The sequence below is a fragment of the Salvelinus alpinus genome, chromosome 37, assembly GCF_045679555.1.
Source record: "Salvelinus alpinus chromosome 37, SLU_Salpinus.1, whole genome shotgun sequence".
NCBI lineage: Eukaryota > Metazoa > Chordata > Actinopteri > Salmoniformes > Salmonidae > Salvelinus > Salvelinus alpinus.
This window is the reverse complement of record NC_092122.1, coordinates 13,089,173-13,153,810: the sequence shown is the minus strand read 5'-3', so window position 1 is coordinate 13,153,810 and position 64,638 is coordinate 13,089,173. Positions and strand designations below refer to the sequence as shown.

Sequence of the window (64,638 nt, the reverse complement as noted above, 5' to 3'; positions counted from 1 at the left end):
CTTGAAGCATGTCGGAACCGCAGACTGGGATAAGGATTGATTGAATATGTCCGTAAACACACCAGCCAGCTGGTCTGCGCATGCTCTGAGGACGCGGCTGGGAATGCCGTCTGGTCCTGCAGCCTTGCGAGGGTTAACACGTTTAAATGTTTTACTCACCTCGGCTGCAGTGAAGGAGAGCCCGCAGGTTTTGGTAGGGGGCCGTGTCAGTGGCACTGTATTGTCCTCAAAGCGGGCAAAAAAGTTGTTTAGCCTGTCTGGGAGCAAGACATCCTGGTCCGCGACGGGGCTGGTTTTCTTTTTGTAATCCGTGATTGACTGTAGACCCTGCCACATACCTCTTGTGTCTGAGCTGTTGAATTGCGACTCGATTTTGTCTCTGTACTGGGACTTAGCCTGTTTGATTGCCTTGCGGAGAGAATAGCTACACTGTTTGTATTCGGTCATGCTTCCGGTCACCTTGCCCTGGTTAAAAGCAGTGGTTCGCGCTTTCAGTTTCACGCGAATGCTGCCGTCAATCCACGGTTTCTGGTTTGGGAATGTTTTAATCGTTGCTGTGGGTACGACATCGTCAATGCACTTCCTAATGAACTCGCTCACCGAATCAGCATATTCGTCAATATTGTTGTTGGACGCAATGCGGAACATATTCCAATCCGCGTGATCGAAGCAGTCTTGAAGCGTGGATTCAGATTGGTCGGACCAGCGTTGAACAGACCTGAGCGCGAGATATGTCCGTCTGTAATTTAATTCGGTATAGGTGTTAGAAACATCATAACGAAGTTATTTGAAACCGATTTATATCAGTTTATGCGAGTATATTGCTATTTTCGGAATTTTCGTAGTATTGCGTTTGAGGATTTGGACATGTGTGTGCCACGTAGCTACTGTTAGCTGCTAGTTCCGAAGTTGAAGTGGACGTTTTACAACAAAGCAACGATTCTTTTGGACAAAAGGACACCTTGCCCAAGATTCTGATGGAAGCTCGTCCAAAAGTAAGAGCTATTTATGATTTTATTCCGTATTTATGTGGAAAAATGTAAACCCATTTTTCGGCCATTATTGCGGCACTAGTCTGGGTGTAACGCACACTGTATGTCTAGTAACGTTAATTTTAAAAATCTAAATCAGCGGTTGCATTAATAACCAATGCATCTTTCATTAGCTGTCCAACCTGTATTTTTTTAGTCAATCTAATCGATAAATAATCGTAAACTTAGGTGCCCTTCCAAGATGGCGCCGGCCAGAATGCATGCCATGTTTTGACTGATTACATAGCATAACCACGATTTGTGATGCTAAATATGCACATTTTCGAACAAACTCTATATGCATTGTGTAATATGATGTTACAGGACTGTCATCTGAAGAATTCTGAGAAGGTTAGTGAAAAAATTAATATATTTTGGTGGTGATAACGTTATCGCGCTTTTTGCCTTGAATCAATGCTGGGGTGATGTTAGCTCATGTGGTATGCTAATATAACGATATATTGTGTTTTCGCTGTAAAACACTTAGAAAATCTGAAATATTGTCTGGATTCACAAGATGTTGGGCTTTCATTTGCTGTACGCTGTGTATTTTTCAGAAATGTTTTAAGATGAGTAATTAGGTAATACACGTTGCTCTCTGTAGTTATTCTAGTCGCTTTGGGTCAGTTTTGTGATAGTGGCTGCAATGGTAAACTGTGATTTATACCTGAAAAATGCAAATGTTTCAAAAAAAACATATGCTATACCATAAATATGTTATCAGACTGTCATCTTATGAAGTTGTTTCTTGGTTAGTGGCTATATATATCTTTATTTAGTCGAATTAGTGATAGCTACTGATGGAGTAAAAAACTGGTGGAGTAAAAAAAGTGGTGTCCTTTGCTAACGTGGTTAGCTAATAGATTTACATATTGTGTCTTCCCTGTAAAACATTTAAAAAATCAGAAATGATGGCTGGATTCACAAGATGTTGGGCTTTCATTTGCTGTATGCTGTGTATTTTTCAGAAATGTTTTAGGATGAGTATTTTGGTAATTGACGTCGGTCTCTGTAATTATTCCGGCTGCTTCCAACGCTATTTCAGATTGCAGCTGCAATGTAGAACTGTGATTTATACCTGAAATATGCACATTTTTCTAAAAAAACATATGCTATACCATAAATATGTTATCAGACTGTCATCTTATGAAGTTGTTTCTTGGTTAGTGGCTATATACATCTTTATTTAGTCGAAATTGTGATAGCTGCCCATGCAGGAAAAAAATGGTGGAGAAAAAAAAGTTGTGTCTTTTGCTATCGTGGTTAGCTAATAGATTTACATATTGTGTCTTCCCTGTAAAACATTAAAAAAATCGGAAATGATGGCTGGATTCACAAGATCTGTATCTTTCATTTGGTGTCTTGGACTTGTGATTTCATGAACATTTGATTATATGATATCCCTGTGGCTTTAGGCTAGGCTATGCTAGTCAGCTTTTTTGATGGGGGGATCCCGGATCCGGGGTTGTGACTCGTTAGAGGTTAATGAGAGAGAACAAACCCTGGTCGTGGACAAAGGAGTGTGACACTACTTTCAAGAAAGCAAAGGCAGTGTTGATTGATAAGGTGTTGATTCACTTCAACCCATCCTTGCCAATTCAACTGGCCTGTGACAATTCCCCATATGAAGTTGGGGCCGTCGTGTCACTCCACACCTGCAGGAGAAGATAAGCCCAGAAATACCTGCAGATTGAGAAAGAAGCATTGGGTATTATCTTCAGGATCAAAAAGTTCCACACCTTCCTGTTCGGGTGGAGGTTCACCTTGCTGACAGAACACCATCCCCTGACCTCTTTTTTTCCGCACTCTGGTATAACAACTCTGGCAGCAAGGCTTCCCCTCCAGGACAAGTCTCTGAATGTCTGAGTGGCCCAGCCAGAGCCAGGACTTTTTAGAATAAGGCTGTAACTTAACAATGTGGGAAAACTAAAGCGGTCTGAATATTTTCCGAATGCGCTGTATAACTCCCTGCCACCTGCCACCGAAGCTGTAAGAGAGAGAGAACTCATAGAGAAATCCCTGAGCAGTCGAGGACGGGTCTTCTTCAAAACTACACTGATGTCAACTCAGCTCTATATGATGTCAATGCAGAAAAATATTCTATGACCCTCTATGGTGAAAATCTACAGTGAATCAATAACAACCACAAATGAGCGTAAATACAGGAATCATATTTATTATTTCTTTGCAATTACATTCAGGACCAAGGACAACACAGCTCAATAGCATTCCACATTATGTGAAGAAACTGTACATCTGTCCCCATGAAGCTATGTCCAACCAACAGCTCACTAAGATCACAGTCATCTCACTGCTGACCACTGATGGGCTTTTCAAAGCGTAATGATAATGCTGTGTTCATAAAGAAGTGGGAAGGTGGTAATTACCAGTTGTGAAGTCGTAAATATCAGTTGAATGCATTCACGTGCTTTCAACTCGTTGAGAAACTCAGGTTGGCTAATGGCCAACAAGCTGCGTCAACCATAAACTGTAAGTACAGCTATCATGTTTGTACAAAAATTATAGTGTTCAAAAACTTTGTGTAAATAATGTTTTGTTGTTGCATTTATCTGCTGATAACGCCGTTAAAAAGGTAATTTCCTTAGTAGGTGACGTCAGAGGTCAGCATCTGGGAGATGATAGACGAGTTTCCCACGGGTAATTACCAGTTGGAGGGGTGTTCAAGTGGACTTTACGAATTGTATGTGGTAAATACCACTTTCCCACTTGCTTATGATCACAGCATAACTCCTATAGTCCTGCTGTATTGTCTCTGGTACAGTAGGCCTAACTATCTCAGTGTATCAGAAGTCTTTTATCACGTTCCGTATTTTCCAGTGCTGCCCACTGCACTCCTGAATGATGAGCTGGTAGTAAGTGTCCTCCCCTGGGTCAATCTCCAGACATCTCTTTGTCTGTCTGTTCTGGATGGCTTTTCCCTGTAAAACACAGCAAACATTCCACTGTACAACATCACACTAAAGTCAAAGACATCTCCCATGTTTCCAACAGTTTATAGGCATCAATTTCCCTATTTCATGTTGGAGTGCTTACCTGTTGAAATTCCCAGAGCATGTGGAATCCCTTCTGCTTGGCCTCCTTGCATTCATACAGTCCTGGGGTTCGAGTGCCAATGTCCATCAGACAGCGATTACTGTTGTACTTGTGAGACTTGATGCCTCCAATGAAGATCTCCCCGCTGGCTCGATAATAACAGTTCTGGACAGAGAGGATAGATATTTTGACTTTTCTGTATCTGTGGTATTGACAGTACTTTGCATTGTGGTATGGGTTGAATCCCGGCTCTGCTATGGGATGGACCATATTATACAATTGGCTACATTCTAAAATACTAAGCAATAATTCTACAAACCTGTGGACCAAAATAATGGCATTCATATAAAATAGGTGTGTTCCCCGGAACTGGGCCTTGATCTATACAGAGATCCATCTTCAGGTCATTGATCAGCTGTTGATTTTATGGACCAAGATTAAACAGTTATAAAAGTGCAAATTCCTATCCTGATAATGAGTTGGATGTATGACCCTGCATCCTATTGAAGAAATAATTCTATGCACCAACCAAACATAGTTGGTGAGGAAATCATTCCAAATCAACAGTAACATTTTAGCATCACTCACAGCTCCATAACCAAGCAAGTCACCCAGGGGGTCTAACATTGGATACACATTGTCCAGATACCACTGGAAGGGTTTGCAGTTCAGACTCTTTCTCAACTTCTTCCTCTCTGAAACATCCCCAATGTCTATGCCATGATCCTGTGGTGAGAAAGAGGAAGGTTTCTAAATCAGAAACACAGGCTATATGAGCAATCCACCTATTATCCACTTGATGATGGCTTACCGCCATCATTTTACATAGATCCTATGATCTTTATTATGGCATTGAGTAATAGACCATTTTATAATATTGACTGTCTAGTCTACTTATTTTCAAACACAAAGCATGCATAACAGCGATGATTGTTATTCCATAGGAGCAGCTGAACAAAACCTACTTTTTGAATGGTTTGTTGTGTACAGTACCTTCAGTGGGAGGTTCCAGGCGATGTTGACATTATGTTTGTATTCATCCATCCAGACCTCAGCCACTCTCAGAGCATTCCTCTTCATTGTAATGCTCAGATCTGGGAGATAGGGTTTATGGGCCCTCTCGATGTGGGCTATTTTAGAACAAGGTATGACCTCGACACTTCCACCACACAGCCACACCTAGACACACCAAACACCAAGAGACAAGTACGAGTTTATAGATATGGACTGAAGTGTCTGGATGTTGGACGTAGATTGGTTTGTTCAGACTGAACGACTCAAGAACAGAAAGAAATTCTGCAAACACAAGTCTGCTTTGATTTCTAACATTCATTCATAAACTAGCAGAGGTGCTTACCCGGATGCCCAGTTCAACATTTTCACCTCCATAGATCTTCATACCACCATCCAGAGCACCAATTTCCCCAAAGAACAGGCGATCAACCACTAGTATGCCCATAACGGAGGGGCTCCTGACAAACATACACAACACATAATGGTCATTTCTAAAATGGGAGACGTGACATTCATTTTAATGAATAGATAACGCAAAATAACAATACAGGTGTAAATATTAGGTAAGATTTTCCTCCCAAAGCTGTGCTTTCCTTTTTGCCTATTCAAACAGACTAGTGAAACAGGACTATCCTCCGATGATGAAATCACAAACAACTCACTTTCCTGGCTGTGTCTCGTTTTTTAAGGCATACCACTCAGGTCTGAAGGACTCGTACATACACCACAGGGCCCAGTCAAAGGCGTGTGCACTCGGCCAATAACGTGTGACTGTCAAGTCATCGAAATGGACTTTGTCAAACACCGGTGACAACACCAACGTGCGGTCCTCCTTTATCCGAGCTAACAGAGGCTCCGCCCTGTTCACAGAAACACAGAGTGAAAACATTGTGTTAAAGGAGACTCAAAAAAATATCACTGAGTGTCTTTATAATATAAACCATTCAGACTACCATTCCACGTGGACTTCTATGTGGGCATCCAAGATGGCCACCACGTCTCCTTCAGCTTCCCTCCACCCTGAGAGGCGGGCCTGTGTGAGACCGAGCTGCTCCAGGTGTCTCACTCTCTTCAACAGGCCCGGACGCTCTTCATCGATGAAGCTGATGTAGGCATCCAACTTCTCCTTTAGGTCCTCTGGGAAAGCAGACACTTGCAAAGCATTGGTACACAACAAAAGTTGAATGCCACACTTGAGTTCAAATATACTTTCAAATGTTTCTAAGCGGAGAGCATAGACAAATTAGGCGAACCATTGGAGCTGTGGTCATCCACCAGTATGATGTCTTTGAGCAGGCGTTGGGGGGTCTTGTCTATGATGCTGCGGACAGCTCTCTTGATGATTGACAGGGCCTCGTCCAAGTAGATCAACACCACGCTGATGGTGGGCAGGTCATGGGGGTACTGGTGATTAGCACACCTGACAGACACAACAAAAACATTTGGTCTACCTCATATCATTCAGTCACTTCACCAAAGCTGCTGTTTCACTCTTAAAGTTCGGCCATTTCAATGTAATTTGTCAAATTGCATTAATAGTGCTGGAGATAGATTTGACCTCGGATGAGCACAATGGAACAGACTGGTTAGAATTCAGAAGTCTTGAGTTATCCATCATTTTTTGTGTAGAGGTGGCAGAGAGATGAGGAAAAATATTTACTTAGGATCGCGAGTATCAGGGAGTTCCCTGTTCAGGGGTAGTCTGTCACTCAGGAAGGCGTTGTATCCATACATCTGAAACAGCTCCTCTGCCTCTTTCTGCTCCTCCTCTGACAGCTCATCACCCCAGCTTGTAAACAGAGCTGAGTTGGGGTACAACTTCTTCACCACCTTCCTCTCCTTCTTGACCTCGGTAGCCTTCACAGCCTGCCCCTCTTTCAGACTGATCCCGTTGTTGACTGACTTCACTGTGGACACGACAGCAGCTCATCAAACTGTCATTAATTGGTTGTTTCTGTGTATTTCGGATCGTTTAAGGCTGCCAGAATCACACAGATTATGACCTCATTTACAAAACTACTGTTTGCATTTGATTTTTAAAAAGTTGATTAATAAGGTTTGTTCTGCCTTGGAGGATTACCTTTAAGTAACTGTCGTAAATTTGTAAAAGTAAACAATGTGGCAAATTTTGGCACACAGAAGTTGGTAGATCAAACAACAGTATGCAGGATTAAGCCTTAGCCGCACCCGTCTCTTTAAGGATTCTAATGTGAAGACATGCTAAACGGAGTAAGTAGTTTAGTCAACAACCAAAGATTTCAATACTAAAAGTAGTAGCCTACAATAATGAAAAACTCAGTAAAAATACACTTCATCTAGTCCTTGGCCTATATCCTGATCTAACTTTGGTGCAGGTCATGTTGTTCTTCACATTACCGTCTCTGGTAAACACAAAAAAAAGTGTCCAGATAAAAATATGTTATACATTTTGGTAATTTTTAGATTACGCTTACACCCTAAATTGATGGGTCATGTGAAGGAAATGCTATAGCCACTCCCCAGCAACATCTAGCTAAGTGGATGGGTCACTATTGTCTAGACATGTACAGTACACATGTTCATGAAATACAATAGATGGCCGTAATCACCTGGATATCTTGATGGGTCATGCAATCATATGGCGAAGTGGACCATTACACTGGATCATCGCAGCTAGCTAGCTGCAACCGAGTGGCTATTGCTGGCTAACGCCTCTGTCCTGAAGCAAGAACCAGATAGCCTTGAGCTAGCCTCGAGCTAGGCCCATCTCCCGGCTAGCCGACGAATGTATACCAGCTAACTCTTGGGCTACAATACCTCTTTTGCCAATTGGCCTGGACCCTTTATTGTCGACACCGAGCCCTGCCGATCCATCACGATTGGTCTGCCGACGTAATCGTCCGATGTGGCTTCAACAGGATTTTCCGTTGTGATGTCGCCGAAGACCCATCTGCTAGCCCCGGCCCGTTAGCTTTCTGAACGCTGTGTCTCCCGCTCGCCTAGCGTAGTAGCGACTACCGAACGGCTCCCTGACTTACCTATTGCTGCTCAATGGACCCTATGATCACTTCGCTACACAGCTGATGCCTGCTAGACTGTTCACTAACATGGTACCTCATGTTGTTAATCTGTCGACCCCAGCCTCAAACTCAGGTCCTGTGTGTACCTAACTGACCCTCTCTGCCCATTCATCACCATTTACCCGTTGTTGTCTTAGCTCTCCCGATCAACACCTGTGATTGCTTTATGCCTCTCTCTAATGTCAATATGCCTTGTCTACTGCTTTTTCGGTTAGTTCTTGTTGTTTTATTTCACTGTAGAGCCCCCAGTCCCACTCAACATGCCTTAGATAGCTCTTTTGTCCCACCCACCACACATGCGGAGACCTCACCGGTCTTAACTGGTGCCTCCAGAGATGCAACCTCTCTAATTGTCACTCAATGCCTAGGTTTCCTCCACTGTTCTCACACCCTACCATACCCTTGTCTGTACATTATGCCCTGAATCTATTCTACCACGCCCAGAAATCTGCTCCTTTTTTTCTCTGTTCCCAACACACTAGATGACCAGTTCTTATAGCATTTAGCCGTACCCTTATCCTACTCCTCCTCTGTTCCTCTGGTGGTGTAGAGGTTAACCCAAGCTCTGTAGCCCCCAGTACTACACCTATTCCCCAGGCACTCTCATTTGTTGACTTCTGTAACCGTAAAATCCTTGGTTTCATGCATGTTATCATCAGAAGCCTCCTCCCTAAGTTTGTTTTATTCACTGCTTTAACACACTCAGCCAACCCTGATGTCCTAGCCATGTCTGAATCTTGGCTTAGGAAGGCCACCAAAAATTCTGACATTTTCATCCCCAACTACAACATTTTCCATCAAGATAGAACTGCCAAAGGGGCGGAGTTGCAATCTACTGCAGAGATCTGTCATACTATCCAGGTCTGTGCCCAAACAGTTCGAGCTTCTACTTTTAAAAATCCACCTTTCCAGAAATAAGTCTCTCACTGTTGCCGCTTGTTATAGACCCTCCTCAGCCCCCAGCTGTGCCCTGGACACCATATGTGAATTTATTGCCCCGCCATCTATCTTCAGAGATCGTACTTTTTGGATGACCTAAATTGGGATATGCTTAACACCCCGGCCATCCTACAATCTAAGCTAGATGCCCTCAATCTCACACAGATTTCAAGGAACCTACAAGGTACAACCCTAAATCCGTAAACATGGGCACCCTCATAGATATCATCCTGACCAACTTGCCCTCTAAATACACCTCTGCTGTCTTCAACCAGGATCTCAGCGATCACTGCGTCATTGCCTGCGTCCTTTATGGGTCCCCGGTCAAACGACCACCCCTCATCACTGTCAAACGCTCCCTAAAACACTTCAGCTAGCAGGCCATTCTAATCGACCTGGCCCGGGTATCCTGGAAGGATATTGACCTCATCCCGTCAGTAGAGGACACCTGGTTGTTCTTTAAAAACCTCTCTGGGATATGTGGGACCTCGCCAACAGCCAGTGAAAGTGCAGGGCGCCAAAATCAAAACAACAGAAATCTCATAATTAAAATTCCTAAAGCATACAAGTATTTTACACCATTTTAAAGATAAAATTCTCGTTAATCCAGCCACAGTGTCTGATTTCAAAAATGCTTTACAGCGAAAGCACCACAAACGATTATGTTAGGTTAGCACCAACTCACAGAAAAACACAACCATTTTTCCAGCCAAAGAGAGGAGTCAAAAAAATCACAAATAGAGATAAAATTAACCTAACCTTTGATGGTCTTCATCAGATGACACTCATAGGACTTCATGTTACACAATACATGTATGTTTTGTTCGATAAAATGCATATTTGGATCAAAAAATCTCATTTTACGTTCAGTAGTTCTAAAACATGCAATGATTGTGCAGAGAGCCACATCTATTTACAGAAATACTCATTATAAATGTTGATGAAAATACAAGTGTTATATATGGAATTAGAGATATACTTCTCCTTAATGCAACCGCTGTGTCAGGTTTCAAAAAAACTTTACGGAAAAAGCAAACCATGCAATAATCTGAGTACAGCGTTCAGACAACAAAGCAGCCAAAAAGATATCCGCCATATTGGGTAGTCAACATTAGTCAGAAATAGCATTATAAATATTCACTTACCTTTGATGATCTTCATCAGAATGCACTCCCAGGAATCGCAGTTTCACAATAAATGTTTGTTTGGTTCGATAATGTCCATCATTTATGTCCAAATAGCTTCTTTTGTTAGGGCGTTTGGTAAACAAATCCAAAAGCGCATTCTGGTCCAGCCGAACGTCGGACGAAAAGTTCAAAAAGTTCCGTTACAGCCCGTAGAAACGTGTCAAACTAAGTATAGAATCAATCTTTAGGATGTTTTTATCATAAATCTTCAATAATGTTCCAACCGGAGAATTCCTATGTCTGTAGAAAAGCAATGGAACGAGAGCTAACTCTCTCGTGACCGCGCCTCAGAGCCTGTGGCACTGTGCCAGACACCTGGCTCATTCCTCTCTCATTCGGTCCCACTTCACAGTAGAAGCCTCAAACAAAGTTCTAAAGACTGTTGACATCTAGTGGAAGCCTTAGGAAGTGCAACATAACCAATATCCCACTGTATCTACAATAGGGGCTGAGTTAAAAAACTACAAGCCTCAGATTTCCCAAGCATGCCCCATTCAAAAAATGTAGAACTAAGAGCAGACATAGCCCTTGGTTCACTCCAGACTTTACTGCCCTTGACCAGCATAAAAAACATCCTGTGGTGTACTGCATTAGCATCGAATAACCCCCGCAATATGCAGCTTTTCAGGGAAGTCAGGAACCAATATACAGTCAGTTAGGAAAGCAAAGGTTAGCTTTTTCAAACAGAAATTTGCATCCTGTAACACTAATTCCAAAAAGGTTTGGGACACTGTAAAGTCCATGGAGAATAAGAGCACCTCCTCCCAGCTGCCCACTGCACTGAGGCTAGGAAACACTGTCACCACCGATAAATCTACAATAATCGAGAATTTCAATAAGCATTTTTCTACGGCTGGCCATGCTTTCCACCTGGCTACCCCTGCCCCAGCCAACAGCTCTGCACCCCCCGCAGCAACTTGCCCAAGCCCCCCCCCCCCCCCCTGTGTCTCCTTCACCCTAATCCAGATAGCTCATGTTCTGAAAGAGCTGCAAAATCTGGACCCTCTTTTTCAAAAATTATCCGCCGAAATTGTTGCAACCCCTATTACTAGTCTGTTCAACCTCTCTTTCTTATCGTCTGAGATTCCTAAAGATTGTAAAGCTGCCGCCGTCATCCCCCTCTTCAAAGGGGGAGACACTCTAGAACCAAACTGTTACACACCTATATCCATCCTGCCCTGCCTTTCTAAAGTCTTCGAAAGCCAAGTTAACAAACAGATTACCGACCATTTCGAATCCCACCGTACCTTCTCCACTATGCAATCTGGTTTCCGAGCTGGTCATGGGTGCACCTCAGCCACGCTCAAGGTTCTAAACGATATCATAACCACCATCGATAAAAGACAGAACTGTGCAGCCGTCTTCATCGACCTGGCCAAGGCTTTCGATTCTGTCAATCACCGCATTCTAATCGGCTGACTCAATAGCCTGGGTTTCTCAAATGACTGCCTCGCCTGGTTCACCAACTACTTCTCAGATAGAGTTCTGTGTGTCAAATTGGAGGGCCTGTTGTCTGGACCTCTGGCAGTCTCAATGGGGGTGCCACAGGGTTCAATTCTCGGGCCGACTCTTTTCTCTGTATACAGTGGGGCAAAAAAGTATTTAGTCAGCCACCAATTGTGCAAGTTCTCCCACTTAAAAAGATGAGAGAGGCCTGTAATTTTCATCATAGGTACACTTCAACTATGACAGACAAAATGAGAAGAAAAAAAATCCAGAAAATCACATTGTAGGATTTTTAATTAATTTATTTGCAAATTATGGTGGAAAATAAGTATTTGGTCAATAACAAAAGTTTCTCAATACTTTGTTATATACCCTTTGTTGGCAATGACAGAGGTCAAACGTTTTCTGTAAGTCTTTACAAGGTTTTCACACACTGTTGCTGGTATTTTGGCCCATTCCTCCATGCAGATCTCCTCTAGAGCAGTGATGTTTTGGGGCTGTTGCTGGGCAACACGGACTTTCAACTCCCTCCAAAGATTTTCTATGGGGTTGAGATCTGGAGACTGGCTAGGCCACTCCAGGACCTTGAAATGCTTCTTACGAAGCCACTCCTTCGTTGCCCGAGCGGTGTATTTGGGATCATTGTCATGCTGAAAGACCCAGCCACGTTTCATCTTCAATGCCCTTGCTGATGGAAGGAGGTTTTCACTCAAAATCTCACGATACATGGCCCCATTCATTCTTTCCTTTACACGGATCAGTCGTCCTGGTCCCTTTGCAAAAAAACAGCCCCAAAGCATGATGTTTCCACCCCCATGCTTCACAGTAGGTTATGGTGTTCTTTGGATGCAACTCAGCATTCTTTGTCCTCCAAACACGACAAGTTGAGTTTTTACCAAAAAGTTCTATTTTGGTTTCATCTGACCATATGACATTCTCCCAATCTTCTTCTGGATCATCCAAATGCTCTCTGGCAAACTTCAGACGGGCCTGGACGTGTACTGGCTTAAGCAGGGGGACACGTCTGGCACTGCAGGATTTGAGTCCCTGGCGGCGTAGTGTGTTACTGATGGTAGGCTTTGTTACTTTGGTCCCAGCTCTCTGCAGGTCATTCACTAGGTCCCCCCGTGTGGTTCTGGGATTTTTGCTCACCGTTCTTGTGATCATTTTGACCCCACGGGGTGAAATCTTGCGTGGAGCCCCAGATCGAGGGAGATTATCAGTGGTCTTGTATGTCTTCCATTTCCTAATAATTGCTCCCACAGTTGATTTCTTCAAACCAAGCTGCTTACCTATTGCAGATTCAGTCTTCCCAGCCTGGTGCAGGTCTACAATTTTGTTTCTGGTGTCCTTTGACAGCTCTTTGGTCTTGGCCATAGTGGAGTTTGGAGTGTGACTGTTTGAGGTTGTGGACAGGTGTCTTTTATACTGATAACAAGTTCAAACAGGTGCCATTAATACAGGTAACGAGTGGAGGACAGAGGAGCCTCTTAAAGAAGAAGTTACAGGTCTGTGAGAGCCAGAAATCTTGCTTGTTTGTAGGTGACCAAATACTTATTTTCCACCATAATTTGCAAATAAATTCATAAAAAATCCTACAATGTGATTTTCTGGATTTTTTTTTCTCATTTTGTCTGTCATAGTTGAAGTGTACCTATGATGAAAATTACAGGCCTCTCCCATCTTTTTAAGTGGGAGAACTTGCACAATTGGTGGCTGACTAAATACTTTTTTGCCCCACTGTATATCAATGATGTCGCTCTTGCTGCTGGTGATTCTCTGATCCACCTCTACGCAGACGACACCATTCTGTATACAGTTGAAGTCGGAAGTTTACATACACCTTAGCCAAATACATTTAAACTTAGTTTTTCACAATTCCTGACATTTAATCCTAGTAAAAATTCCATGTCTTATGTCAGTTAGGATCACCACTTTATTTTAAGAATGTGAAATGTCAGAATAATAGTAGAGAGAATGATTTTTTTCAGCTTTTATTTCTTTCATCACATTCCCAGTGGGTCAGAACTTTACATACACTCAATTAGTATTTGGTAGCATTGCCTTTAAATTGTTTAACTTGGGTCAAATGTTTCGGGTAGCCTTCCACAAGCTTCCCCCAATAAGTTGGTTGCATTTTGGCCCATTCGTCGTCCTGACAGAGCTGGTGTAACTGAGTCAGGTTTGTAGGCCTCCTTGCTCGCACACGCTTTTTCAGTTCTGCCCACAAATGTTCTATGGGATTGAGGTCAGGGCTTTGGAATGGCCACTCCAATACCTTGACTTTGTTGTCCTGCAGCCATTTTTCCACAACTTTGGAAGTATGCTTGGGGTCATTGTCCATTTGGAAGACCCATTTGCGACCAAGCTTTAACTTCCTGACTGATGTCTTGAGATGATGCTTCATTATATCCACATAATATTCCTCCCCATGATGCCATCTATTTTGTGAAGTACACCAGTCCCTCCTGCAGCAAAGCACCCCCACAACATGATACTGCCACCCCCATGCCTCACGGTTGAGATGGTGTAATTCGGCTTGCAAGCCTCCCCCTTTTTCCTCCAAACATAACAATGGTCCTTATGGCCAAACAGTTCTATTTTTGTTTCATCAGACCAGAGGACATTTCTCCAAAAAGTACGGTCTTTGTCCCCATGTGTGGTTGCAATCCGTAGTCTGGCTTTTTTATGGCGGATTTGGAGCAGTGGCTTCTTCCTTGCTTAGCGGCCTTTGAGGTTATGTCAATATTGGACTCGTTTTACTGTGGATATAGATACCTTTGTACCTGTTTCATCCAGCATCTTCACAAGGTCCTATGCTGTTGTTCTGGGATTGATTTGCACTTTTCGCACCAAAGTACATTCATCTTTAGGAGATAGAACGCGTTTCCTTCCTGAGCGGTATTATGGCTGCGTGGTCCCATGGTGTTTATACTTGCATACTATTGTTTGTAGAGATGAACGTGGTACCTTCAGGCGTTTGGATTTTGCTTCCAAGGATGAACCAGACTTGTAGAGGTCTACAAAAAAAAAAATTAAGGTCTTGGCTGATTTCGTTTGATTGTCCCATGATGTCAAGCAAAGTTTTAAGGTAGGCCTTGAAATACAGCCATAGGTACACCTCCAATTGACTCAAATGATGTCAATTAGCCTATCAGAAGCTTCTAAAGCCGTGACATCATTTTCTGGAATTTTCCAAGCTGTTAAAAGGCACAGTCCACTTAATGTATGTAAACTTCTGACCCACTGGAATTGTGAATTATAAGTGAAATAATCTCTCTGTAAACAATTGTTGGAAAAATGACTTTTGTCATGCACAAAGTAGATGTGTTAACCGACTTGCCAAACTATAGTTTGTTAACAAGAAATTTGTGGAGTGGTTGAAAAATGAGTTTTAATGACTCCAACCTAAGTGTATGTAAACTTCCGACTTTAAAACTAGTTTTTCAACCACTCCTTGTAACGGCGGTCCTCCTCCTCTTCTACCGAAAAGGAGGAGTATTGATCGAACCAAGGCGCAGTGGAGTTTGAACACATATTTATTAAACGAAAACACGAACTTGAGTAAACTAACAAAAATAACAAACGGTGTAGACAAACCTATACGACGAACTCACATAAAACAAGAAGAACGCACGAATAGGACATAAGACTACACAAACCGAACAAACCGTACACAGTCCCGTATGGTGCAAACAATTACACAGACACGGAAGACAACCACCCACAAACAAACACTGTGAACAGCCTACCTAAATATGACTCTCAATTAGAGGAACGCCAAACACCTGCCTCCAATTGAGAGCCATACCAGGCAACCCTAAACCAACATAGAAACAGATAACATAGAATGCCCACCCAAACTCACGTCCTGACCAACTAACACACAAAACTAAACAGAAAACAGGTCAGGAACGTGACATAACCCCCCCCTCAAGATGCGTACTCCGAACGCATCACCAAAAAGTCCAGGGGAGGGTCTGGGTGGGCATCTGACCACGGTGGTGGCTTAGGCTCCGGGCGTGGTTCCCACCCCACCATATTCAATCCCCGCTTCCGTAGCCTCCCCACAATGACCACCCTCCAAATAACCCCACCTAAATTTAGGGGCAACACCAGAATCAAGGACAGCTCTGGGACAAGGTAGCTCAGGACATAGGGATAGCTCAGGACAGAGGGATAGCTTAGGAGAGAGAGGTAGCTCAGGATAAAGAGGTAGCTCAGGATAGAGGGGCAACTCCGGACTGAAGGGCAGCTCCGGACAGAGAGACAGCTCTGGACTGAGGGGCAGTTCTGAATTACTAGCCGCTTCTGGCTGAGGGACAGCTCATGGCTGACTGACGGCTCTGGGCGCTCATGGCAGGCTGACGGCTCTGGACGCTCATGGCAGGCTGACGGCTCTGGACGCTCATGGCAGCTTGACGGCTCTGGACGCTCATGGCAGGCTGACGGCTCTGGACGCTCATGGCTGGCTGACGGCTCTGGACGCTCATGGCTGGCTGACGGCTCTGGACGCTCATGGCTCTCTGATGGCTCTGGCTGCTCATGGCTCTCTGATGGCTCTGGCTGCTCATGGCTCTCTGACGGCTCTGGCTGCTCATGGCTCTCTGACGGCTCTGGCTGCTCATGGCTCGCTGACGGCTCTGGCTGCTCATGGCTCGCTGACGGCTCTGGCAGATCCTGTCTGGCTGACGGCTCTGGCAGATCCTGTCTGGCTGGCGGCTCTGGCAGATCCTGTCTGGCTGGCGGCTCTGGCAGATCCTGTCTGGTTGGCGGCTCTGGCAGATCCTGTCTGGTTGGCGGCTCTGGCAGACCCTGTCTGACGGACGGCTCTAGCGGCTCCTGTCTGGCGGGCGGCTCTAGCGGCTCCTGTCTGGCGGACGGCTCTGTAGGCTCATGGCAGACGGGCGGCTTTGCAGGCTCATGGCAGACGGGCGGCTTTGCAGGCTCATGGCAGACGGGCGGCTCAGACGGCGCTGGGGAGACGGATGGCTCAGATGGCGCTGGGGAGACGGATGGCTCAGATGGCGCTGGGGAGACGGATGGCTCAGATGGCGCTGGGGAGACGGATGGCTCAGATAGCGGCTGGGGAGACGGATGGCTCTGGCCGGATAAGGCGCACTGTAGACCTGGTGCGTGGTGCCGGAACTGGAGGCACGGGGCTAAGGACACGCACCTTCATACTAGTGCGGGGAGCAGGGACAGGGCACACTGAACTCTCAAAGCGTACTCTATACCTGGTGCGTGGTACCGGCACTGGTGGCACCGGGCTGAGGGCACGCACCTCAGGACTAGTACGGGGAGAAGTGACAGTGTGTACAGGACTTAGGAGACGCACAGGTGGCTTAGTGCGTGGGGCCGGAACTGGAGGCACCGAACTGGATACACGCACTATAGGGAAAGTGCGTGGAGGAGGAACAGGGCTCTGGAAATGCACTGGTAGCCTAGTGCGTAGTGTAGGCACTGTAGGTACTAGGCTGGGGCGGGGAGGTGGCGCCGGAAATACCGGACCGTGCAGGCGTACTGGCTCTCTTGAGCATTGAGCCTGCCCAACCTTACCTGGTTGAATGCTCCCGGTCGCCCGCCCAGTGCGGGGAGGTGGAATAACCCGCACCGGGCTGTGTAGGCGAACCGGGGAAACCATATGCGTAAGGCAGGTGCCATGTATGCCGGCCCGAGGAGACGCACTGGAGACCAGACGCGTTGAGCCGGCCTCATGACACCTGGCTCAATGCCCAATCTAGCCCTACCAGTGCGGGGAGGTGGAATAACCCGCACCGGGCTATGCACACGTACAGGAGACACCGTGCGCTCTACTGCGTAACACGGTGTCTGCCCGTACTCCCGCTCTCCACGGTTAGCCTGGGAAGTGGGCGCAGGTCTCCTACCTGCCCTTGGCCCACAACCCCTTAGCCCCCCCCCCAAGAAATTTTTGGGAGTTACTCACGGGCTTTTCGGGCTTCCGTGCAAGACGCGTCCCCTCATAACGCCGGTTCCCTTCTCCGGTTGCCTCTGTTCTCCTCAGTGCCTCCACCTGTTCCCATGGGAGGCGATCCCTTCCAGCCAGGATCTCCTCCCATGTGTAGCAACCTTTACCGTCCAATACATCGTCCCAAGTCCATTCCTCCTTCTTTCGCTGTCCCTTACTCCGTTTACACCGCTGCTTGGCTCTGGATTGGTGGGTAGTTCTGTAACGGCGGTCCTCCTCCTCTTCTACCGAAAAGGAGGAGTATTGATCGAACCAAGGCGCAGTGGAGTTTGAACACATATTTATTAAACGAAAACACGAACTTGAGTAAACTAACAAAAATAACAAACGGTGTAGACAAACCTATACGACGAACTCACATAAAACAAGAAGAACGCACGAATAGGACATAAGACTACACAAACCGAACAAACCGTACACAGTCCCGTATGGTGCAAACAATTACACAGACACGGAAGACAACCACCCACAAACAAACACTGTGAACAGCCTACCTAAATATGACTCTCAATTAGAGGAACGCCAAACACCTGCCTCCAATTGAGAGCCATACCAGGCAACCCTAAACCAACATAGAAACAGATAACATAGAATGCCCACCCAAACTCACGTCCTGACCAACTAACACACAAAACTAAACAGAAAACAGGTCAGGAACGTGACATAACCCCCCCCTCATGACCACCCTAAAACTAACATCCCCTAAATGAACGGCCTACCTAAATATGACTCTCAATTAGAGGAACGCCAAACACCTGCCTCCAATTGAGAGCCATACCAGGCAACCCTAAACCAACATAGAAACAGATAACATAGAATGCCCACCCAAACTCACGTCCTGACCAACTAACACACAAAACTAAACAGAAAACAGGTCAGGAACGTGACACTCCTCAACATTCTTGTTAAGCATCAGCTGTCAGAGCAGCTTACCAATCACTGCACCTGTACACAGCCCATCTGTAAATAGCCCACACAACTTCTTCATCCCCATATTGTTATTTATTTTTCTTGCTCTTTTGCACCCCAGTATCTCTACTTGCACATCATCATCTGCACATCTATCACTCCAGTGTTAATGCTAAATTGTAATTATTTCACCACTATGGCCTATTTATTGCCTTACCTCCCTAATCTTACTACATTTGCACACACTGTACATAGATTTTTCTATTGTGTAATTGACTGTACGTTTGTTTATCCCATGTGTAACTCTGTAGTTTTTTTTTTTGTCGCACTGCTTTGCTTTATCTTGGCCAGGACGCAGTTGTAAATGAGATCTTGTTCTCAACTGGCCTACCTGGTTAAATAAAGGTACATTTTTTTTTTTTTTAAATTTGAAAAAAATGTAGCTAACTAGCTAACTAGCTAAATCATGAACCGGATAATCCCAACTCATGTTACTACCAATACAAATATTGTCGTACCTGTAGTATGAACCTGCAGGTAGCTAAAGCTAACAACTAGGTTCAATGTTAGCTAGCTAACATTAGGCTATAACTAGCAATGCAAATGGATTTCTGATTTGAATAATATTTCAACACAGATCACACACGTAACGTTAGCTAGCGATCCAGCAAGCTAACGTTCGCTAGCTAGCTAACTGTATGCTTTAACTTGCAATGAAAACAACTTTGACAAAATTAGAAACTTAGAATATCTGAAAATGTAGCATGACTTTTACTCGTATACATGGATGAACGCTTCACGGCAGACTGGAACCATTTAATTCCATTTTGATTGTAGCTACATTTATTTGGCCAGCTTTGTGTCAAGTCATTTTGTTTCGTATTGACTGTGGCGTGTGCAGAAAGTAGCCCATCACTTTTTCCAACTGATCTGTCGATAGCGCCTGCTAAATTCAGGGCATCAGTGTTGTTGAGAAAAGCAGCAAAACTTTTGTAGTTCTCTATGGCTAACGTTGCATCTTTCAAAAACAGAGCGGTAGAAAGGACTATCAACACATACTGAGCAGTTTATGTTATAGACAGAAGCATGCTACATGGCAGACCAATCCAAATTCACCTCCCGGAATGTCATTATCTCAGCCAATAATGGTTAGCAGGAAAGTTTCTGTCTTTTTCCGTGGTTAAACCAACTAGTCTCATAATTTAAATGTCTTACGGATGGAATACAAGTCTGTTATTAACGCACATGAAAGTTCATGTTCCAGAAGGCATTTCTGCCAAAAAACAATTTTTTATAAAAAATTAATCTTTACTTTCAAATGCCTCTCCTATGAACTAGTGACATGTGACATACGCCTAGTTTCCTGAACAAGTCACAAATTCCCTTTCACAATCATCCCTGTGAAGTGTGAAATAACTTTTGGGGGGATCAACTCTAGATGTAGGCTCATGCTAGACTCAAATTGGTTCTCAATTAAATAAAGTGTTTAACAGTGGCAGCCTGTAGTATGTGTGTTGAGAAGCTTGGTGTCATTGTTGGATAGAGACTAAGAGTGAAGAGTAATAGTTGAGCATTTTATTTATGTTATTCAATTCAAATTTGTTTTTTCAAATTACAGGAGATGGAAGAGCTATATTATAAATTGATTTCTTGGTTTTAGAACTTTAAGTTACTTAACTTAATTAAAACAAGTGTCAGTTTTTTGTATTATGTGTAAACTCAGGTTCCCTTTATCTAATATTAGGTTTTGGTTGAAGATCTGATCATATTCAGTATCAAAAATATGCAAAATAGAGAATATCTGAAAGGGGGCCAATACTTTTTCACAGCACTTTTAGATTTAGGAGATTGATACCCACCCAGCTTCTCGATGTGATCCTCCATCTTCTCCAGCCTCTTGAGCATGTCCTGGCCCCTGACCGAGTCATCCTGATGGGCCCTCTGCAGTCTTTCCCCATGAGAATGAACCTCCCGCTTAATGGATGTGATGTAGAGTATTCCAGCGGCCATGGCCAGCAAAGAAGCCAGCCCTCGAACCCAGCCTAGCCTCATCGTCCCTCTGCGTGTGAGTGCTCAGCCTGGGGATACAGACAGGATTTCCTTCCTCTCTCACTGAGATCCAGGCTCACCTGAAAGGAGGGAGGGGCGATGTAATAGAAGGTTTCAAGTGAAGAAAAGAGAAGAGCAGTCGCAGATAGTCAATTAAAAATCTATTTGTTTTACTAAACAGAGAGAGACCTCCAGCACAGAAGCAGAGAACATGTCTAACTGGCCTTCTCTGGAAACACCCTTGTATCCTAATCATGATACAACATCTGTAAATACCAGCCCAAGAGGCTTGTAGGAAGTCAAAAGGCAGTGACTTTGTCAGCTGCTACAGAATCACAGTGTTTCACACAATACAATAATAATCAGTGTATCCTCTGTCTTTGTACCTCCAGTCTGCTGTCAACCATATCAGCAGTTATGAGTTTAATCCATAACATACAGCCTCTAGTCTAGTGACCATCAACCCAAGTGTTACAAACAGAACACTGGAAATCACGTGTATTACACAAACTCTAAATTAAATATGTGACCGACCGGTTCAATTCGGTCTTATGTAGCAAAATGTGAAATTGTGTTTCTTACATTGGATAAAAGTAGACTTAGAGCTAGAAAATGGTATATCATACACACCAGTTGAGAATCAATGGAAAAGTAATTCTGCTTTGAAAGTTGATAAACTTGTAGCCCCAGTTTTGAGAAAATGGTTGTGGAATGTTTTTTTACACCTACTGGCGAGCTCTTCTGTCTACACCCATTCAACGTCTTATGGCTGCAGGGGCAGTATTGAGTAGCTTGGATGAAAGGTGCACAGAGGTGCCCAGAGTAAACGGCCTGATAATATATGCATATTATTATTAGTATTTGATAGAAAACACTCTGAAGTTTCTAAAACGGTTTGAATTATGTCTGTGAGTATAACAGAACTCATATGGCAGGCAAAAACCTGAGAAAAAATCCAAACAGGAAGTGGAAATTCTGAGGATGGTCGATTTTCAACCAAGATCCTATTGAAATCACAGTGAGATATGGATGAGTTTGCACTTCCTACGGCTTCCACTAGATGTCAACAGTCTTTAGAACCTTGTCTGATGCCTCTACTGTGAAGGGGGGCCGAATGAGAGGGTAATTAGTCAGGTCTGCCATGACCTGACCATTCTTTCACATGAGAGGGAGCTCTGTTCCATCGCTCATCTGAAGTCAATGTAATTCTCCAGTTGGAACGTTATTCAAGAGTTATGTTAAAAACATTCTAAAGATTGATTCAATACATCGTTTGACATGTTTCTACTGACTGTTAGGGAACTTTTGGAAATTTCGTCAGCTTTTAGTGAACGCGCTTCCTGATGTTGGATTTGTTTACCAAACACGCTACAAAAATAGCTATTTGGACATAAATGATGGACATTACCGAACAAAACGAACATTTCTTTTGGAAATGGGAGTCCTGGGAGTGCATTCTGACGAAGATCAGCAAAGGTAAATTAAGATTTATAATGCTTTTTATGAGTTTTCTTGACTGCACAATTTGGCAGGTAACTGTATGGCTTGCTTTTGTGGCTGAATGCTGTTTTCGGATTATTGAATATTGTGTTTTGCCGTAAAGCTTTTTGAAATCTGACACAGCGGTTGCATTAAGAACAAGTGTATCTTTAATTCTATGTAAAACATTTATCTTTTATCAAAGTTTATGATGAGTATTTCTGTTATTTGACGTGGCTCTCTGCAATTTCTCCGGATATTTTGGAGGCATTTCTGAACATGGCGCCAATGTAAACTGAGGTTTTTGGATATAAATATGAACTTAATCGAACAAGACATATATGTATTGTGTAACATGAAGTCCTATGAGTGTCATCTGATGAAGATCATCAAAGGTTAGGGATTAATTTTATCTATATTTGTGCTTTTTATGACTCCTCTCTTTGGCTGGAAAAATGGCAGATTTTTTCTGTGAGTTGGTGGTGACCTAACATAATCGTTTGTGGTGCTTTCGCTGAAAAGCCTATTTGAAATCGGACACTTTGGTAGGATTAACAACAAGATTACCTATAAAATGGTATAAGATACATGTATGTTTGAGGAATATTAATTATGAGATTTCTGTTGTTTGAATTTGGCGCTCTGTACTTTCACTGGCTGTTGTCATATCATCCCGTTAACGGGATTGCAGCCCTAAAAAGTTTTAAGCGTCAGCCCCACCCATCTCTTTAAGGATTCACATGTGAGGCCATGCGCTAAACAGTGAATACAGTCGTGTACTAAACAACCAGAGATTTCAAGACTAAAGGCTGGTTTATACTACGTCTATCAACATGTCTGTATACAGTTGTCATTCATTATTACAGGAAACTCACAACAAGATCATTATTTAAGTTAATGGCGAGCTAATTACAGAAAATAGCTTATGGTTGTGAGTGTGACAAAGCAAACGCCGGACATTCTACTAGAGCAGTGGTTCCCAAACTTTTTATAGTCCCGTTCCCCTTCAAACATTCAACCTCCAACTGCGTACTGCCTCTGGCCCCATAGCCAGCGCACTCTCAAATATTGTTGTTTGTCATCATTGTAAGCCTGCCAAACACACTACCCGATACATTTATTAAACATAAGAATGAGTGTGAGTTTGTCACATCCCTGCTTGTAGGAAGTGAAAAAGAGCTCTTATAGGACCAGGGCACAAATAATAATATAATAACAATCAATAATTTTGTGCTTTATTTAACCATCTTACATATAAAACCTTATTTGTTCATCAACAATTGTGAATAACTCACCACAGGTTAATGAGAAGGGTGTGCTTGAAAGGATGCACATAACTCTGAAATGTTGGGTTGTATTGGAGAGAGTCTGTCTTAAATCATTTTCCATGCACAGTCTGTGCCCGTATTTAGTTTTTCATGATAGTGAGGGCCGAGAACCCACTCTCACATAAGGTATCTGGTTGCAAAGGGCATCAGTTTCTTAAGAGCGCGATTTGCTAAGGCAGGATACTCTGAGCGCAGCCCAATCCAGAAATCTGGCAGTGGCTTCTGATTAAATTTTCACAGAACCGCTTGTTGCAATTTCGATGAGGCTCTCTTGTTCAGATATCGGTAAAGTGGACTGGAGGCAGGGCATGAAAGGGATAACGAATCCAGTTGTTTGTGTCATCCGTTTCGGGAAAGTACCTGCGTAATTATGCACCCAACTCACTCACATTGCTTCGCTAAATCACATTTGAGATTGTCCGTAATCTTGTGTACATTTGCACACACAAAATTATACAATTATTGAAAGACCTGTGTGTTGTCCTTGTTAAAGCAGACAGAGAAGAGCTACAACTTCTTAATCATAGCCTCAATTTTGTCCCGCACATTGAATATATGTTACGTCCGTCGTTAGAAGGAGACCAAGGTGCAGGCGTACATTTTACTTTTATTTAAAATGACAACAACAAAAAACAACAAAATACAAACGAACGTAAAGCTCTGTAGCGCTAAATAGCAACTATACAAAGACAAGATCCCACAAACTAGGGTGGAAAACAGGCTGCCTAAGTATGATTCCCAATCAGAGACAACGATAGACAGCTGCCTCTGATTGGGAACCATACTCGGCCAACAAAGAAATAGAAAACTGGAATGCCCACCCAAATTACACCCTGATCTAACCAAAGAGAGAAATAAAAAGGCTCTCTAAGGTCAGTCCCTGTAATCCTAGATTCAGATTCAGGTGAGAAAAAACATCACCCAGATAGGCCAGTCGGAAACTCGTCATCATGCAGGCGGTCAGACAAGTGAAAATTATGCTCAGTAAAGAAAACTTTAAGCTCGTCTCTCAATTTAAAAAAACGTGTCAATACTTTGCCCCTTGATAACCAGTGCACTTCTTTCTGTATGTTGTAAAAGTGTTACATGGTCGCTGCCCATATCATTGTATAGTGCAGAAAATACATGAGAGTTCAGGAGCCTTGCTTTAACAAAGTTAACCATTTTCACTCTCGTGTCCAAAACGTCTTTCAAGCTGTCAGCCATTCCCTTGGCAGCAAGAGCATCTTGGTGGATGCTGCAGTTTACCCAAGTGGCTTCGGGAGCAACTGCTTGCACGCGCATTACCCCTCCACTATGTCTCCCTGTCATGGCTTTTGTGCCATCAGTACAGATACCAACATGAGCAGCAGCTACGTTTGGCTACATACGGACTGTTAGTGGAATTCTCGTGAGAGAGTAACGGTTAATGTGATTGGATGTTAATTATTTGACTAGGCTACCTGTATTTGACATTGTGTTGTTATTTCACTGAACACTAGATGGCACATTTTATTTTTTGCAGTGAAACGAGGCAACTCAGGCGAGACAAAAACCTCACCCAAATGTATTGCTGCATTTGAAAATATAAATAAACAATGAAAATGTAAAGATTTTTTAAATTTTGGGGGGGAAATAAAAATACATTTAAAAACAAAAATGTGAATCACATTTTTATTTGGCGTACCCATGACGGCATTGTGTGTATCCCAGTTTGGGAATACCTATGCTAGTGAATTTTAGAATTTAGGCACTGTCTCGGCCTAATGTTATATCCTAATTTGACTTTGGTGCAGGTCATGTTGTTCTTTGCATTACCATATCTGATAAACACACACACTATACCAAATAAAATCAACGTTCATTTGTCACATGCACAGGATACAGAAGGTGTAAACGGTACAGTGAAATGGTTACTTGCATAGTGGATTATTTTGTTTAGACATGTAGCTAGCTAGCTAGCTAAGCAATGAACGATGATCCCAACTCATGTTACTACCCTGCATGAATCTACAGGTATTTAAATGTTAACCAACTAGGTTCAATGTTAGCTCGCTAGCTAACATTAGGCTATAACTAGCAATGCAAATGGCTAGGAGATACGAATAATATTACTACACTAATCATACAAGTAATGTTAGCTAGCGAGCCAACCAGCTAACATTAGCTAGCTAGTTCACAGTACGCTTTAATTTGCAATGAAAATGACTTCATGGCAAAATTTGAAACGTATAATATCTGAAAATGTAGTTAGCTAGACTCTCTTACATAGAACACTTCTCCCTTTCTGTCACGGATGCCATGTCCACCCTTAGTTTTAAGATGTAATCCGGAGACAGCTGTTGACAGGTGATTTATACAACAGCCTTCTGTGTTCTCTTTTCGACTCCCCCTGCATTTGCAATCAAATGCCTGAGGTTTCTCCATCTCCTTAGCTATCATACTCTGCTTCCACCGGGCATTCCACTGATTTCAAAACCCGGTCCTCCAGAAAGTGGAGAGCTATCTTTAAAAAAAACGCACGTTAGAAAGGAATACCTACAAATACTGAGCAGCTCATTATAGACAGAAGGAGCGTGCTACAATCCGAACTCATCTCTTGACATAACCATTATCTCAGCCAATCATGGCCAGCGAGAAGGTTCCTACTTTTTTCCCGTAGCTGAACCAACTAGGCTCGTTATTTAATAATTGTATTCGTATTTACAGATGTAATACACGTTTGTTATTAAGGCACATAAAAGTTCACATGTTCCAGAAGGCATTACTGCCAAGAAATGCATTTTGATAAAAAAAACATTATTTTACATTTATTTTACATTCAAATGCCTCTCCTGTGAAGTTGTGACCTGTGACATACGCCTAGTTTCCTGAAACAAGTCACATATGAACTTTAGTCATCTTAAATATTCCCATTAAAGGTGAGCACAGTCACATATATTTGCCTCTGGCCCATGAATGTTCATAGTCTTTTGTCTTGAAAAATATATCAACAATGAAAAACTAGGCTATAATGAGATAATCAAACATGCATACTTGTGCAGACCAGGTGGGCACTGAAGTGGAGGCAATTCCTCTCGAGAAGTATGAGAGTCTTTAAATCCTTGGAGAAGCAGTGACCAAAAATCTTGCGGCCATTTTAGGGATGTGGCAATCCGCTCAAAACAGAATAAAATATTAATTGACGTTTTCATTGAAATGCGGTACAAGCTGGCTGTTCTGACCAAGATCAAACTCTGTTGGCCTGACTGGATTCGGAGTGCTTCCAGATCTATCGCTCTTTGTCGCACTCCCAGCTCCATCTTTTTTAACTGAATGGCATGCGTACGTTCTTCTTGTTGTAGTCTGGCTGCATATTCTCGTTCTTTGGCAGCATGTTCATCTTGTCTTTCCCTGTTCTCCAACTCTAATTTCTGTTGCTCCAACTTTGCCTTTAGTTCTAACTCTTGGTTCAACATGAGGCAGCTTAATCAAACTCTGTCAAGTAGAAGAACCTAAAGGACAAAACTGTAAATAAAGAGTGAAAACGGGAGGAGAAAGTAAACTAGTAAAAGGATTTTACTAGCGAACGTGAAAACCAAGATGGAAGGGTACTAAAATGCCTCTAACTCAGGGGTGGGCAGTTCCTTGAGGGCCTGATTGGTGTCACAGTTTTGCCCCAGCCCCAGCTAACTCACCTGACTCCAATACTAACTGGAGCACTTGGTCATTTTGAGGAAACAGTGGAAAAAATGAAGTTTCTAAAACTGTTTGAATGATGTCTGTGAGTATAACAAAACTCATATGGCATGCAAAAACCTGAGAAAAATCCAACCAGGAAGTGGAAAATCTGAGGTTTGTAGGTTTTCAACTCTTTGCCTATTGAATACACAGTGTCTATGGGGTAATTTTGCACTTCCTAAGGCTTCCACTAGATGTCAACAGTCTTTAAAAAGTTGTTTGATGCTTCTACTGTGAGGTGGCAAATCTGGTGCAGTCCATGAGGAGGAGATGCACTGCAGTACTTAATGCAGCTGGTGGCCACACCAGATACTGACTGTTAATTGTGATTTTGAACCCCCCTTTGTTCAGGGAAACATTATTCAATTTCTGTTAGTCACATGTCTGTGGAACTTGTTCCGTTTATGTCTCAGTTGTTGAATCTTGTTATGTTCATACAAATATTTACACATGTTAAGTTTGCTGAAAATAAACTCAGTTGACAGTGAGAGGACGTTTCTTTTATTGCTGAGTTTTTGTAACCTGAGAGCTACGAGTAGTGAAGATAGAGAATTAGGAGTTGAATACTGTGTAGTGGGGTGTTGAACATGCATGTATGAGAGAATAAATGTGAATGACTAACCTTTTTGACTGGAGGAATAGCCTTCTCTGTGAATGAGGAGTGTGCATTGTTAATTCTTAGACTGTAAAGGATAAGATTATTAACCAATTAAATGAGCGTGAAGCAAATAGTGAGTACACAACAGATATTGGTTATAGTATATAGAGTAAATTATGGGGTGGATTAAAACACAAACTATTAACTAGTGGAGGGAGGACAGTGTTTTGTCTGTAACTGAAAACTTTTTGTTCACCTGGTAAATTTATGTTAGACGGAAAGACAGGGTTGAAGTATAATAGAGGTTGTAGAGGGAAACAAGTGTTAGAGTGGAAGAGAAATGTACTGGGTTACGGTGATTGAGAGGGCTTTCTGAGTTGAAGGAAACAGATATGTAGACTAGTGAAAGTAACAAAGGAAATGGGAAGTTAATTGGAAAATAAATTGAAAGTAGGAATTCAAATGTTTTATTGTTTGGACTGATTAACCTCTCTTGGGTAGGGGGCAGTATTTTCACCTCCGGATGAAAAGTGTGCCCAAAGTAAACTGCCTGTTACTCTAGTCCAGAAGCTAGGATATGCATATAATTGGTAGATTTGGATAGAAAACACTCCAAAGTTTCTATAACTATTAAAATAATGTATGTGAGTATAACAGAACTGATATGGCAGGCGAAACCCCACGAGGACAAACCATCCAGGGAAAAAAGAAATTGAGGTCATAGGATTTTCCAATAGATTTCTATGGGATACCCTTATTATTAGGAACCTGGTTGCAGTTCCTATGGCTTCCACTAGATATCAACAGTCTTTAACAGCCTCCCTGACGAAAGCCATGCAGCCGAAACGTGTCTGATTTAAAAAAAAAAAAAAAACGTTGTTTCTATTGAACATGCCATACTAATAAAGGCATTTTAATTAATTATATTAAGAGTGCCTTATATTAAGAGTGCCTTGGTCCTCCTTTCTTTTTGATGACCAATTTACCGAAGAGCACCTTCTGTCTACCAAATTTATTATTGTGTTCCTTAGTAGCGCTTCCCTTCCTCCTCTTTCTACTATTCTTTAGAAAGTGTTCAATGTTTTTATTTGAGAAATGAAGAAGTAGTCCTATTCATTGTAAGTGTCACTCCAGGTGGACTCTTCTGTTTTGGTGTGCGTGAACTGGAGCGCACTTCACATGGTTTTTATCTGGTATTAGAAACAATTTATTCTGTCTTAAATTTGATCGATTATTTACGTTTTAGGGTACCTGAGGTTGGATTAGGAACGTTGTTTGAAATGTTTGGACCAAGTTTGCAGGTAACTTATTAGATACTTTGTAGCCATGTTGGGTGAGTATAAACCGGTGTATTTCTGAATCAAAAGCGCCAAATAAATTGACATTTTTGGGAAATAAAGAAGGACATTATCGAACAAAAGGACCATTTGTGATGTTTCTGGGACATTTTGGAGTGCCAACAGAAGAAGATCTTCAAAGGTAAGGCATTAATTATATCGCTATTTCTGACTTTTGTGGCTCACCTGCCTGGTTGAAATATGATTTTCATGTGTTTGTATGTGGGGCGCTGTCCTCAGATAATCGCATCGTTTGCTTTCGCCGTAAAGCCTTTTTGAAATCTGACACAGCGGCTGGATTAAGAAGTTAAGCTTTATTTCGATGTATAACACATATATTTTCAAGAATGTTAAATATTTGAATTTGGTATTTTTGAATTTCGCGCTCTGCAATTTCACCGGATGTTGGCTGCTACCGTCCCACCTGCCCATAAGAAGTTAACTAAGTGTTTATGTTCTCTTTTAGGAGACGATGGGGTGTCATTATATCTCTCCCCTTGGCACGTTTCCAGAGGCTGTTGCCTTGGGAGAGCAGTTAGTGAAATTCTGCTGTTCTATTAATAATTATAAAGGTAGGCAGATCTGGCCGTAAAGGGAGCTCCCAATAAAGTAAAGCCTAGCTCTTTTGTTTGTTTCTGTCCTGTGTTAATCGACTCGAAGAGCAAGGCTTACGTGTTCGCAAAATAGAAGTGCAACTTTTGCAAGCATGCAGTGGAGTCCTTAGGCCATGTGATTGATGCTGACGTTCTCCACACAGCTCCATCGAAAGTGACAGTCATTGCAGAGGGACCTGCTCCTGAGAATGTAAGCCAGCTGCGGTCTTTCCTGGGCCTCCTGAACTACTACGGAAGTACATCGAAAAGCTGGTGAAGCAGCTGAAGCCTTTGCACGAGTTAATGAGAGAGAACAAACCCTGGTCGTGGACAAAGGAGTGTGACACTACTTTCAAGAAAGCAAAGGCAGTGTTGATTGATAAGGTGTTGATTCACTTCAACCCATCCTTGCCAATTCAACTGGCCTGTGACAATTCCCCATATGAAGTTGGGGCCGTCGTGTCACTCCACACCTGCAGGAGAAGATAAGCCCAGAAATACCTGCAGATTGAGAAAGAAGCATTGGGTATTATCTTCAGGATCAAAAAGTTCCACACCTTCCTGTTCGGGTGGAGGTTCACCTTGCTGACAGAACACCATCCCCTGACCTCTTTTTTTCCGCACTCTGGTATAACAACTCTGGCAGCAAGGCTTCCCCTCCAGGACAAGTCTCTGAATGTCTGAGTGGCCCAGCCAGAGCCAGGACTTTTTAGAATAAGGCTGTAACTTAAATGTGGGAAAAGTAAAGCGGTCTGAATATTTTCCGAATGCGCTGTATAACTCCCTCCCTGCCACCGAAGCTGTAAGAGAGAGAGAACTCATAGAGAAATCCCTGAGCAGTCGAGGACGGGTCTTCTTCAAAACTACACTGATGTCAACTCAGCTCTATATGATGTCAATGCAGAAAAATATTCTATGACCCTCTATGGTGAAAATCTACAGTGAATCAATAACAAACCACAAATGAGCGTAAATACAGGAATCATATTTATTATTTCTTTGCAATTACATTCATGACCAAGGACAACACAGCTCAATAGCATTCCACATTCTGTGAAGAAACTGTACATCTGTCCCCATGAAGCTATGTCCAACCAACAGCTCACTAAGATCACACAGTCATCTCACTGCTGACCACTGATGGGCTTTTCAAAGCGTAATGACAATGCTGTGTTCATAAAGAAGTGGGAAGGTGGTAATTACCAGTTGTGAAGTCGTAAATATCAGTTGAATGCATTCACGTGCTTTCAACTCGTTGATAAACTCAGATTGGCTAATGGCCAACAAGCTGCGTCAACCATAAACTGTAAGTACAGCTATCATGTTTGTACAAAAATGATAGTGTTCAAAAACTTTGTAAATAATGTTTTGTTGTTGCATTTAACTGTTGATAATGCCGTTAAAGAGGTCATTTCCTTAGTAGATGTCGGAGCTCAGGGATGATAGACGAGTTTCCCACTGGTAATTACCAGTTGGAGGGGTGTTCAAGTGGATTTTACGAATCGTATGTGGTAAATACCACCTTCCCACGTGCTTATGGTCGCAGCATAACTCCTATAGTCCTGCTGTATTGCCTCTGGTACAGTAGGCCTAACTATCTCAGTGTATCAGAAGTCTTTTATCACGTTCCGTATTTTAACAGTGCTGCCCACTGCACTCCTGAATGATGAGCTGGTAGTAAGTGTCCTCCCCTGGGGCAATCTCCAGACATCTCTTTGTCTGTCTGTTCTGGATGGCTTTTCCCTGTAAAACACAGCAAACATTCCACTGTACAACATCACACTAAAGTCAAAGACATCTCCCATGTTTCCAACAGTTTATAAGCATCAATTTCCCTATTTCATGTTGGAGTGCTTGCCTGTTGAAATTCCCAGAGCATGTGGAATCCTTTCTGCTTGGCCTCCTTGCATTCATACAGTCCTGGGGTTCGAGTGCCAATGTCCATCAGACAGCGATTACTGTTGTACTTGTGAGACTTGATGCCTCCAATGAAGATCTCCCCGCTGGCTCGATAATAACAGTTCTGGACAGAGAGGATAGATATTTTGACTTTTCTGTATCTGTGGTATTGACAGTACTTTGCATTGTGGTATGGGTTGAATCCCGGCTCTGCTATGGGATGGACCATATTATACAATTGGCTACATTCTAAAATACTAAGCAATAATTCTACAAACCTGTGGACCAAAATAATGGCATTCATATAAAATAGGTGTGTTCCCCGGAACTGGGCCTTGATCTATACAGAGATCCGTCTTCAGGTCATTGACCAGCTGTTGATTTTATGGACCAAGATTAAACAGTTATAAAAGTGCAAATTCCTATCATGATAATGAGTTGGATGTATGACCCTGCATCCTATTGAAGAAATAATTCTATGCACCAATCACAGTTGGTGAGGAAATCATTCCAAAACAGTAACATTATAGCATCACTCACAGCTCCATAACCAAGCAAGTCACCCAGGGGGTCTAACATTGGATACACATTGTCCAGATACCACTGGAAGGGTTTGCAGTTCAGACTCTTTCTCAACTTCTTCCTCTCTGAAACATCCCCAATGTCTATGCCATGATCCTGTGGTGAGAAAGAGGAAGATTTCTAAATCAGAAACACAGGCTATGTGAGCAATCCACCTATTATCCACTTGATGATGGCTTACCAAATCAAATCAAATTTTATTTGTCACATACACATGGTTAGCAGATGTTAATGCGAGTGTAGCGAAATGCTTGTGCTTCTAGTTCCGACAATGCAGTAATAACCAACAAGTAATCTAACCTAACAATTCCACAACTACTACCTTATACACACACAAGTGTAAAGGGATAAAGAATATGTACATAAAGATATATGAATGAGTGATGGTACAGAACGGCATAGGCAAGATGCAGTAGATGGTATAGTGTACAGTCTATACATATGAGATGAGTAATGTAGGGTATGTAAACATAAATGGCATACTTTAAAGTGGCTAGTGATACATGTATTACATAAAGATGGCAAGATGCAGTAGATGATATAGAGTACAGTATATACATATACATATGAGATGAGTAATGTAGGGTATGTAAACATTATATTAAGTGGCATTGTTTAAAGTGGCTAGTGATACATTTTTACATAATTTCCATCAATTCCCATTATTAAAGTGGCTGGAGTTGAGTCAGTATGTTGGCAGCAGCCACTAAACGTTAGTAATGGCTGTTTAACAGTCTGATGGCCTTGAGATAGAAGCTGTTTTTCAGTCTCTCGGTCCCTGCTTTGATGCACCTGTACTGACCTCGCCTTCTGGATGATAGCGGGGTGAACAGGCAGTGGCTCGGGTGGTTGTTGTCCTTGATGATCTTTATGGCCTTCCTGTGACATCGGGTGGTGTAGGTGTCCTGGAGGGCAGGTAGTGCCCCCAGTGATGCGTTGTGCAGACCTCACTACCCTCTGGAGAGCCTTACGGTTGTGGGCGGAGCAGTTGCCGTACCAGGCGGTGATACAGCCCGACAGGATGCTCTCGATTGTGCATCTGTAGAAGTTTGTGAGTGCTTTTGGTGACAAGCCGAATTTCTTCAGCCTCCTGAGGTTGAAGAGGCGCTGCTGCGCCTTCTTCACAACGCTGTCTGTGTGGGTGGACCAACTCAGTTTGTCCGTGATGTGTACACCGAGGAACTTAAAACTTTCCACCTTCTCCACTACTGTCCCGTCGATGTGGATAGGGGGGTGCTCCCTCTGCTGTTTCCTGAAGTCCACAATCATCTCCTTTGTTTTGTTGACGTTGAGTGTGAGGTTATTTTCCTGACACCACACTCCGAGGGCCCTCACCTCCTCCCTGTAGGCCGTCTCGTCGTTGTTGGTAATCAAGCCTACCACTGTAGTGTCGTCCGCAAACTTGATGATTGAGTTGTAGGCGTGCATGGCCACGCAGTCGTGGGTGAACAGGGAGTACAGGAGAGGGCTCAGAACGCACCCTTGTGGGGCCCCAGTGTTGAGGATCAGCGGGGTGGAGATGTTGTTACCTACCCTCACCACCTGGGGGCGGCCCGTCAGGAAGTCCAGGACCCAGTTGCACAGTGCGGGGTCGAGACCCAGGGTCTCGAGCTTGATGACGAGTTTGGAGGGTACTATGGTGTTAAATGCTGAGCTGTAGTCGATGAACAGCATTCTCACATAGGTATTCCTCTTGTCCAGATGGGTTAGGGCAGTGTGCAGTGTGGTTGCGATTGCGTCGTCTGTGGACCTATTGGGTCGGTAAGCAAATTGGAGTGGGCTTAGGGTGTCAGGTAGGGTGGAGGTGATATGGTCCTTGACTAGTCTCTCAAAGCACTTCATGATGACGGAAGTGAGTGCTACGGGGCGGTAGTCGTTTAGCTCAGTTACCTTAGCTTTCTTGGGAACAGGAATAATGGTGGCCCTCTTGAAGCATGTGGGAACAGCAGACTGGGATAAGGATTTATTGAATATGTCCTTAAACACACCAGCCAGCTGGTCTGCGCATGCTCTGAGGACGCGGCTGGGAATGCCGTCTGGGCCTGCAGCCTTGCGAGGGTTAATACGTTTAAATGTTTTTCTCACCTCGGCTGCAGTGAAGGAGAGGCCGCAGGTTTTGGTAGCGGGCCGTGTCAGTGGCACTGTATTGTCCTCAAAGCGAGCAAAAAAGTTATTTAGTCTGTCTGGGAGCAAGACATCCTGGTCCGCGACGGGGCTGGTTTTCTTTTTGTAATCCGTGATTGACTGTAGACCCTGCCACATACCTCTTGTGTCTGAGCTGTTGAATTGCGACTCTACTTTGTCTCTATACTGGGACTTAGCTTGTTTGATTGCCTTGCGGAGGGAATAGCTACACTGTTTGTATTCGGTCATGTTTCCGGTCACCTTGCCCTGGTTAAGCAGTGGTTCGCGCTTTGTTTCACGCGAATGCTGCCATCAATCCACGGTTTCTGGTTTGGGAATGTTTTAATCGTTGCTGTGGGTACGACATCGTCAATGCACTTTCTAATGAACTCGCTCACCGAATCAGCATATTCGTCAATGTTGTTGTTGGACGCAATGCGGAACATATCCCAATCCACGTGATCGAAGCAGTCTTGAAGCGTGGAATCAGATTGGTCGGACCAGCGTTGAACAGACCTGAGCACGGGAGCTTGCTGTTTTAGTTTCTGTTTGTAGGCTGGAAGCAACAAAATGGAGTCGTGGTCAGCTTTTCCGAAAGGAGGGCGGGGGAGGGCCTTATATGCGTCGCGGAAGTTAGTATAACAATGATCCAAGGTTTTACCAGCCCTGGTAAAAGATCCACAATCGATATGCTGATAGAATTTAGGGAGTTTTGTTTTCAGATTAGCCTTGTTAAAATCCCCAGCTACGATGAATGCAGCCTCAGGGTGTGTGGTTTCCAGTTTACAAAGAGTCAGATAAAGTTCGTTCAGGGCCATCGATGTGTCTGCTTGGGGGGGAATATATACGGCTGTGATTATAATCGAAGAGAATTCCCTTGGTAGATAATGCGGTCGACATTTGATTGTGAGGAATTCTAAGTCAGGTGAACAGAATGACTTGAGTTCCTGTATGTTGTTATGATCACACCACGTCTCGTTGATCATAAGGCATACACCCCCGCCCCTCTTCTTACCAGAAAGATGTTTGTTTCTGTCAGCGCGATGCGTGAAGAAACCAGCTGTCTCTCGAGTGAGCCATGTTTCCGTGAAGCAAAGAACGTTACAATCCCTGATGTCTCTCTGGAATGTTACCCGTGCTCGGATTTCATCAACCTTATTGTCAAGAGACTGGACATTGGCGAGTAGTATGCTAGGGAGTGGAGCGCGATGTGCCCGTCTCCGAAGCCTGACCAGGAGACCGTCTCGTTTGCCCCTTTTACGGCGACGTTGTTTAGGGTCACCGGCTGGGATCAGATCCATTGTATTGGGTGGAAGGCAAAACACAGGATCTTCTTTGGGAGAGTCATATTCCTGGTTGTAACGATGGTGAGTTGACGTTGCTCTTATATTCAGTAGTTCCTCCCGACTGTATGTAATGAAACCTAAGATTACCTGGGGTACCAATGTAAGGAATAACACATAAAACAACAAAATACTGCATAGTTTCCTAGGAACGCGAAGCGAGGCGGCCATCTCGGTCGGCGCCGGAGGTTAGAGATCATCATTTTACATAGATCCTATGATCTTTATTATGGCATTGAGTAATAGACCATTTTATAATATTGACTGTCTAGTCTACTTATTTTCATTCACAAAGCATGCATAACAGCGATGATTGTTATTCCATAGGAGCAGCTGAACAAAACCTAATTTTTAGAATGGTTTGTTGTGTACAGTACCTTCAGTGGGAGGTTCCAGGCGATGTTGACATTATGTTTGTATTCATCCATCCAGACCTCAGCCACTCTCAGAGCATTCCTCTTCATTGTAATGCTCAGATCTGGGAGATAGGGTTTATGGGCCCTCTCGATGTGGGCTATTTTAGAACAAGGTATGACCTCGACACTTCCACCACACAGCCACACCTAGACACACCAAACACCAAGAGACAAGTACGAGTTTATAGATATGGACTGGATGTCTGGATGTTGGACGTAGATTGGTTTGTTCAGACTTAATCAAGAATTGAAAGTATCATGGTCAATTCTACACGGGGAGAATTGACATTCTTTTTAAAGAACAGAAAACGCGTAAATATTAGGTAAGATTTTCCTCCCGAAGCTGTGCTTTCCTTATCACCTATTCAAACAGGAATCATGAACAACTCACTTTCCTGGCTGTGACTCTGTAACGATCGTCCTGGGAAGAAGGTGACCAAAATGCAGCGTGGTAGGTGTTCATGTTATAAATGTAATCAAAACTGAACACTAAACAAAATAACAACGAGGAAGAACAAAAACGAAACAGGTCTGTCAGGTAATACACACAAAACAACTACCCACAACAAACAGGTGGAAAAAGGCTACCTAAGTATGGTTCTCAATCAGAGACAATGATAGACAGCTGCCTCTGATTGAGAACCACACACGGCCAAACAAAAAGAAATAGACAACATAGAACACCAGACATAGGATGCCCACCCCAACTCACGCCCTGACCAAACCAAAATAGAGACATAAAAAAGGAACTAAGGTCAGGGTGTGACAGACTCGTCTTTTTAGGCATACCACTCAGGTGTGAAGGACTCAAACATACACCACAGGGCCCAATCAAATGCATCTGCATATGGCCGATAATGTGTGATTGTCAAGTCATCGAAACACACTCTGTCAAACACCAGTGTCAACAACAACATGCGAGCTGCTCTGAGTGTCTCACTCTCTTCACCAGGCCCGGACGCTCTTCATGGATGAAAAAGATGTAGGTATTCCATTTCGCCTTTAGATCCTCTGTGAAAGCAGAGCAGACACTTGCATATCAGTTGAAAGCCACACCTAAGTTCAATCGAAATGTTAACAAATATAATTGCAAATGTTTCTAAGTAGAGAGCATAGACAAATTAAGCGAACCTGTCACGCCCTGGCCTTAGTTATCTTTGTTTTCTTTATTATTTTAGTTAGGTCAGGGTGTGACATGGGGGAAGTTTGTGTGTTTTTGTCTAGTCTAGGGTGTTTGTATTGTATAGGGGGTTTTGTAGAGTTCATGGGGTTGTGTTCAGTGTTGGTGTTTATGTAAGTCTATGGTTGCCTGGATTGGTTCTCAATCAGAGACAGCTGTCTATCGTTGTCTCTGATTGGGAGCCATATTTAAGGCAGCCATAGGCATTAGGTAGGTTGTGGGTAATTGTCTATGTTTGACATTAGTAGCTTGTGTCTGCACTTTCGTTTTGTAGCTTCACGTTGTTTTGTCTAGTTTGTGTTGGTGTTCGTGTTCGTTTCATCTTCTCAAATAAAAGAAGATGTATCTATATCACGCTGCGCCTTGGTCCTCTCTTTCACCTAAAAACGATCGTGACAGAACCATTGGAGCTGTGGTCATCCACCAGTATGATGTCTTTGAGCAGGCGTTGGGGGGTCTTGTCTATGATGCTGCGGACAGCTCTCTTGATGATTGACAGGGCCTCGTCCAAGTAGATCAACACCACGCTGATAGTGGGCAGGTCATGGGGGTACTGGTGATTAGCACACCTGACAGGCACAACAAAAACATTTGGTCTACCTCATATCATTCAGTCACTTCACCAAAGCTGCTGTTTCACTCTTAAATTTAGTCAATTTCAATGTCGTTGCGAGAGCTTGGAATGATACGGTTCTATCTACATTATTGTCACAATTGATTTATAGACAAAGCCTTGTTCTGTTCAATGATCTCTACCTATATAGTACTCTAAACACCCCAATCCATGTTGTTGAGTTTAAAAGAATGCAATATATAAATTGCTCACACCATTCAAACTAATGAGGGGTAGAACCTTGTTAGTTAGATAAAACCTTCTAATCCTATGGTCACGATTGCTCAAACTGCATTCACAGTGCTGGAGATAGATTTAACCTCGGATGGCCACAATGCAACAGACTGTGGTTACAATTAAAAAGTCTTGAGTTATCCATCATTTTTTGTGTAGAGGTGGCAGAGAGATGAGGAAAAGGATTTACTTAGGATCGCGAGTATCAGGGATTTCCCTGTTCAGGGGTAGTCTGTCACTCAGGAAGGCATTGTATACATACATCTGACACAGCCCCTCTGCCCTCTTTCTGCTCCTCCTCTGAGAGCTCATCACCCCAGCTTGTAAACAGAGCTGAGTTGGGGTACAACTTCTTCACCACCTTCCTCTCCTTCTTGACCTCGGTAGCCTTCACAGCCTGCCCCTCTTTCAGACTGATCCCGTTATTGACATTTCACTGTGGACACATGACAGCTGCTCATCAAACTATTATACATGTGGCACACAGACGTTGGTAGATCAAAATGTAACAAATGTTGTTCAACAAGCAACAGCATACAGGATTAAAGAACAATCTGAAATGATTATTTTATTAGATTCTTTGTTAGTTCATTTAAACCCTTTATTTAACTGAGAACAAATTCCCTTTTACAATCATCACTGTGAAGTGTGAAATAACTTACTGGGATCAACTCTAAATGTAGGCTCAGGCTAGATTCTAATGTGTTCCCAAACCCTCCCTCTAAATCTGCCCTACCAGCTACAACAGTGGCAGACTGCAGTCCAAGTGCAGTATGTGCAGTGGTGGAAAAGTACCCAATTTTCATACTTGAGTAAAAGTAAAGATACCTTAATAGAAAATTACTCAAGTTAAAGTGAAAGTCACACAGTAAAATACTAGTTGAGTAAAAGTCTAAAAGTGTTTGGTTTTAAATATACTTAAGTATCAAAAGTATAAATAACTTCAAATTGCTTATATACGCAAACCAGACGACACAATTTTCTTGTTGTAAATTGTTTACGGATAGCCAGGGGCACACTCCAACACCCAGACATAATCTGCAAACTAAGCAATTTGTGTTTAGTGAATCCGTCAGATCAGAGGCAGTAGGGATGACCAGGGATGTTCTCTTGATAAGTTAATGAATTGGAGCATTTTCCTGTCCTGCTAAGCATTCAAAATGTAACTAGTACTTTTGGGTGTCATGGAAAATGTATGGAGTAAAAAGAAAAAGAAATTCTTTAGGAATGTAGTGAAGAACAAGGTGCAGCGTTTAAAGTGTTCATGATTTAATCCAAAAAAACAATCAAACAAACAAAAACAGGAGCACGAAAGCGAACAGTTCTGTCAGGCAAACAAAACAGCTAAACAGAAAATAACTACCCACAAAACACAGGTGGGAAAAGGCTACCTAAGTATGGTTCTCAATCAGAGACAACGATTGACAGCTGCCTCTGATTGAGAACCACACCCGGCCAAAAACACATAGAAATAGAAAACATAGAACAAAAACATAGAATGCCCACCCCAACTCACGCCCTGACCAACCAAAATAGAGACATAAAAAGGATCTCTAAGGTCAGGGCGTGACAATAGTAAAGCACAGATACCCCCGAAAATGGCTTCAGTAGTACTTTAAAGTATTTTTACTTCAGTACTTTACACCGCTGAGTATGTGGACAGAGCTACTGGCATTTCCCTTCTAGGTAAGTCACAGTTAAATGAAGGATATTGAGACTTACCTAGCTTCTCGATCTTTTCCAGCCTCTTGAACATGTCCTGGCCCCTGATCGAGTCATTCTGACGGGCCCTCTGCAGTCTCTCCCCATGAGAATGAACCTCCCTCTTTATGGATGTGATGTAGAGGATTCCAGAAGCCATGGCCAGCAAAGGGGCCAGCCCTCGGACCCAGCCTCATCATCCCTCTGCGTGTGAGCGCTCAGCCTGGGGATACAGACAGGACGGCCTTCCTCTCTCACTCTCCGACTAAGATCCAGGCTCCCCTGAAAGGGGGGAGTGTGAGGTGCCCCATACCTGGCTGCCACTCACCAACACCTTTTTTAAATATTTGCACAACTGAACAGGTCAAAAACATGCACCTAATGGATCCAACCGTTCATTTGGCATTCAAGTCATTGTTGAGGCCAGGGAATAAATGCCAAAATCCACAATACTACAGGCTGCAAAGGTGGGGCTCTCTGAAAGTGATGGTCTTGGCTGTCACTAGCACTCTGTCTTGTAATTCAAACTCAAGCCCACAATGAAGAGTATCTGTAGCTCTTTCCATTCTAGAGTAACCGAAAATCTGGTTGACCACCTGCTTTAAGAGGTAACGGAGCAACCTGGTCTCAGAGCATTTCGTATTATTCCGTATGTAAATCCACGACACTCCGCTTAGTATGATATGTTGTTTCGTAAGGTATGTATTCATTTGTAGTTGTCCATCATCCATTTTATATGATACAGTATGTTACGAATTACAATTCGTATGATATGTCGCAAATTGCAATTCTTACAATATGTTATGAATTTGCAAGACGTATGATACTGTATGTACGAATTCCAATTAGCTAGGTGGATAACGCTAATGTTAGGGGGTGGCTAGCGTTAGCTAGGTTGGGATTTAAGGTTAGGTTAAAGGGTTAAGGTTAGGGGAAGAGTTATCTAACATGCTAAGTAGTTGCAAAGTAGCTAAAAAAGTAGTACTGTAGGTAGTTCGAAAGTTGCTAAAAAGCTAAAGTTGTCCATGAGATGAGATTCAAACATACAACCTTTGGGTTGCTAGACATTCACGTTATACACTCAACCAACCACCCTCCTTTTGTTCTTGCCTTAAGAGACCTTCTGTCTTATGTAACCATACCAAACGTAACATCTCATACAAGTTTTAGCATCCCGGATTTACTTTTAGTATGCTACGTCTAGTCTATGAGACCAGGCTGAATGGAGCATTGAAGTATATCTCAATTTCCCCTGTGTCTAACTTGCTCGCAGAGCTCAAACCAAGCAGCATGAGGGTCTGGATGCACAAGGTTAACCACTGACCCTGTCTGGTAAATGAGGATTGAGCATAGAATGTATGATCAATAGAGGCAGGGAACAATGATACTTTGTTAACTCTGTGATCACCATACCTTCTCTGCTTCCTCTGGCCTGTATGTTCACCCCTCACTCTACCTACATGGTAATGCTATATGTTGCTATCGTTTCATCAACTCATAAGCTGAATGTTTGAGTTACACAGCATTAAAATTATCAAAGGTCCAATCAAAAGGGGCAGAGGCAAGGAATATAAAACACCAATTTATTCAATTACATGTTCTTTCAATTACATGTTCATTAATTTTTTCACATCAATGTACAGTTCATCAGGTGGAATGCCCTCAATTCAATTACTTCCAAATAGACCCTAATGGTTGATTGTGAAATAATTTGGTTGAAATGAATGCACACACTTTCTTTTTGTTTTAGTACAGTACAATAAAATCAACAATGTCCTGGCATGCTATTATACGGACTTAGAGAAAGCAAAACAGTAATTCAGTACATCACACAATATCATCATTAAGGGCACCAGCTAATGTCTGTGGGGCTCTCTTAAATAACAATGTTCAGTGAGCACGGAAAAATAAACAAGAAAACCATTAAAATTACAATTGAAACATGGTAAAAAATATATATCTCATTGAAACATTGCCAATGTGACCTGGTTATGTACACATACAGTGCTTGAGATATATTACCACAAATATTTCATATACAGGTCACACCTTACACCAATAATTTAATCATAACAAAAGTGTAAAATGTACATTAAATTATGTACTGTTAAAAAGGAAATCTATTCCATTTCTGATCATGTTACAAATATAAACACTGTTTTAAAATTACTTTCTATAACTGGAGCAAGTGAAAAGCATCAGTACAAGTTGCCTTAAAGAAGTTTACAGAGAACAAAAAAAGTCTACTCTCCTTCATTTGGCCCAAGTTTTATTGAAGAAAGCTCAACATTGTAGCAAATTGTCCTTTTGTCAAAGTAAGAGAAGTTCATCAAAATAGATGGAACTGCTTTGATGAGGAATTAAGAGCTTTTTAAAATGAAGTTTGTGTGAGGAGGAGTAAAAAACAGATGATGCATTGTGGGTCAGAGGGAAGTCACTTTGGATGCTGAAAGGGACATTTGAATAACAAGTTGTGAGGATCACTGGTCAGAATATTCCTGTTTTGTAGACACTGGAAAACTTTGTATATGACAATGACGTATGAAGAATATCAAACCATCCAATCCCAGTCCAAGCTAGGCATTTCAGGTCATTAAAATAACATTCATCTTCATTGACCACTTGAGGGCCCTGTTGTTGAGGTAAAAGTTGTTGTCAGGTGGACAGCAATTTTTCTGACTTATAAGTAATTGTAATTTTATTCAGGAAAATTATTAATTTTCATAATAAACTAGTAATGAAACATACTATGGTCAACAACCACAAATTATTGAGTCAAAGTCAAACTCCATAAACATGGTAAACTCTGAGTAATCTCTAGGGGAGTTTGTGCACTTTAGTGCTTTACGTTTTTCCACTATCACCATCATCTCTGCATGGGAGATGCTTTGTGCTGCTAAGAGCCTTAAACATCGCATCCATGGCACGTGCAACTCCTTGGGCTTGCCATGCATATTTCAGTGCAAACAGGTGGCAGGGCTTAACCTGTGTATATTTCGGGTCAGACGTCTGTGTTGTCAAAGCCAAAACGTCAATGCCAGTAGAAAACGTGCAGGGAATTAGCCTACTCAAAGAGCTTTAAACCTCTGGCAAAATGACATTAAATGTTGCTCGGCCTAACCTGGCTAGACCGAGAGTGGAAAACAGGCCAATCTGGGCATTGATCTGGGTTCTAAGCTAAGGGATCCCATTTTAAACTAATGCAAGTGACCTGTGCTACTTTCCAAGCTTATGACAAGTGAATATGGCCACATAGATGCAGTAAGTCCATTTGTGACTACTGCAATAACAGAGAAGACCAACAGTTGCTGATACACAGCTCATTACCAAAAGACCCACCAAAGACTGTGTTCCAAAGACGTCTCCTGCAGCTAGACAGAGTTCAAGCACTAAACATATGATTGGACAAGGAAATAAATTCTATAGTGCAGCACAAATATAACAAATTGATAACCCACTACATCTACAAAACAGGATATACTCCAACCATGACCCCCATTTAATGTTATTAATATGTGTCTTATGTTTGACCTCCGATGATATTAACCCCGATGTGACCTATGCATCCCCCCTCCCCTCAACCCCCTCCCAGCCCCAAGCCCTCTGTCCCTGTGGCCTTTATGTGATGGGGGACAGGCCCTGCTGGTGCTCCAGACTGTCACTGTCTGCAGTGTGCTCCAGCGGGGGCCTGATGACGATGTGGACTGATCTCTCCCTGGGTACCTCCTGCTTGCTGCTGCTAACAGCCCTGGTGCTCTTGGTCCTGCCCTCGCCCATCTGGCCCTCAGCCAAAGCCCCGATTGGACACAAGCGCTCGGCGGACGCCAGCTTCACAGAGTTCTCTCTCTTGGGCCTGTCTGTGGCATTGGAGAACGGGCTGGAGAATGCCTTGTCAACTGCGTCAGAGAGGGGGAAGTAAGATGCCTGTTACTTCATGTACATCATAGAGATGTGGAGTCAATTTAGTCTTTGTGTCAATCTGCCACTCTCAAAGTGTAAAAAATGCCTAATGAAGATTTTATTTTTTACATGCAAACACATACATATGAGAAGGCATGGTGTTAGTATGGTAGATGACTGCTCCTCTTACCTATCCTGTTGATAAGGGCTGGTTTGTGGGAAATATGCTGCTCTATCTTGTTGTTGTTCTCCACGTTGCTGAGGCTCTCGCTGGGCCTTCTCACGGTGCGGGTCTTGGGCCGAAACTTGTTGGAGCGTGCCTCCTGGATCCACTCATGCTGCATGGCCTCGTCGGGCGTCATGCGCTTCTTAGGGTCCCACCTGACAGAGAGAAGAGAGTCAGTCAGAGGGAAAATCCCAATTGCATACTCCTCACGTCCTCTCTTCTTCTGAAAACCAATCGGAGGAGAAAATCAGAGGTCCCTCCCCTCTGACCTTCTCCTGCATTGAGTTTTGAGATGTATCTTGAGGAGAGAGAAGAAAGGACGTGAGGAGTATGCAAATGAGATTCTCCCAGAGAACCAGAGGTAAAACCACACACTGGGCTTCCTTGTAGATTTAAATCTCAATGGGCCTCACCTGGAGGAGTAAAGGGTAGATAATCTTAAATCAATAATAATGCGAAAGAGGGCTCACTTCACCTGACAGTTTAACATGATTCCTTACTATTAGTAATATTTGAGATTGGGTGATTCTATGGCTGTGTTATTGACAGGTGTACAGTATGTACAGTACATACGTGAGACAGCGTTTGATGAAATCCAGAAAGAGAGGATCGTTGGTCTTCAGGACACTGGCCAGATCCTTGGAGTTGGGCCGTCTCTTTCTCCCCTTGCTGTTGGTGATGTTCCTGGGGTTGCCCTTGGAATCTGCACAATCACAACCAATGATTAATCAACGAGAGGATCTCTTACTAAGAATTATAAACTGGGTAGTTTGGGTTCTGGATGCTGATTGGCTGAAACAGCATTTCAACCGTCTGTATATCAGACAATATACCACGGTTGTGACATAAACATACTTGTTTACTGTTCTATTTATGTTGGTAACCAGTTTACAATAGCAATACGGCACCTCGGGGGTTTGTGGTATATGGTCAATATACCACGGCTAAGAGCTGTATTCAGGCACTCCCTTTCACGTTGTGCATAAGAACAGCCCTCAGCTGTGTTATATGGCCATTATACCACACTCCCTCAGGCTTATTGCTTAATTAAACACCATATGACACTAAAATTATGCAAATCCCTACATCAGCAATGTATACATTTAACAGTGATCCTATTGGTACATCAGTAGAAGTGAAAGGTCTCAGTTAAACAGAATTTCCATCGAACAGTCAAAGAGAAAACCATGTGACTGCACTAGATCAAAAATGCTTACCAAAAAATTGCCTTTTCCTGGTCGCTGTCGACAATAAATCATTTGGAGGCATTCCCAGCACCTGAGAACAAATCAGACAAACACACCCAGTGAGTAATACATCTACGTTGCTCGCCAAACCACAAGGTTGAAAGAGCCATTAACAAAGAGAGCATGATATTGTAGGTACTAGGTAGGTACCTCCATGATGCAGGCAATCTGCTCCACCTCACTCTCCCCAGGGAAGAGGGGGAAGCCAGTGTAGAGCTCAGCCAGGATGCAGCCAAAGCTCCACATGTCGATGGCCATGCTGTAGGAATGGCCCAGGAGCACCTCTGGGGAACGGTAGAAGCGGCTTTGGATGTAGGTGTAAACTGTGGAGGAGAGACAGGAATTAGGTATGCTATAATGTGATGCTATAATGAGGTCGTGCCCCCTGTTTGCCTACTTGATCTAACCTTACATTAGAAAACATACAAACTAAGACACTCACCTCTCTGCTGCTCGTAGCAGCTGGAACCAAAGTCAATGACCTTGATGTTACCTTGGCCTTTGTGTGACAGAAGAATGTTTTCCTGGAAAATAAACACCCAAGTATGAGCACATTCTCTCCATCTCCTGTGGCACCATTAAACTAAACCAACAAGGAATATGTTTGCAAATATGCTTCACTTTTCATTATGTAATGTTAAGGTTGTTAGGGGTTAAAGGTCATGGCTAGGGGTCATACCGGTTTTAGGTCACAGTGGATGATCTTCTCTTTGTGCAGCATCTGCAGGCACTTGAGGAGGGAGTAGGCAAAGCGGCACACCAGGATCTGGCTGAAGCCCTGGAAGTTGTTCTTCTTGATCAGTTCGTACAGGTTCACTCTACACGGTCAAAGATAAGCAAACATCCTTTAGATTTAAATGCCCAAATAATCTTCATACTACATGTTTACCTCCTGTGTATGAAATATAGCAGAAGTATTCTCTCCTGAACTAAATCAACAAATAACAAAAAGGTATTATTGTATTTCTGAATATGATCTTATCTTTGGCCCTACAGTGTCAGTGTCCGTCAATCCTACCCCAGGAGTTCGAAGGAGATGCAGAGATGGTTCCGGAAGTAGAAGTGCTCCTTCATGTGAATGACGTTGTGTTGGTTGTCTCTGTCCTTCCTTCTCAACGCATCCAGGATCTTCAACTCCACCATGGCCTGGTGGTGGAACCTGCAGCCAATCATAACAGAGAAGCAGTGTCATAACATGTGTCATAGCATGTTATTAGTGAAAGGTTGGTATTTGACAACCCAGCTGTGCTACGATATGCTAGCTAGTGGCATTAGTCACCTTTTCTTGTTGCGAATGACCTTGATGGCGACAAGTTCAGTGGTCTTGTGATCCAGGCACTTCAGGACCTGTCCGAAGGATCCTTTTCCGATCACCTCCAGCACCTCAAACCGGAAGCCTATGTGGTCATGCGCGACCTGCAGAGAAAAGGGTATAATTTACTTTAAAGCAATACTGCAAAAACTGAAACTCTATATGGCACTAAAACTGGTTCTGAAATTCACAGTTTCTTTACTGCCATCTTTGTGCCCATTTTTATGTTACCTTAAGATAGCCTCCGCTCTCATCGTCGTAGCCAGAGTTGTGTGGCAGGCTGGGGGAACCCTCCATCTTCTTGGCATCCAGGCCCAGGTACCAGACCTCGGAGTAGTCCATGATCTCCTCCTGCTCATGCTCAGTCAGACGAACTTTGAACGCCTTCAGGACCTCTGTATAGGAGGGAAAGGAAATTCCTGTCAGCAAATCCCAGTTTGCATTTGTTTCTTCCTGATTAATAAGATCAAGGGACAGAAAACTCTTTCTCCTTTAGAATTGCCAATACTAATCTCCAACACCAGCAACTTCCACCAACGCTTCCCTACTCTCCAACTCAGGCCTAGTCCTACCCTTAGCCCACACACACCTGCAGGAGACATGGGCAGATTGTGTCCCTCAATATTCCTCTCCTGCTCCTGATTGTTCTTCCTGTTGATGGACTCTGGCAGACTCTCCACTGTGGAGCTCCGTAATCTCTCATCCTGTCAATTACAAAACATACAGGAAATTAACTAGTTGCAGAGGTTTTGCATGGTAACAATTTAACACTGTTAGAATTTCTCAGTGGAATGTTTCATTGCTTCAATATACTAGGCTCTAAGTACATAATACCAAGAGATTAGCCTACTTGTAACAAGGACTCACCTGGAAGCTTTCCTGGTGCCTGGTTCCTGAAAGCTGCCTATCACAGGTGTTTTGCAGGCCCTTGCTGGTGATGTGGGGCAGGATGCTTTCGGACTGGTGATGGTGCTTGGCATTGTTTACAACCAAGGGCTTAGTATCCAGCTTGGGCAGGGTGCCTTTGCCCGAGCCACAGTTCTACAGCCAGAACAAGAGAGAGCGGGAGAGAGGGAGGCAGAGAGAGAAGGACCCACATTTAGAGGGTCATCCAGGTTAAATCTACAGAGATAATACAGGTGTTGTTACATAACGAGGTTTGAGGCACTGGGTGTTTCTAGTTTTCCTGCTGATTCTGTAATGAGGCAGCAAGTAGCCTGTGGTGCCCAGAAAGGGCATAGAGTTACCTGCAAGGGCGAGAGTGAAGCAGGCTCTAAAGCCTTGGAGGTCTGCTTTTCGACAGAAGCTTTCACTGCAGCCCGACTCGGAGTCTCTCTCTCCATGTATTTTTCCTTCACTCTCTCTTGTTTATAGGCTGCTAGTCTTTCTCAGTACTCTATGTAACACATCCTCTCAAAAGCTGCCCAAAAGGCTAGGTTATACCAGGGCACCACCTCTGACTGAAGGATAGAGCTGTGCTGTAGTTACAGTAGTATGGCTCTCGTGGCCTGATTGATTTGAACTGAAACAGCGCTGCCAAATTGAGAGGGGAGTTTCTATTAATAGAACGCACTGTTTAATCTCCAGGGCTTTACTGCAGTCTCTGCAAGATTAATTATTCATAAAGAGCTATATATAGCAACATGGTACCGAAGACAGTTACCTCTGCACCCGGCCAGCCCGTTTTCACACTCTGTTATTATGAACATTTAATCGTTTGGGATAAGGAAAATGACTTTTAATCTTAAAACTCAGGATCCACAATTCACAACTGCTGATAACTACCCTGCTCCATCTTTTCAGAGGTGCGGGCTGGGCAGTTGCATCATACAGTATTCCCCTACAGCTCACACTAGTCATAGTACTCCCCCACACGACCAGATCATGACACAGTCATCGTATTCCCCCGCACACCCACAGACAAGAGCAGAATACTGGAGGAGCAGGGAGTAGGTTTACCTGCTGCTGCTGGTAGGCCCGGCTGGACCCAAGGCGTGTGCATTCAGGCTGGAGTTTGTGTTGCTGGGAGTAGGCATCGGGCCTCCCTGTCTGTGGGGATTGGACGAGAAAAGGATGTCATATAATATGAGCTAGCTGAAGATGAACACACTCGTGCACACACCTACACATAGGCACACATTATTTTGCTTGGCCCCAGCACTCACACGTGCGCACATGCACACACACACCAACTGCATATAGAAAATCTATGAAGGCCAACGTTCTAATTAAATTACAATGTATTTTTAGAACTAGCGATGATTCTAACATGTGGTTCATATGCAGCTGTAGTTAATACTGCATAAATGCATAGGGGGGGGGGGGGGGGGGGGGGGTATTCCACTATGGCTACAGTAGGCACATTAAGCCCGTTTTTGAATACTGCAATATAAAAATGTGCAGTACCCCAAATATATTGTGAATCCAGTGCTGACACCAGCTATGTGTCAGCCGTGACAAACAGATCATATTAACCCAGTAGACCCCAGGAAGCTAATGATCCATTCCTGAGCACACCAAGCTGTAGATCATGGGGATTGAAGTGGGTTAGTCCATCTGAAGGTCAGTGGAACCATGAGACCATGGGAGTAATTATGTCAACGCATTGACATCTGATTCTGAAATCCGCTGGAAAGTGTTTTCAGACCTAATTACTGACTGTCCAGTACAGTCTGTACAGTACACTTAAAGTTAGCGATGAAAGAGTGCAGAGGTTCCAAATAGAGTACTGTGAAATTAAACAAAATGCCAAAAAAGCCAATGTTGAATTTGTATCCAATAAGCTACACAAAACAAAGCAATAGCATGCTTTATAACTCACCTTGATATGAATTTCTGGAAACATTGCTTTATAACCCGGGTGAATTCCAATTATCATCGAGAGTCACTCCTAGTTGGTCCACGTGAGCGCACAGCTTCAAAACATTCCCAGGCTCAATTTTATTCCCGAGTAAACGCAGAAACCAATATTCCGCTTCGCATCAAAACGACGTTGGGGCTCGGTGGAAACTGCAGAGTAGTGCTGCTGAATAGTAATATTGGAAAAAGCTTTGTCAGCCGAAGATTATGGAGAGTGTGCACGCTGTTGTTAGCCTGACGCGCATATCGTCGGAGAGCCACCTGTTGGGGTATTCTACGGTCACAGCTTATTCCACATCGACAAGCGACACCTTGGACTCCCGGTATAGATTGTTTGTCAATTCATTCAACTGTCCAACTCCGCAGACTCCTCAGTCATAACTTTCCAAGCATGAGAATCAACATTGCGCGTAAAACCGTTATGCTGCTGGTAGCCTATAGAACCATGTACAGTATTTGCCAAATCCTCCAGCAAAACAAAATCCATCGACAGTTTGTGACCATGCTCAAACAACAACAAATCCCCCCTCTCTAGCCCCTGTATGACAACATTTGTTCTTAAGTCCCCAAATCCTTGGGTTCAGTCTTCGCGGTATTTTATCTCATCGTGTAGGCCTACTGTAGAGAATGAGATGCACCCACACTGGTTCAATGCTCACGTGTCAGACTCACTGTCCGGGAACTGAAACTCAGAGAAACACTGCTGAGTAGCAACCACACATCTGAGGTTATTGATTACTACTTCACTTTAGTCTCCCACGAAGGTACCATCAAAATAACCACATTAAACATCGAATATTTAATGATTCACAACAGCTTTACATTTGTAAAGATATTTAGTTGTAAAAATGCAATTGTCAAAAACGGTACTAAATCATCAAATGTTTAATCATTGGATCCGTTTTTAAATCACACACACAGCTATGTCTTACTATACTTGTGAGGACTTTTTTGGGGGACCAACAATTGATTGCCATTCAAAATCCTATTTTCCCTAACCCTAAACCTTAGCCTAAAACAGCCTTTTTATAGAGGACCGGCATGCCCTCACTTCTCAAAATGTTCGTTGGTTTACCAATCTTGTGAGGACTTCTGGTACAGGTATTGTAAAAAACGAATGCACGCACACACACACACACACACACACACACCTTATAATTGAAAGTGAATTTCACATCAAGGCAAACCATGTGCTAGCTCATCCAGAGTGGAGAATCCTTTGAGATGTGGAGGAGAGCCATCCACACCTTCACATGATTCATCCTACATACCCCACGCGTGAAGTGGGTGGTACAGTATGTTCTACTGAAGCCTACGTCGGCACGGTCAGTCATCTCGGGGGTAGACACGACTACATAACTGGTCGTTTCATAACACGTTTTTTTTTAGTGCTGACAGAAAATAGCTGTTTTCTTTCCATTGCTACCCAGTGTATTTCTCTCACCTTTGATATACCATCCATATATGTTTTTTTTTTGCCATTACACAAGCTGCAGTCTCCATGGTGATATGATTTCCAGCTTCAGTCCACAATATTGAAGATGCGTATACAGTCACAACCAGTCCTCACTAGTAAGCCTCCAGCCTTTATCTGTTCATGGCTATAGGCTAAGCACAATAATTGTTATGAAGAGTGTTTTCTTAATGCAGTGTAGCAGTTTTACCTCAACTGCACTATTGGGCAAAGGGTCATTGTCCACACTACTTTTTGACACTATTTTTTGGCTTATAACACTAGACCAACTGGAAACAATTGCGCAAAGGTAAAACATAGCCCTTTTTATTTTCTAGTGGAAACAAAGGTGTGTTTTTCCTGCAGCATGATGGAGTGCACCACTAGACCTGTGTTGTTGTAGGTGGGTGTTTATTCTCTAACTTTAGTAGTAGGAGGCATCCAAGGCTAAGGAGTATGGAGGGACCACCCACTGGTCTAATCCAGATCAGGCTAAATCCCATTAGTAGCCTGCCCTGGACTGACTGCCAGAGACACAGAGAGGAAAACCACTATGGAAGGAGCAGAGCTAGGAGCATAAGCACTGTGGTGGACATCAATAGCAACACAACCCTGAGAGCACACAATGCAGTGTTAACTATAGCAATAGAACTAAAACACAGTGGCCAAGCCTACATCTCTATTGTTTAGACCTCCACACACAAACCAAATGCCCTTCATGCAGTTTGAATTTCTATGATCGAGTCCAAGGTAAATCCAACAATAACTAAGAGCATTCAATAACAACCACCTCTTCAACTGCTGATCCAAATAAAGTCAAAACAGGCATTAGTAATCAGCCCTGTTTTGAGTCTTACCCTGTCATCTTCATGTCCCAGAACAGGCCGGGGACAGATAGGCTTGGCCCGTGTAGCTGGCCTTTCCCAAGGACCCATACTATAACACAGATTGTATCTGCTTCTATCTGCGTACAGAGTCAATTAGACAAAATATTGTCTTGAGTAGACTAATCTGGCACTGCTGGCTTTACCCTAAACAGTACTGTCTGTCAGGGGTCAGAACCGGTCTAACCTTGCTGGTCAGAGTGAACTCTATCCTTTTGACTGAGCAGTGGTGGTGACACAACTGTCCCAGACAGACAGGCAGGCAGACAGACACCTCAGGCAGGCGGTGGCTGAGGAATGGGAAGTGAATGACAGAGTGGGCTACCTTTCAGGTTCATTCCTCTGGGAATGTGTGGGTTATTTGACTTAGCTATAAGGGGTCAGAGAATGCACATACTTGCTTTTCTTTGTGCTGTAACAGAGATTTAACTCCACAACATACAATGAGGGGGAGGGGGGGGACACTTTAAATAATAAAATGTAGCCTTCATGATTAGAAGATGATGCTTCATTTCCAATTTCCAGCTAAATACTTTGTTGAGAATGCCTCCAACAAGACCAGGAAAACACCGGACACACACCACAGACAAAACAGAAATGTCCATCACCATGTATGAAATGACTGCTCAGTGGACTGTCTATATCGCATGTATAACATGTTGTAGAGCACCCAACGCCTTTGGCTTATCACTCCCCCATAAACCCTGAACACGGTGTAAGCGACCTGTCTGCATTGTCTACCACTCTGAACCATCTGTCGGCACATCCGCCAGGTGGTGGGGTGGGGTGAGCTGCACTCTCTGTTCCCCTGTCCACTGTCCATGGTGCTGGAGATGAGACAGGCAGTCTGGCTCAATGTCAGCCAGGTAAGCCAAGACAGGTTTACGTCACCTCCTCCACCCCCTGCCAAGGGCAATGGGCTAGTGCTCTAACAGGCCATTTTTGGTTGCCACCGTTTGCAACCACATATGGGAACAATGTACAGCCATGAGCATTTTACCTGAAACAAAATGCATAATGTGATGTTTCTTTTGAGTCCAATAGGAACCAATGAAAGCAAGCTTTAAATCAAGCAATGCTCATGTCTTTTTCTTCACTTTCATTATCAGCCCCTGCTGAGTTCTGATAGTACGTTCCAGAGTTTGTGGCAGATCGTGCCGCAGCCAGCAGCCCTAAATAGACATTTGATCAGAGAAGTCTGTATAACAACATATCTAGTAGCACGGAGATGTTTCCTTAGTGCATGGCGTGTAGAGGGAATTCATCATCTCTCACCATTTCATATTCCTGCCTTTGGTTTCAGGCTTCCTCTCACTGGTATGCTACATGCAATGAATGAGGGAATCTCCCACTCTTCTTTTCTTGGTGGATTTTTTTCATTCCACACTTCCTATCCTGTCCTCCAGTGGTCCAGCTATTTGTATCCCAAATCCCAGGTAGCCTACTGCAGATCCCAGTCACAGAGGATACTGACTATTATTTCAATTATTTGGAACTGCAGCATTGCATAGAATTCAGCCTGTGCAGAGACTGTGCTATTCAGATATCAATATATGGTCTTTTTTAATTGCCAGAGGATTGAAATGGAACTGGGGTAGGGCTTCAGATTGATGGTAAGCTTACCTTCTTCCTGTGGTAGGCCCAGTTGGATCCAAGGCTGGAGTTTTGTTAGGCAAATCTGACTGTTGGATTGTGGGCTGATCTCAGGTGGTCAAGACATAATCTAAGTGTCTGCTAAATGCCTATATTGTAAATATCAAGAGGAATACAGTACCTTTTTCAACAATGGGAGAAGTTGGCTCCTGTTTTCGATAAATCTCTTCAATTTATTTTTCATTTCTTTCCTATTGAAACAGAATGGTCATCAATTTGAGATGTTTAAAGAGTCTCTGAAGATGTTTGACATCCAGGGCTTCTTTTTCTTTTTTTAAATAGTGGAATTATCTTTTGTGAGCAAGTTTTTTTTATCATATTTGTCTGTTATCCCTTTAGATGTTTGCATACAGTCAGTTGATGAGTAAATAACACAGCAATAGAATGAAAAAATTGAAAATGCACTCGAAAATTTGGCAAATTCACGATTTAAAAAGAATTGTTGATAAACAAAATCGGAAATGGTAGTTATACAACTAATTCACACTTACTTTCGCTCATTGGATCGATTTACTTCGCTCATGTTCGGTGTTTACTGCTGCAAGGTAACAGACTAAACTAAATATTGAACTCAGTCAAACGCAATGGTCAAACTGACTATGCATACATACGCGTCATGTCATTGTGATTTCATGATGTCGTAATGGAGATACATTTGGACTGACGGCGGCGCGCTGTTGACTGATCAGCGCTAAAAGTGAAATCAACACGTAAAACAACGCATTATGTAACGCTAAAAATCATGATAATGTTTGGTAATTCACTTTCCATTTCTGGTTTTGGGAGAAATTAGCATTATCATTCACTCAAAAAAACAACTGTCCACAATGTTCCATACCACAGGGGAGATGTTGCACAAACTCATTAGCCCTATACAGGCTATACTGGAAACATGCTCACTACATAAAAACGTATAGTTTATATTGAATCTTTAATGTTTTATATTTACACATTGTACAACGCTTTCGCTGAACAAAATCCACAAAACTTTAAACACAAATAGAACACGTACGTAGTCTATTCTACTGGATGTTCATAAAATCAAGGTAAAACGTTATATAAAGGGGCATTCTGTAGTTGCTACATCCATTATTTTACTTTTAAAATAAGCTTTGTTTTACTCCAATGTTTGTGACAAATAAACAATAAATCAATTAAATGCAAACAAACACTACCCACTGGGCACAGCCTTCAGTTCAACTTCTCGTTTTTATTTACATTTGGTTTAGTTGTCAACTAACGCGAATTTAACATGAAATTAACAACAAATGTCATGTCGTTTTAGGTTAAAAGTGGATTAAAAAAAATATGTAATGCCCTTACCGTGACTTTTAGTAAATCCAATCAGTTTTTCACGTTGATTCAACTTCATCACATATATTTTTGGGGTTGAAATGGCGTGGAAACAAAGTTGATTCAACCAGTTTTTGCCCATTGGGTATATAGCCTCAAAACATGGTTAAAACTATAGTTTTGATATCACGGGTGGTCAGTCCTTGGCATCCACAGCTTTGACTATGAATTTCAGAGTGGTTACATTTCTCCAGCCTCATCCCTCAGCTTTTTACCAAAACAGGGGCGGGTCTCCGCTTTGTTATTGATTCAACTGATTGCCACTTTAACCATGATCATTTAGCATTTTCAGATAATTACATCCAGCAGAGTGGGCCATTGCACCATTTCATTTACATGTTGGAGTGAAAACTAAAAACAGACAGAAGACAAAAATACTCTCTGAAATAATAAAAGACACAAAGGGTTTGAAATCTGAAGGCTTTGCTGTAGGCCGAATAACAGTAAAAGTTGGGAACTGACCTTTGTTAAGCCAAATGGTCCAATAGATGAGCTGTTATAAAAAGGAGAGCATGTACGACCCCAGACTAATAATAATTAACAGTAAAATTCTAATGCCTCTTATAAAATAGACAGATCTAGAGGATTACAAAAGAAATCGTGAAAGTCAACTGTCAATTACGCAGAGAGGCACAGAGCTCCTCTCTAATAGATAGGTGGGGTCAGTGACTAGCAACACTGCAGCACCATGCATCCCGCACCAGGCGAGACAGTCCAAGTCTTAGACCCTGCCCTGGAGACTTCACTGGGGCACTCTGTGATGAGCAGGGACTTCTTCCAACGTGACCTGATGACAAGTTGTATGATAAAAAATAATGGGTGAACTGGGTCTTAAAATGCCTGTATACAAGGCACAACCTTGTTAACAAACATGCAGTCCTACACCTGCTTATGAGATTACGATGACCTCCTTGACCTTTCAGTCAGTCTTACCTGGAGGATTCCACTTGGGTATTCTGCCCCCCGCTGGACTGCCAGAGACTGCAGGTCTGGAGACAGGAGAAGTGCCAGGAGACCTCTTGGGCACGGAGGCTGGCTTGGCAGTTGGACTTCTACCTAAGGTGGGAGTTTTTAGACTGGAAGTCCCTGTGAGGCACAGAAGGACAATTTGATTGAAACTCTGCAGGCTGGGAGCATAAAAAGATTGCGTTATTAGAATGGCAGTTCGTAGTTCTTAAAGCTATTAAGTACCTGTCAAATGTGGTTTTGTTTTTGAAGGCTGCTTTTCTTCCTTTGGTTTAGCTTTTGGTTGCTCCTTCTTGGCTGTCTTCTCTTCTGTGTTCTTTTTCTCTGGTTTCTTTACTGTGAACTCATCATCATCACTTTCAGCTGGATCACTGAAATCAGCATCACTCTCTGAATCTGAATAGAAAGAAATATTCAGTACGCAACAAATGTGTGTCATGAAATACACCTGGAATGTAGAAAAACAAAGAGCCTATGCCTTTGGGTTGCTATGACAACCTGATGTCCCTTTGGGATTGTAGTCCTCATCACCATCCTTCAGCATGCTCCTTTGCTGCTCTGTAGCCTTGGAGGCTGCCTTCCTCTGTCTGGAGTGGGCGCAAGGGGATCCCCGATCATTCGTGATCTGGTCAAGGCCTAAGGGAGGAGATGATCTAATCACAAAGGGATCACTAGTGACTGTGAGATGCAAAAGCATGGGATCGAATAATATTAAATAGATTAGGTAGTGGTGGGCATGTGTAGCATCACCAACCATGCATTTGAGATATCAAAAATAAATACCCAAAAGGTTGATGTCCACACTGCAGTTGGAAAGGCCTAATGATGGATCCAGATTTTCACCATCTCTTTGTGGTTGATTCTTGACATATTTTTCAAAAAATATATAGAATAAAACAAAATTAAATTGCAAATCATTTTTGGCAGTGAGTGAGAAATGTGAGTCATCCATTCTCTACTGTATGTAGTGTGCACATTGTGATAAAAGTACCATGGCGCCAAACCACTCCAAATTGCTGTTTTGCTGTTGAACAGCAGTGTTTCAAACACCAGTTGTAAAGAATCAACAGTCCAATGCAAACCTGGATTATAAGAACATTGTTCCTCATTTATCTCTGTGGTTTTAAGCAACGACAGAGTAAGAGCTGCTTCCAAATCTCTGTCATACAGCTTCTCATCCAATGGTTTCCTGAAAAACACAGGTACAATTCTGATGTTAGCATATTTTACATTAAAGGCCTTCTCAAAGGGACATGTGACAAAAGTGTGACAAAGTTAACATGTAACACGTGATATGTGTAGTGTAGTTGAATTCTGGTCATCCTGACCTGCAGTGCGGAAGTTTCACCGACAATACTGATCAACATAGAGCAGATTGATCACAAGGTTACATTCAGAGTGACTTTCACTCTGTATCACCATGACACATCAAAACACCCCTACTGCCACTGGCCTCAGAGACCTTGCCAATGATTCACCACACCTTGTGGCTTTTTGTGATTTGATGCATGGCAGATCACAAGCAACGCGTCTGGCTAAAAGACTCATTTGAGTTTGAGCACTGATTTATGGAGTTCTTCTCTGGGCCAGTTGTCAGCATGATGTCATTACATACACCATATAGACACACTGTCCCTAATACTGCCTGCAACTGGGTATTTGTTATTGTTTATCTCTCACTATGCAGAATAAGTGAAGGGGCACTGACTGAGGGCAACAAAGACATTCAGTGTGTCTGTGTTCTGAATGCATGCTTCTGTTTGCATAGCTGCTGTCACACACTACAAAACTGTTAAGAATGTTTCATACCTTTTGTCTCCACAACATATTGAGGAACAAAGAAACAACGTGTAATTCTGTTGAATATATAGTGTTGTTTTGTAAACCTTTTAAGGGTTCTTTCTGCTTGTTTCTGATTCCACTTCCTACCTGTCCTTGTGGCCTATGGGCTGTGAGTTAGTCTCTTGACTGGAGGCCTTGTTTGAAGGTTTCTTGCTCTTCTCCTGCGCTGGCTCTTTCACACTCTCCTTGGCTTTTTTGCTGGGTGGTGCTTTCACAGAGGCAAAATCATCATCTGTTTCACATGATCAGAAACAGTGGGACACATGATTACATACAAACCATAAAAGGAGAAGGGAATTGCAACACCAACTGGCTATTTACACCATAAATTAATGAAATACATTGGATTTGACATACCATCAGCCAAGTCCTGGAAATCTGAATAATTTACAAGCTTTGTCTTCCTGTCAACAAAACACACACACACACCTTATAAGTGACTAGATTTGCAAGATCAGGCAGTCTCTCAAGACAGACGGGTTGCCTCCCACAATGTACCAATGTAGGTCTGGGATTTCCGGGACTAAAGATCAAGCAAAGCAATAAACTTCACTTGTCAGTTCGTACTAACGTTACGTTAGCAAGTTACTGTAGTTAGTGAAGCTTAGCTAATAAAAAAGGTAAGCTTTGGTTACAAACCTCGATGGTCGCTCCATATCAGTTTTCTTTTCTTTAGCGATGGTCAAAATTATATTATTGCTCAAATGTTTTAATGATCGTATCATAAAAGTAGCCATAAAACATACTATGCAGATTTTCAAAAGTGGTCACTGGTCCACGAAAACAAACTTTCAATCATCCCGCCCGAAAATGTGATTACAAATCTCACGATTTAGATTCGATGATTCGTCGTTTCTTGTTCTTCACGTGTATGAGACAAAGGGAGATTTTCAAATCTTATATATCGTTGCGTCCTCTCTCCTCTCTTCGTCTCCTTCTCAAAACCCAATGGAGAAGAATGTCAGAGGGGCGGGACCTCTGGCTTTCTCCTCCAATGTGTTGTGAGAAGGGGACGAGATCTTACCAAAGATATTTATAACTAACCCTCCTTGTTCTATCTGTGTGATGGTGAGAAGAGGCGAATCTACTGAGAACAAATACAACTTTCACCAATCACCACAGGTCTAGGATCAGATTATACCAAGGAACAGTTTTTATTTTACCTTTAGTCAACTATGCAAGTCATTAAGAATAAATTCTTATTTTCAAAGAAAGCCTAGGAACAGTGGGTTAACTGCCTTGTTCAGGGGCAGAACGACAATATTTCTTTACCTTGTCAGCTCGGGATTCGATCCTGCAACCTTTCGGTTATTAGTCCAACGCTCTAACCACTAGGCTACCTGCTGCCAATAAAAGATTAATCAACCATCAGTAATCAATTAACAATTCGAGAGGTTTTGTTCTGTACAGAAATTGTTTTCTGCTTTATTTTCATTGAATTGTAAATGATGTCATTGAAGTTGTAGAAGTAGCAAGTGTTATGTGTGGCCTCTGTTTCAGGGCTAAAAATCGCTGAAATTAGATTAGCTAATTTAGGTTTTGTTGTGTGAATTAACAATATCAAATTTAATTAGAGTTGTACAGGTTTAGCTACATAAATTGACATTTTAAGCAAGTGCAATATAATAGCAATCGTGTAAAGTACTTAAGTAAAGTAAAAATATTTTAAAGTACGACTTAAGTATTTTTTTAGGGTATCTGTACTTTACTTTACTTTTGATCTTTTTGACAACTAAAACTTCTACTTCACTACATTCCTAAAGAAAATACTGTGCTTTTTACTCCATAAATTTTCTCTGACACCCAAAAGTACTCGTTACATGTTGAATGCAGGACACGAAAATTATCAAATTCATACACTTATCAAGAGAAAATCCCTGGTCATCCCTACTGCCTCTGACCTGGTGTACTCACTTAACAGGAATGCTTTTGTTGCTTTTTTTTGTAAATATTATTTTATTTATTTATTTTTAGGGGGTGCTTTGTTTGAAAATTATGTCAGTGTTTAAAACATGTAAATTTAAAAAACTAAAACATTGTGCCATCTGGTTTTATTAATATGAAATTATACTTTCACTTTTGATACTTAAATACACTGCTCAAAAAAATAAAGGGAACACTAAAATAACACATCCTAGATCTGAATGAATGAAATATTCTTATTAAATACTTTTTTCTTTACATAGTTGAATGTGCTGACAACAAAATCACACAAAAATTATCAATGGAAATCAAATTTATCAACCCATGGAGGTCTGGATTTGGAGTCACACTCAAAATTAAAGTGGAAAACCACACTACAGGCTGATCCAACTTTGATGTAATGTCCTTAAAACAAGTCAAAATGAGGCTCAGTAGTGTGTGTGGCCTCCACGTGCCTGTATGACCTCCCTACAACGCCTGGGCATGCTCATGATGAGGTGGCGGATGGTCTCCTGAGGGATCTCCTCCCAGACCTGGACTAAAGCATTCGCCAACTCCTGGACAGTCTGTGGTGCAACGTGGCGTTGGTGGATGGAGCGAGACATTACATTTACATTACATTTAAGTCATTTAGCAGACGCTCTTATCCAGAGCGACTTACAAATTGGTGCATTCACCTTATGATATCCAGTGGAACAACCACTTTACAATAGTGCATCTAACTCTTTTAAGGGGGGGGGGTTAGAAGGATTACTTTATCCTATCCTAGGTATTCCTTAAAGAGGTGGGGTTTCAGGTGTCTCCGGAAGGTGGTGATTGACTCCGCTGACCTGGCGTCGTGAGGGAGTTTGTTCCACCATTGGGGTGCCAGAGCAGCGAACAGTTTTGACTGGGCTGAGCGGGAACTGTACTTCCTCAGAGGTAGGGAGGCGAGCAGGCCAGAGGTGGATGAACGCAGTGCCCTTGTTTGGGTGTAGGGCCTGATCAGAGCCTGAAGGTACGGAGGTGCCGTTCCCCTCACAGCTCCGTAGGCAAGCACCATGGTCTTGTAGCGGATGCGAGCTTCAACTGGAAGCCAGTGGAGAGAGCGGAGGAGCGGGGTGACGTGAGAGAACTTGGGAAAGTTGAACACCAGACGGGCTGCGGCGTTCTGGATGAGTTGTAGGGGTTTAATGGCACAGGCAGGGAGCCCAGCCAACAGCGAGTTGCAGTAATCCAGACGGGAGATGACAAGTGCCTGGATTAGGACCTGCGCCGCTTCCTGCGTGAGGCAGGGTCGTACTCTGCGAATGTTGTAGAGCATGAACCTACAGGAACGGGTCACCGCCTTGATGTTAGTTGAGAACGACAGGGTGTTGTCCAGGATCACGCCAAGGTTCTTAGCACTCTGGGAGGAGGACACAATGGAGTTGTCAACCGTGATGGCGAGATCATGGAACGGGCAGTCCTTCCCCGGGAGGAAGAGCAGCTCCGTCTTGCCGAGGTTAAGCTTGAGGTGGTGATCCGTCATCCACACTGATATGTCTGCCAGACATGCAGAGATGCGATTCACCACCTGGTTATCAGAGGGGGGAAAGGAGAAGATTAATTGTGTGTCGTCTGCATAGCAATGATAGGAGAGACCATGTGAGGATATGACAGAGCCAAGTGACTTGGTGTATAGCGAGAATAGGAGAGGGCCTAGAACAGAGCCCTGGGGGACACCAGTGGTGAGAGCACGTGGTGCGGAGACAGATTCTCGCCACGCCACCTGGTAGGAGCGACCTGTCAGGTAGGACGCAATCCAAGCGTGGGCCGCGCCGGAGATGCCCAGCTCGGAGAGGGTGGAGAGGAGGATCTGATGGTTCACAGTATCAAAGGCAGCCGATAGGTCTAGAAGGATGAGAGCAGAGGAGAGAGAGTTAGCTTTAGCAGTGCGGAGCGCCTCCGTGACACAGAGAAGAGCAGTCTCAGTTGAATGACTAGTCTTGAAACCTGACTGATTTGGATCAAGAAGGTCATTCTGAGAGAGATAGCAGGAGAGCTGGCCAAGGACGGCACGTTCAAGAGTTTTGGAGAGAAAAGAAAGAAGGGATACTGGTCTGTAGTTGTTGACATCGGAGGGATCGAGTGTAGGTTTTTTCAGAAGGGGTGCAACTCTCGCTCTCTTGAAGACGGAAGGGACGTAGCCAGCGGTCAAGGATGAGTTGATGAGCGAGGTGAGGTAAGGGAGAAGGTCTCCGGAAATGGTCTGGAGAAGAGAGGAGGGGATAGGGTCAAGCGGGCAGGTTGTTGGGCGGCCGGCCGTCACAAGACGCGAGATTTCATCTGGAGAGAGAGGGGAGAAAGAGGTCAAAGCACAGGGTAGGGCAGTGTGAGCAGAACCAGCGGTGTCGTTTGACTTAGCAAACGAGGATCGGATGTCGTCGACCTTCTTTTCAAAATGGTTGACGAAGTCATCAGCAGAGAGGGAGGAGGGGGGAGGAGGGGGAGGAGGATTCAGGAGGGAGGAGAAGGTGGCAAAGAGCTTCCTAGGGTTAGAGGCAGATGCTTGGAATTTAGAGTGGTAGAAATTGGCTTTAGCAGCAGAGACAGAAGAGGAGAATGTAGAGAGGAGGGAGTGAAAGGATGCCAGATCCGCAGGGAGGCGAGTTTTCCTCCATTTCCGCTCGGCTGCCCGGAGCCCTGACATGATGTCCCAGATGTGCTCAATTGGATTCAGGTCTGGGGAACGGGCGGGCCAGTCCATAGCATCAATGCCTTCCTCTTGCAGGAACTGCTGACACACTCCAGCCACATGAGGTCTAGCATTGTCTTGCATTAGGAGGAACCCAGGGCCAACCGCACCAGCATATGGTATCACAAGGGGTCTGAGGATCTCATCTCGGTACCTAATGGCAGTCAGGCTACCTCTGGCGAGCACATGGAGGGCTGTGCGGCCCCCCAAAGAAATGCCACCCCGCACCATGACTGACCCACCGCCAAACCGGTCATGCTGGAAGATGTTGCAGGCAGCAGAACGTTCTCCACGGCGTCTCCAGACTCTGTCACGTCTGTCACATGTGCTCAGTGTGAACCTGCTTTCATCTGTGAAGAGCACAGGGCGCCAGTGGCGAATTTGCCAATCTTGGTGTTCTCTGGCAAATGCCAAACGTCCTGCACGGTGTTGGGCTGTAAGCACAACCCCCACCTGTGGACGTCGGGCCCTCATACCACCCTCATGGAGTCTGTTTCTGACCGTTTGAGCAGACACATGCACATTTGTGGCCTGCTGGAGGTCATTTTGCAGGGCTCTGGCAGTGCTCCTCCTGCTCCTCCTTGCACAAAGGCGGAGGTAGCGGTCCTGCTGCTGGGTTGTTGCCCTCCTACGGCCTCCTCCACGTCTCCTGATGTACTGGCCTGTCTCATGGTAGCGCCTCCATGCTCTGGACACTACGCTGACAGACACAGCAAACCTTCTTGCCACAGCTCACATTGATGTGCCATCCTGGATGAGCTGCACTACCTGAGCCACTTGTGTGGGTTGTAGACTCTGTCTCATGCTACCACTAGAGTGAAAGCACCGCCAGCATTCAAAAGTGACCAAAACATCAGCCAGGAAGCATAGGAACTGAAAAGTGGTCTGTGGTCACCACCTGCAGAACCACTCCTTTTTTGGGGGTGTCTTGCTAATTGCCTATAATTTCCACCTGTTGTCTATTCCATTTGCACAACAGCATGTGAAATGTATTGTCAATCAGTGTTGCTTCCTAAGTGGACAGTTTGATTTCACAGAAGTGTGATTGACTTGGAGTTACATTGTGTTGTTTAAGTGTTCCCTTTATTTTTTTGAGCAGGGTATATTTTAGCAATTGCATTTACTTTTGATACTTAAGTATATTTAAACCAAATACTTGTAGACTTTTACTCAAGTAGTGTTTTACTGGGTGACTTTCACTTATACTTGATTTATTTTCTATAAAGGTATCTTTGCTTTTACTCAAGTATGACAATTTACATCGGCTGATGTAAAAAGGGCTTCATAAATACATTTGATTGATTGATTAATTGGCTACTTTCTCCACCACTGTATAAAAGGTTAATGCTGGCTGTGCAGGCGGAAATATTTGAGGGGGTAGATGGCACTATTATTTATTTTATGTCGTTTGTCATGTGTGTCCAACTGGAATGTATGCAGCCGGCTATACACTTGTGTCCATTCAGGATGCAAGGGTGTCGATTTCCTTCTTAACTAGCTTTAATGGCGAGCCGCCAGAAAAGAACTGGAAAAAATATGCAAAATGTGTTAATAAAAAATACACGCCATTCCGTTCAGCCAAGGGTTAACAACAGACTGCTGCAACAGGATCGGCTGAACATTTTTTTATTTTTTTTATTTTACCTTTATTTAACCAGGTAGGCTAGTTGAGAACAAGTTCTCATTTGCAACTGCGACCTGGCCAAGATAAAGCATAGCAGTGTGAACAGACAACAACACAGAGTTACACATGGAGTAAACAATAAACAAGTCAATAACATGGTAGAAAAAAAGAAAAAAAGAGAATCTATATACAATGTGTGCAAAAGACATGAGGAGGTAGGCAATAAATCAGATAATTACAATTTAGCAGATTAACACTGGAGTGGTAAATCATCAGATGGTCATGTGCAAGTAGAGATACTGGTGTGCAAAAAAAGCAGAAAAGGAAATAAAAGCAGTATGGGGGGGGTGAGGTAGGTAAATTGGGTGGGCTATATACCGATGGACTATGTACAGCTGCAGCGATCGGTTAGCTGCTCGGATAGCAGATGTTTAAAGTTGTTGAGGGAGATAAAAGTCTCCAACTTCAGAGATTTTTGCAATTCGTTCCAGTCGCAGGCAGCAGAGAACTGGAAGGAAAGGCGTCCAAATGAGGTTTTGGCTTTAGGGATGATCAGTGAGATACACCTGCTAGAGCGCGTGCTACGGGTGGGTGTAGCCATCGTGACCAGTGAACTGAGATAAGGCGGCACTTTACCTAACATAGCCTTGTAGATGACCTGGAGCCAGTGGGTCTGACGGCGAACATGTAGCGAGGGCCAGCCGACTAGGGCATACAGGTCGCAGTGGTGGGTCGAATAAGGTGCTTTAGTAACAAAACGGATGGCACTGTGATAAACTGCATCCAGTTTGCTGAGTAGAGTATTGGAAGCCATTTTGTAGATGACATCGCCGAAGTCGAGGATCGGTAGGATAGTCAGTTTCACTAGGGTAAGTTT

At 43.2% G+C, this 64,638-nt stretch overlaps 3 protein-coding genes and 1 pseudogene across 6 annotated transcripts in view; all 4 read right to left on the bottom strand.

The window, feature by feature from the left end:
• Nucleotides 1-20,906, bottom strand: part of LOC139565783 (probable polypeptide N-acetylgalactosaminyltransferase 8) — a 34,147-nt gene extending 13,241 nt beyond the window's left edge. Inside the window, exons 1-11 of one of the 4 annotated variants that reach the window (XM_071386342.1) lie at nt 20,488-20,905; nt 6,760-7,006; nt 6,353-6,519; nt 6,053-6,236; nt 5,762-5,959; nt 5,443-5,557; nt 5,079-5,264; nt 4,674-4,811; nt 4,405-4,500; nt 4,086-4,250; nt 3,188-3,970 (exon numbers count right to left, since the gene is read on the bottom strand). In XM_071386342.1, coding sequence (XP_071242443.1) covers nt 3,836-3,970; nt 4,086-4,250; nt 4,405-4,500; nt 4,674-4,811; nt 5,079-5,264; nt 5,443-5,557; nt 5,762-5,959; nt 6,053-6,236; nt 6,353-6,519; nt 6,760-7,006; nt 20,488-20,680 — 1,824 coding nt within the window. In that variant the 5' untranslated portion in view covers nt 20,681-20,905 and the 3' untranslated portion in view covers nt 3,188-3,835. Of the gene's footprint in view, nt 1-3,187; nt 3,971-4,085; nt 4,251-4,404; nt 4,501-4,673; nt 4,812-5,078; nt 5,265-5,442; nt 5,558-5,761; nt 5,960-6,052; nt 6,237-6,352; nt 6,520-6,759; nt 7,007-20,487 lie in introns of those variants that run through there. The other 3 variants (XM_071386344.1, XM_071386343.1, XM_071386341.1) reach the window with 3 other exon arrangements.
• Nucleotides 20,907-30,675: 9,769 nt separating this feature from the next.
• On the bottom strand, nt 30,676-42,757 carry LOC139565713 (probable polypeptide N-acetylgalactosaminyltransferase 8; annotated as a pseudogene).
• Nucleotides 41,373-50,091, bottom strand: LOC139565835 (dual specificity tyrosine-phosphorylation-regulated kinase 4-like). Its single transcript, XM_071386440.1, has 14 exons — nt 49,310-50,091; nt 48,448-48,537; nt 47,356-47,529; nt 47,078-47,192; nt 46,720-46,883; nt 46,456-46,592; nt 46,195-46,335; nt 45,856-45,994; nt 45,619-45,700; nt 45,327-45,499; nt 45,147-45,207; nt 44,503-44,632; nt 43,894-44,084; nt 41,373-43,699 (listed from the first exon to the last, which is right to left on the bottom strand). The coding sequence occupies exons 1-14, from the start codon at nt 49,364-49,366 to the stop codon at nt 43,422-43,424; spliced, it is 1,932 nt and encodes a 643-aa protein (XP_071242541.1). The 5' UTR covers nt 49,367-50,091; the 3' UTR covers nt 41,373-43,421.
• Nucleotides 50,092-54,251: 4,160 nt separating this feature from the next.
• On the bottom strand, nt 54,252-58,518 carry LOC139565856 (RAD51-associated protein 1-like). The gene is made up of 9 exons (XM_071386480.1): nt 58,138-58,518; nt 57,856-57,902; nt 57,586-57,730; nt 56,741-56,845; nt 56,440-56,534; nt 56,155-56,292; nt 55,882-56,052; nt 55,624-55,776; nt 54,252-55,477 (listed from the first exon to the last, which is right to left on the bottom strand). Exons 1-9 carry the CDS (start codon nt 58,233-58,235, stop codon nt 55,353-55,355), a joined length of 1,077 nt encoding a protein of 358 aa, XP_071242581.1. The 5' UTR covers nt 58,236-58,518; the 3' UTR covers nt 54,252-55,352.
• Between the last annotated feature and the right edge of the window lie 6,120 nt (nt 58,519-64,638).

What these genes read in the sequence shown, in the direction of transcription:
- LOC139565835 (XM_071386440.1), bottom strand. Translation starts at nt 49,366, where the DNA reads ATGATAATTGGAATTCACCCGGGTTATAAAGCAATGTTTCCAGAAATT. An exon ending in GGGCCTACCAGCAGCAGCAG is followed by an intron (nt 47,530 to 48,447) that starts GTAAACCTACTC and finishes TTCTGGCTGTAG; the next exon opens with AACTGTGGCTCGGGCAAAGG. An exon ending in TCTGCCCATGTCTCCTGCAG is followed by an intron (nt 46,884 to 47,077) that starts GTGTGTGTGGGC and finishes CCTCCTATACAG; the next exon opens with AGGTCCTGAAGGCGTTCAAA.
- LOC139565856 (XM_071386480.1), bottom strand. Translation starts at nt 58,235, where the DNA reads ATGGCTACTTTTATGATACGATCATTAAAACATTTGAGCAATAATATA. An exon ending in GATATGGAGCGACCATCGAG is followed by an intron (nt 57,903 to 58,137) that starts GTTTGTAACCAA and finishes TTTTGTTGACAG; the next exon opens with GAAGACAAAGCTTGTAAATT. An exon ending in AACAAAACCACATTTGACAG is followed by an intron (nt 55,777 to 55,881) that starts GTACTTAATAGC and finishes TGTGCCTCACAG; the next exon opens with GGACTTCCAGTCTAAAAACT.